The sequence below is a fragment of the Melanotaenia boesemani genome, chromosome 12 (genome assembly GCF_017639745.1).
Source record: "Melanotaenia boesemani isolate fMelBoe1 chromosome 12, fMelBoe1.pri, whole genome shotgun sequence".
Taxonomy (NCBI): Eukaryota; Metazoa; Chordata; class Actinopteri; order Atheriniformes; family Melanotaeniidae; genus Melanotaenia; species Melanotaenia boesemani.
The window spans coordinates 5,606,019-5,666,966 of record NC_055693.1 but is presented as its reverse complement, the minus strand read 5'-3'; the positions used below and the strand labels follow the sequence as shown (position 1 = coordinate 5,666,966).

The 60,948-nt window shown below is 40.5% G+C and overlaps 6 protein-coding genes across 6 annotated transcripts; 2 read left to right on the top strand and 4 right to left on the bottom strand.

Moving 5' to 3' along the window:
* Positions 1–8,487: 8,487 nt before the first annotated feature.
* On the top strand, positions 8,488–9,603 carry LOC121650542 (trace amine-associated receptor 13c-like). The gene is made up of 2 exons (XM_042002097.1): positions 8,488–8,660; positions 8,790–9,603. Exons 1-2 carry the CDS (start codon positions 8,488–8,490, stop codon positions 9,601–9,603), a joined length of 987 nt encoding a protein of 328 aa, XP_041858031.1.
* A 7,020-nt stretch (positions 9,604–16,623) lies between these two features.
* On the bottom strand, positions 16,624–17,763 carry LOC121650230 (trace amine-associated receptor 13c-like). Its single transcript, XM_042001626.1, has 2 exons — positions 17,591–17,763; positions 16,624–17,437 (listed from the first exon to the last, which is right to left on the bottom strand). Exons 1-2 carry the CDS (start codon positions 17,761–17,763, stop codon positions 16,624–16,626), a joined length of 987 nt encoding a protein of 328 aa, XP_041857560.1.
* Positions 17,764–23,740: 5,977 nt separating this feature from the next.
* Positions 23,741–24,813, top strand: LOC121650238 (trace amine-associated receptor 13c-like). The gene is made up of 2 exons (XM_042001634.1): positions 23,741–23,913; positions 24,000–24,813. Exons 1-2 carry the CDS (start codon positions 23,741–23,743, stop codon positions 24,811–24,813), a joined length of 987 nt encoding a protein of 328 aa, XP_041857568.1.
* Positions 24,814–30,737: 5,924 nt separating this feature from the next.
* On the bottom strand, positions 30,738–32,035 carry LOC121650227 (trace amine-associated receptor 13c-like). The gene is made up of 2 exons (XM_042001624.1): positions 31,703–32,035; positions 30,738–31,553 (listed from the first exon to the last, which is right to left on the bottom strand). The coding sequence occupies exons 1-2, from the start codon at positions 31,876–31,878 to the stop codon at positions 30,740–30,742; spliced, it is 990 nt and encodes a 329-aa protein (XP_041857558.1). The 5' UTR covers positions 31,879–32,035; the 3' UTR covers positions 30,738–30,739.
* An 11,164-nt stretch (positions 32,036–43,199) lies between these two features.
* Positions 43,200–44,583, bottom strand: LOC121650225 (trace amine-associated receptor 13c-like). Its single transcript, XM_042001622.1, has 2 exons — positions 44,256–44,583; positions 43,200–44,106 (listed from the first exon to the last, which is right to left on the bottom strand). Exons 1-2 carry the CDS (start codon positions 44,429–44,431, stop codon positions 43,293–43,295), a joined length of 990 nt encoding a protein of 329 aa, XP_041857556.1. The 5' UTR covers positions 44,432–44,583; the 3' UTR covers positions 43,200–43,292.
* Positions 44,584–55,851: 11,268 nt separating this feature from the next.
* On the bottom strand, positions 55,852–57,148 carry LOC121650228 (trace amine-associated receptor 13c-like). Its single transcript, XM_042001625.1, has 2 exons — positions 56,912–57,148; positions 55,852–56,758 (listed from the first exon to the last, which is right to left on the bottom strand). The coding sequence occupies exons 1-2, from the start codon at positions 57,085–57,087 to the stop codon at positions 55,945–55,947; spliced, it is 990 nt and encodes a 329-aa protein (XP_041857559.1). The 5' UTR covers positions 57,088–57,148; the 3' UTR covers positions 55,852–55,944.
* Positions 57,149–60,948: the final 3,800 nt, after the last annotated feature.

The window sequence follows — 60,948 nt, the reverse complement described above, 5'->3', positions numbered from 1 at the left end:
ATGTAGGAGACAGTCTGTCTGCAAATCCACCTGAAATAACTAAAAGCAGATATAGAAATCCATCCAATCCAAATTTACAATTATTAAATTATCAAAAGTTTTAGTTTAATATATATATATATATATATATATATATATATATATATATATATATATATATATATATATGACAGTTGTATTTTTTCAGAGTTTTCCTTCTCCCCCTCCTCCCTTCTGGAGCCTCCTCCCTTTTTCCAGTCCCTGTAGATAAAAGATGGAAACATCCTGTTTAGTTAGAGCTCATTCTGATGTTTGTGTGACACTGTGTGATATCTCCTTATGCATATGACAAATAAATTGAGTCCTTCTTACTGAGATTTTAGCTACATCATTTTCCGCCACATGTGGTTTCACCACATTATCTTAAAAACTAATCTAGTTCTACCATATAACTAGAGTAGCACTGCTGTGTATATTCAGGCTAACATCAGGTTAACAAACTTTCCTAACAGTGATACTTAGTTGTTGTACTTGCGTGGGAAATTATTCTTTTCTACAAATTTGCGGCCAAATGTCAATATTTTTAAAGGATGACAAATTAGGAACCAACTTTACTACAAACTGGTGTAGTGATACTGGTGATCCATGCGTGTCTGGAAAGATATTTCAAACCTCCCACAGTGACCAGAGGTTTGGCCTGAGTGATATGGAAAAAATTTACTTGCAATTTTTCTGACCATTCCTGCAATTGTGATTTGGTTTGCAATTTAATCTTTTAAATTCCAGCTTCTTGTTCATTAATAGATACACTTTTTAATAGGAGTTGGAGGATTACCACATGAGATGACATCTAAATATGAACTGCTTAAAGCTGAGATGTCAACGGCTCACTTACAGTACAAACAGCAAGATGCAACCTGTGGCCAAAACACTGATGTTATTTATCTTATCTACACCACAGTGTCTCATTTCTCTCTACATGCTTTCTGCGCTGCATAGAACGTTTCACCCCAACGCCAGACACATGCATGTACGTGCATGTGCAGGTAGACACATTCTAACCAGCATCTGTCACCTGAAAATCAGCCTGAAATCAGATTTTTTTTTAAACTCACCCAGGGTGGTAAAGGATTTAGCACCAAGATGCAGCTGAAGAAGCTGAATGTTCGTCATTCTAGTCATTTCTGAGTCGCATTACGGCTTAAGATGAATCCAATATTTATTATAGGTTTTATTAATATTAACAAGTTGTCTGAGATTTGAACTTTAAGAATATTGAATGACTCCACTCTGTAAAGTAGTCATTATTCATCTCATCAGGACTTTTTAGAAGTGGGAGTGTTTTTTGTCCTTTGTTTTTGTCTTAAGTGTTTCAGGCATGTATTTGTCTTTGATGAGGACTGAAGATGTGGCTGTCACATGATGTTTAAATCAGACATGTAGCCTACCTCATCTTTGTCTCCTATTATTAAGACGCTGAACCCTCTCACCAGGAAAAGTTTTATGAGAATACGAGGAGGAAGAATCACTCACACTTTCTCTGTATTTCTCTGTAGTAAGACCCAGTTACTCAGACCTCTCTGCGCTGCAGTTGTCTCACACAAGCTGTGAGTGAGTAGATAATATAAAGCGAGTTTGCAATGCAACGTAAATCTGATGGAAACATTTCTGAGGCCGAGATTAGATCAAAATCCAGGGTGTTTGTGTTTTCTAACTCTCAAAAATAGGATGTTTCCTTACCCGAGTTTAAATGAGTACACACAAGAAAGACGGCAGGACTCGAGACTGAGGAAGTGGATGTTGTAAAACCTGGTTCAGGTTCAGGTTTGAAACCCAGAACAGGTGCTCATCAATCATGCTTCTCTGCAATTTGATAATTGCAACGTTTTAAATTGTCCATTTGATTTAAAATTGTTTAATCATCAGCCCTACCTGAAATGCACCTGATGGGTCCAATAAGATTTTGTAGGTGGCCTTTGCTCTAGTTTGCTTCTGATCATCAGCAAAGTAAACGGCTGGTAACTTGGATCTGAACATTGAAAATTTCGTGGTAAAGGTGTATAGCCATTTTAGCATCTCAGAAGAACAAAGCAGATGAGGAACAACCTGCTACGGCACGTCATAACAAGGTGGCTGTCTCTGCTGCTTTCTGTTGACCAAATTCTGAAGTTTTGGAAGTCCCTGACCAAATATTTTCAGAGCCTGTGTGGCAAAGCATTTCCTAAGATTTTGTGGAAGTGTTTTGCAGAGGACAGCACTGAAGCATCTGATATGTGCGTCCTCCTCCTCAGTCACATTCTGAAGGTGTTCTCAGACTGCTGATTAGATTCTGTTCTATGGAAGAGCAAAGAAATTTGTGAGTGAAAGGTATGACTTCTCTGAGAACAGCTTTCACAGCTAAATATCAAAGCTCTGCTTCACAACTGCTGTGTCTTATGAAGAGTACAGTGATGCAGGCCAGGCCTGCAGCCTAAAAAACATTGATATGAATGGAGTCTATGAGGTATATAGCATGGTGGAAGCTATTCTCAGCTCCCAGAAATGGAAGGTTGCTCTGACGCTGTTTTCCAAAGCAGATGTCCCCCCAGTGGTGAACCTGGGGAAAGACAGCACCTAAATTTTCCCCATTCCACCAATGCACATACAGAACATGTCTTTTCAATGATGACCTCAGCATGGATAAATGAGAGAAATTGTCTCAATGAGGCAAGTGTCATGGTAGAGCTGCAAATTTGTGTCATCTTTACATTGGAGTGGACAGACATGTACAGGAAATTTCTCTGAAACAAAAAAGTATTGGAAGCAGCCAGGAAAGGCCAAAAATATAAAAAGTAGACCTTTGATGAGTGCAAGAGAGTCATATTGTTTAATGGGTTTGATATTATTTTTTATTTAATATCCTATTTTTGTGAGGCTTGAAAAATGACCTTTGATGTTATGGAAATTGCCACCCTAATATTGTGTGATCACTGAGCAGAATATGATCTGTGGCTTAAAAGCAAATAATGTATATTGAGGATTTTTTGTAACTGAGTTATTGAAATGACTCATTTTTAAAAAAAAAATAATGGATAGATTATTTAAACTTTGGTATACTTAGCTTTCTTTAGCACACCACGACCTAACCAACACACAGTACTTTATTAATCCTTTAGCGATCCTGGGGACATTTTATGCCACTTTGATTTTTACTTTCATACCATTTTGCCTGTGTTGACTAAATGTAGCTGACATTTTCCAAAAGATATCTTTTTTTTTTATATAATTTTAATACTTTAATGTCAGTTCCCTCCTCCCTGAGCTGCCACCTTACTGTGGTGAAGAAATTTGCGTGTCCTGATGATCCTAGTAGCTATGTTGTGGGGGGCTCTATGCCCGTGGTATGGTCACCCATGGCAAACAGGTGTCTAGGGAAGGGACCAGACAAAGCACGGCTCAAAACACCCCTATCATGACGACAAACCACAGACACAGGTTTTCATTGCCCTGACGTGGGTCACCAGAGCCCCCCTCTGGAGCCAGGCCTGGAGGTGGGGTACAGAGGCGAGCACTTGGTGGCTGGGCCTTTGCCCATGGGGCTCGGTCGGGCTCAGCCCGAAAAGTTGCCCCCCAACTTAGTGCCTGTATGTTGGGGTTTACCCTGGTGGACGAAAAGGTAGCCTTCCTTTGCCTTTAGGTGGGGGGACAGGTCCTGACTGTTGTTTGTGCCAATGCACCAAACAGCAGTTCAGAGTACCTACCCTTTTTGGAGTGCTTGGAAGGGGTATTGGAGAGCACTCCTTCCGGGGAATCCGGCATTCTGCTGGGGGACTTCAATGCCCACGTGGGAAATGACAGCGAGACCTGGAGGGGCATGATTGGGAGGAATGCCCCCCCCATCTGAATACGAGTGGTGTTTTATTGTTGGACTTCTGTGCTCATCATGGATTGTCCATAACGAACACCTTGTTCAAGCATAAGAGTGTCCACATGTGCACTTGGCACCAAGATGGCACAGTTCGATGATCGACTTTGTAGCAATATCGTCGGACTTGCGGCTGCATGTCTTGGACACTCGGGTGAAGAGAGGGGCTGGGCTGTCAACTGATCACCACCTGGTGGTGAATTGGCTCAGATGGTGGAGGAGGATGCTGGTTAGGCCTGGCAGACCCAAGCGTGTTGTGAGGGTCTGCTGGGGGCATCTGGCAGAGTCCCCTGTTAGAAAGAGTTTCAACTCCCATCTCCAGCAGAGCTTCAGCCATGTCCCGGGTGAGGCAGGGGACACTGAGTCTGAGTGGGCTGTGTTCAGTCCCTCTATTGTTGAGGGGGCCAGCTGAAGCTATGGCCACAAGGTTGTCGGTGCCTGTCGTGGCAGTAACCCCCAAACTCATTGGTGGACACCATCAGTAAGGGATGCTATCATGCTAAAGGAGTCCTATCGGGCTTTTTTGGCCTGTGGGACTCCAGAGGCAGCTGATGGGTATCGGCAGGCTATGTAGAACGCAGCTTGGTGGTTGCTAAGGCAAAAACACAGGCATGGGAGGTGTTTGCAGAGGCCATGGAGAATGACTTTCAGATGGCTTCGAGGAGATTCTGGTCCACCATCCTGTGGCTCAGGAGGGGAAAGCAGTGCTCCATCAACACTGTGTACAGTGGGGATGGGGGGCTGCTGACCTCGACTCAGGACGTTGTGAGGTGGTGGAAGGAATATTTCGAAGACCTTCTTAATCCCACTAACACGTCTTTCGATGAGGAAGCAGAGTCTGGGGTTGGCTCTCCTTTCTCAATTTGGACTGATTTTTCTTTTGTTTTTTTCTTGTAAGAGTTGATTCCACAGGACTGAGTGTCCACAGTTCTTTACTACATGGACTGGGAATTTAAATTGTGTTTCTTTGATGCTGAAACTACATATTATTTCGTTATTGATTTAGAAAGCTATTTGAAGTCTGATGCTGTGATCACAAACCACTGGAAGCACCAGCAGAGTGCCATGACAGAAATTGAACTGAGCTTTTAAAGGCCAAACTGAAATAAAATAGGATCCTAGAATTTGGGGTAACTCGAATAGAGGAAACAGCATAAGATGTGAATCTGGTTTAAAAGTTATCTTATCATGAGCACAACAACCAGAGGAAGACATATTTTGATTGTATGGTCCTTTATGCTTTAAAGGGGATTTCTGCAATTTTGTGCAACCGAAGTGTGTGACTAGGTACCCAGTATATATATATATATATATATATATATATATATATATTGTCTTTTACAACCATGTTCTTCCATAAATAAGCTGGCATTTCAACATCTTCTAGTCTGTAGTCTGTTCTTACACCTGCACTACTCATACGAACATAGTGTCTGGTCCTAGATACTATTAGTCAACTGTAAACTCTTACAGTGCTACATCTCCAACTTGCAGATTACAGCATGCTACGTGCCATTTAAACCTTGGCTGAAGAGTGTGGAGGTGCTCATTTCTTCAGCGGGTCCAAAACTCATCTGCCAATACCTGTACTCATTTCCACTGATACTTGAACTAATCGTTTTCGCTGAAATCACCAGCTGGAGCAGGTATACCTGACTTTTGGGTCACAAGCATAGCATGTGTTAGCAAATGTGGTGAAGAGGGATCAGAAGAGACAGGGACTAATGGTTGATCATTGATTATAGATGACACTTCCGCCATCAAGGTACAGAGAACTTCATGTGTAAGGGGAGTATGTTTGGCTTGGAGCAACATTGAGTCAAGTATTTGTCAGGTCACACTGATCATGCTCTCTCAAACTCCTCCCATGTAAAAAAAGCATGTGGAGTTGAATTCCCATGTGCACCTCCATGTGCTCCAATAAAGTTTGTTCCTCTATCTGAGAGCAGTTGCCTAGCTGGTCCTCTCAATGCAAAGAAAGTGCACAAGGCATTGATGAAAGCAGAAGCGTCCATAGATTCTATTACTCCTATATGCACGGCCCTGGTACTCATACATGTAAAGCAGGGATAGCCAACGTCGGTCCTCGAGGGCACCAATCCGGCAGGTTTTCCAGATTTCCCTGCTCCAGCACACCTGACTCAAATTAAATAGATCCAACAGCCTATAAGGATCTTCACAATGACTCGTTAGTTTAAGTCAGGTGTGTTGGAGCACGGAAATCTGGAAAACCTGCTGGATTGGTGCCCTCGAGGACCAACGTTGGCTACCCCTGATGTAAAGAGAATGGCCTATCACTTGCTCCAGGCTGCACTACCCCTGGTGCATTGAATAACCACCTCCCAAGGACCAAAAACATCTAACCCTACATACGTGAATACATAGTCAGACGTTCTGGAGGAAAGTCTGCCATCTTCTGGATCTCAAACTTGCCTCTCAGCTTGTGGCAGATGACACGTGATGAACAACAAAGCTTATCCGTCTTTTGCCTGCCACAATCCACAGGCCAGCAGCCCTAACGGCCCACTCTGTGAAATGATGCCCCTGGTGTTTCACCATTTTGTCGTAATGACTTACTGGTACCTTAGTAACATGGTTTTCTATAGGAAGAATGATGCTGGTTTTTTTTTTTATCCCAGACCTCGCAGATGGGTTTTCAGACCTCCACCAACACACAACAGACCTTCAACACCCTGAAAAAGACGTTTCAGGGTGTGGATGTTTAACAAGGAATCTCGGCCCTGTGAACCACAAGGTTCTGGTGAGGTGTAGTGCTGGGACAGACCTGGTAGCCAGATCAGCTTGATTTTGTTCTGTAGGCAGAAAGTGTCACTGCTGAGTAGAAGGTGACCTGCATATTCGGTGAACACAATTGCACATGTACACAAAGAATCCCTTGGCACAACTTTGCTGTCACAACATCTGGTTTGTGGCCAAGTTCTTTTAGAATCACTTCTGCCATTTCAGCGGCTCACACAGCACTGCACAGTTCTAGATAAAGGACAGTGGGTTCAGGCTTAGGGGATGGCTTTGCTTTCCCAAGTACAAAACTAACTTGACACTTTCCATCTGCTGTGATGACCTTCAGGTAAGCCACTGCTCCTATGGCCCAGTTGAAAGCATCAGAAAACAGACAGAGTTCTGAGTACATTGCTGAGGAAAGGGACTGGATCCGGTGATGGTTTCTCCCGCTGTGGAAAACTGCATATATAGGCCATTGGATGAGTGCGTCTGCACTTACGGCTGTTTTGTCCTGGATTAATTATCCATTGAACTGGATCCTGCCTGCCAGGTATCCTGGTTTGGCGGTGAATGGGTCATCATCCTCATTTGTTTACAGACTGTTCACTTCAATAGCATCTGAGTGTTGTGGGTGTGCTTAGATCTGGTAGTCACTATGGGATGCATTATTGTGTAGGTTTTATGTTTGGTTTTATTGTATGTGTTAACCCTCCTTTTGTTTTCAGATTTGTAATCCCTGTACGAATCCAGCCATTGTACATTGGTTTTATTTTGGAGTTATTTTATTTTTTTATTTTAGCCCCTGTATTTATTTTAATAAAATAATATTTTTAATTTGTGAATCTGTTTGTCCAGGTGCATTAATTCAAACCTACTTGCCTTTCAGGCAGAATTTCCTGGTGTGAAAGTCCCCAGGTGGGGTTGTCTTTTTGTTTTGTTTTTTTTTATTATTATTTTGCTGTTTTAAACCAAACCGTACCACTCGCCACATTAACATACAAAATACACTTAGGCCAGAACACCTACACAGAGGCTGCACTTAACACATTTTGCCCCAGAAGTATCCTACTACCTGGTCCATAAGCAATAATAGTCTTCACGGCTTCACAAAAGTCTTATCTTAACTTCTGTTATCTTTTGATCTGTCTCTTTCACTATCTGTTTTCTGTCTCTTTCTTAGATAATGTCTTGCGTTTTTTTAAACCTTAGTACGCTGATGGGCAGCGATGGGACCCAAAATGTACATAATAAATGCCACTGTGCCATCAAACGTGTCAGAAATGAGGAGGTTTAAAGTCAGAAAGTTACATCATGGGTCTTTGCCTATTATGTAACTTATGTACCAGAGCACCAGTGTTGTGAAAGCAGTGCAGCATCCTCCGAGTTAATTCTACCACCACCATCAGCAGCAGCCACAGCAGCCGATCAAGGCTTTGATGTGGTAAACACGTAAATAATTTATACACATATGGCAGAATCTATCTAAATTTATAGTTTTATTTTCTTGTAATCACACAGTATCTCTGCCCTTCTTTTCCATTTTCATCTCATGTCATTTTTGACAGAGCTGCATTCATTGGCACAGAGCCAAAAAGGGATTAAAGATATGACGGGGCCAGCCCAGTGTCAATAAGGACTCTAAATTTAAAGCTCCAGACCACATTGCTGGATTTTTTTTCTTTCTTTTTTGAGAAAGTAAATGGAAGTTTAAGACAACAAAAAGTTGTGCAAAGTGACGGAAGAGTGTTTCCAGTGTTCCAGAGAGAGTAATGTGGGAGGGAGGAGGGAGAGTCAGAATAGATAAATCAGCTGTAGGAAGGAGCTCTGGTCATGAGAGCTGCTGGAGCTGCAGCTGTCTGATGATGGAGCTCAAGGATGGAGCTGAACTCTGCTTTCCACAACTATTCAACATATCCTGCAGAAAGCCGACACTTCACTGGTCTGAAACTGTGCTCCTGAACATCTTGCTGGTCTTCATCTCTCTGATCACTGTAGTTCTCAACCTGCTCGTCATCATCTCAGTCTCCCACTTCAGGCAGAGATTCATTTCTCAAAAGTTTTAGAAGTGGAAAAAAATATTAATGTGATGTGACAGTAAAATGTTTTTCATCAGGAATATGTTGAAGTCATTAATGGGTAATGATGCTTTTCTGTCTCCTTCCAGGCAGCTCCACACACCCACTAACATCCTCCTCCTCTCGTTGGCTGTCTCAGACTTTCTTGTTGGTCTCCTGTTGATGCCTTTGGAAATCTTCAAAAAAAGTGCCTGTTGGATACTCGGGGATGTTGTGTGTGTTTTATATGGTTATCTGGTCAGTCACATTGTCTGTGCCTCAATCGGCAACATAGTTCTCATATCTGTTGACCGTTACGTGGCCATTTGTCACCCTCTGCATTACCCCATCAAAATTACTGTGACCAGAGTGAAATGCTGTGTTTGTCTGTCTTGGCTCTGGTTTGGTTTCTTCACCATTGTTTACTTAAAGGATGAGCTGATTGAACCAGGCAGGAATAATTCCTGTTTTGGAGAGTGTACGCTTTTCATTAGCTATGTTGCGAGAGCTGCTGACCTTGTTTTAACCTTTATAATTCCAGTTTCTGTAATTGTATTTGTGTATGTTAGGGTTTTTGCTGTGGCTGTGTCTCACGCTGTTGCCATGCGCTCTCACATTACAGATGTCACCTTTCAGCATTCGGTGAACGTGACAAAGAAATCTGAGCTGAAAGCAGCCAGGACTTTGGCTGTCCTTGTAATTGTTTATTTAATATGTTTCTGCCCCTTTTACTGTTATTCTCTTGTCACTGTTGATTTAACTGGAACATCATATGCATCATTTCTGTTCTTTCTGTTTTATTTTAACTCCTGTCTAAATCCAATAATCTATGCCCTGTTTTATCACTGGTTCAGAAAAGCTGTTAAACTCATTGTCACTTTGCAGATTCTGCAGCCTTGCTCTTGTGAAGCCAACATAATGTAAGCAGTGTGTGAAATTGTTCCTCCTAACAGAGTTGGTGAAAGAACGAGTCCAGGAGTCGGACAAAGTAAAAGTGAATTCCGTCTTTGGAGTATCAACAATGAAATGATATGTGTTCCAGAAACAAGTCTTCTGACAGTTCTTACTACTTCTTCAGTTTTTATTACATTACTCTGATTTTCTTTTGCCCTCTTCAGAATATCCTCGTTATTTCTTATTTTGAAATCAATTTTTATTGATTTAAAGCAAATGTGTGTTTTTTTCTCCTTTTTTATTTCCTGAAAAGTTCTAAAACTTTAATACTACTACTACTACTACTACTACTACTACTACTACTACTACTACTAATAATAATAATAATAATAATAATAATAATAATAATAATAATATACAGTATAGGATGACAACAAATGAAGCCTATATTAAGTGTTTCACATTTAATAAAATTTATCCTTTTAGCAGATAATTTTACTGATAAATATTTAAGCTTCAACACAAAATGGTGTTAGCATTAAGTTCTAAATCTGTTGTTCTAAATTGTTGATCTGTTAAAATAACCAAGAATATAAATAAACAAGGTACAGATGTATGCAGGGTTTTGGGGTTAGGGTGTTACACATCTTTCTTTTAAGCCCTGTAACACGGTTTTTGGCTTCTGCCTGAAAATTGCATGCCCATTTTGAAATTAGTATATTTTTGCACCCACATGATCTATTTGAATAATTTTGGAGTCATAGTAAAATGAAGGCTCGTAAAATTTGTTAAGATGTATAAAATTAGTATATTTGTTACTGGTGAAGAATAAATGAAGATTGTTTACTGTGCATGTTTTCTTTTTCGCATTGCTGTTACAGCACACAACAGCCATAGACACAACGTAAACACACATACATACCATATGACTCGGTCATTCTCATCAAGCAGTATGACATGTTGATAAGTAGAGAGTTAACATGACACCAGCAGCAGCCAATTCAAGTGAAGGACTACATAAATTCAAATACTGTACCTACAATATACTGCTTTATATATGTTAAAAGTGAAGTAAATTTGATTTTTTTTATACATTAGATTTAATTTCAGAACAAAACTTGAACTCTTATTTCACACTATTCAGATATTTACAAGAATGTTACATCTACTTAGAAATTATTGCTGTATTTTTCTGGATTAACAAAATAGTTTTTCTATAGAAAAAGCCTGTTGAGTTTTTTTTTTTTTTAAATTAACCAGATATTTTTGCTTCAATTTTCAATTTAGTTTTTATTTTCATTTATTTTTTATTATTATTATTTATTTATTTATTTTTAAATTAATTATTTTCTTAATCAAGTGTCTTTAATGACAAATATATTTTCATGAGATTCTCTCAGTCATGGTCTCATCTGCGGAAAGAAATGGCAGAATAATGTAAAGGAATGCCATTTAGTAATTTACAGGATGATTGTTTAGATATGTTGGACTTTGTCATGGTTTCTGGGTTTTGGTGTGTGTTTGATCATGGTTTAGGATTTTGGTTTTTGTCATGTTTAGTTCGGTCTTGCTCTTGGTTTATAGTTCTTGGGTTTTATCATGTTCAGTTTTTGTTATGTTCATTAGATTAGATTAGATTAGACTTTATTATCTCACAGTGGAGAAATTCACTTGTTACAGCAGCTCTTGTTATAGAATAAAGTGCAGAAAGACAGAATAAGGTGAACATGCATCACAGCAAGAAGGTGCAATATAAATTATTTACAAGACAAAGTCTAAGAAAAGCAAAAATATGTACCATTATAAATATAAAAGTATATATATATATATATATATATATATAAATATATATATATACTATATATATATATATAATATAACAACAACCTCACAGACTATATACATATTTACATGGTGATGGTGGGATATGAAGAATATGATGGTATTGATAATGGGGGGTATTGCACAGTAAAATATAAATAAATATTACACAGTATTATGACTATACAGATAAGTTGTACAGTCTGACAGCAGTGGGAATGAAGGACCTGCGGTAGCTCCTTCCTACACTGAGGGTGTCTCAGTCTGCTGCTGAAGGAGCTGCTCAGCCCCTCCACAGTCTGGTGCAGCGGGTGAGAGGTGTTGTCCATGATGGATGTGAGCTCGGCCAATATCCTCCTCTCACCCACCTCCTCCACAGAGTCCAGCGGGCAGCCCAGGACAGAGCTGGCCCTCATGACCAGCTTGTTCAGTCTCTTCCTGTCCCGGTCAGTGCTGCTCGCTCCCCAGCAGACAACGGTGTAGAGGACAGCAGAGGCTACCACAGAATCATAAAATGTCCTTAGCAGAGGCCTGCATACTCCAAAGGACCTCAGTCTCCTCAGGAGGTGGAGGCGACTCTGGCCCTTCTTGTACAGGGCGTCTGTGTGGTGTGACCAGTCCAGTTTACTGTTGAGGTGAACACCCAGGTACTTGAAACTGTCCACCCGGTCAATGCTTTAGGTTTTCAGTTTTGTCATGTTTGGTTTTCCCTCTTGTGTTTCTGTGGTTTCTGTTCTGCCTCATTAGAACACCTGGCCTGATTGCTCATCCACTTCACCAGTTCCCCATTACTCCTTCCGTGTATATATGTCCCTGGTTTTCAGTCACTCCTTGTCAGATCCTCTTATTTGGTCATGTGTGGTTTTGTTCACTGGATTTATCCCTGTCGTGTGTGGTTCCCTGTCTTGAGTTTTGGGAAATAAACCTTGTCACCTGCACCAATTCTGCCTCCTGCCTTGACTGCCTGCATTTGGGTCCTCACCTCCTCTGATGTCCGCCATTCATGACAGGACTTCATGTAATCACAGCCCCACAACTCAGTTATGCAGTAAGAAATGAACTCTAGATCTCAAGCTTTTGTAGTACTAGAGGCTGCAGTTTGAAGACTGCAACCACAGTCCTGTGGGACCCTCCTTCATAACACCCCTTTTTACACTTTTCTGGTGTTCTTTACACACATTTTCATCTTTCAGCATATCGTTTTACACTGTTAATGTGCTAAAATAGATATGGATAAATAAAAGAAGGCAGACATGTGGCCGCAAGTCCGATGACACGACTACAAAGTCGATCATTGAACTGCAGCCTAAAGGGTCCAGGTGCCAACTGCACATGTGGACACTCTTCTGCCTGAACATGGTGTTCGTTATGGACAATCCACGATGAGCACAGAAGTCCAATGACATAACATCACTCGGATTTATTTTAGAGAATGGTCTGTTCCTCCTAATCACCCCCCTCCAGGTCTCACTGTCATTGCCCATGTGTGCCTTGAAGTCTCCCAGCAGAACAAGGGAGTACCTAGAAGGATAGCTCTCCAACACCCCATCCAAGGAGTCCAATAAGGGTTGGTACTCTGATCTGTTGTGCGATGCATAAGCACAAACAACAGTCAGGACCAGTCCCCCCACCCGAAGGCAGAGGGAGGCTACCTACCAGATTAAACCCCAATGGACAGGCACCAAGTCAAGGGGCAATGAGTATGCCTACATCTGCTCAGCAGAATTTATTTAATCTCGCTGGACCTGACTGAAGGGGACAGAAAAAGGATAATAGTGCACAAAAGAACAAATAAGAGTAGAAAAAAGATGGATAACAGATAAAAGGCAACAACCCTTCAATCCAACCTAACACCTGTACAAAAACACAAGAGAGAAAACAGAAAACAAAGCTGTCAATAATCAGGAGTTTCTAAAAACATAACTAAAAAAAATCAAAACAATAGTAGCTCTTAGTGTATCAACCCACTGGACAACTCAGTGACTGCGTCAGCATGCGGAGAACGAGGAATGCTGAGGGATCAGAGAAGTTTGTTCATGAAAATGCAACCACGCCTCTACGGAGACTAGAAACCCAGGCAATCAGCGGCAATCCCGGAGCATGAATCCCAGTCACCGCACCACAAAGACCAACCAGACCCACCCAGAGGTTGGCAGAGGAAGGCCCCAGCCAGAGGCAGGGTCCATGAGCCTTCCAGCCGCACGTCGACCACTCCCTCTTCCTCCCCTCACCCACGCTCGTATATTCTCACCCCCATCCCCTCAACCACCCCATACATCCATATCAATGTTTTTAAGATTGCAAAGAGTGCATCACTGTACTCTTCATAAGACACCACAGTTGTGAGGCAGAGCTTTGACATTTTGCTGTGAAAGCTGTTCTCAGAGAAGTCATACCTTTCACTCACATATTTCTCTGCTCTTTCATAGAACTGAATGAAATCAGCCTCACATTTCTTTGCCAAATCTGGGCTACCTGTCTGCCTTTCACAGCAAAACCAAAAAAAAAACGTCCTTTAGCATCCTCTCAAGTTTCCCTTTAAGTTCAGTCATCACTTTAAACACAGATTATATGGTAAATGATTTAGCCTCAAGTGCTTCAATCCAGACTGAGAAGACCTTCAGACTGTGACTGAGGAAGAGGAACTACATCTCAGACACTTCAGTACTGTCGTCTGCAAAGCACTTCCACAAAATCTTAAGACATTCTTTGTCACCCAGGCTCTGAAAATAGTTAGTCAGGGGCTTCCAACACAGTAGCATTCGGTCGATAGACGGCAGCAGAGACAGCCACCTTGTTATGACGTGCCACAGCAGGTTGAACTCATCCACCTCCACAAAACTTCCTCAGCTAGGATGTTCTTCCAAGACACTAGAATGGCTACACACCTTTAACACAACATTTTCAATGTCCAGATCCAAATTGTCAGCCACATATCTTGTGGCTTTGTGCAAAATGTGTGCTAAACACTGTTTTCCATAGTTAACGTTGGTGTTGTCTGCTGGTTATGCTGACATTTTTTGCAAATCCCGACCAGACATCTCCAGTTTTGACAGCAGCTGATTTCTTATAGCTTTCAATATCTCGTTACTGTCACTGTAAAAATAAAGCAGAGCATGCTGCATGCCCTACTCAAAATGAAAATATTCGCAGGTTACCGCTTTAGCTATTGGTAAGTTATTGTGGATCTCTCGGTCAACTTTTATTTCACAGTCTACACTCCTGCATGACTGGTGATGCTTAGATAAACTTTAGGAAGTTCTGCAGCGGGGGGGTTACGTCCAAGGGACACCTGGGTCCATGATTTGTCATCACCATAGGGGTGTTTTGACAACAAGTTGCTATTTTTAAAACCTATAAGGAATATTGGATCCATTTTAAACTGTAATACGAGTCAGAAAATAATTGAATAACGTGTGTGGCTGGAACATCAGGGTGGGTACTGTGCCACAGGGGTGGCTGTCTGGGGAGGCCTGGTCCTTTTGGTCATGGTGTGGGCCCTCTACCTTGTGTAGGTTGGGGGGTTGCCTCTGGGCTCTTGGTGCTCAGGGCCCTTCGCTCTGGCTGCGCTGGTTGGCCAGTGCCTGGTGGGGTCGACGGCTGCCAATCTTGGCCATTTATCTCTTTTATTTTTTATTCATTTATTTTTTATGGGTGTGTCATTTGTACTTTGGTTGTTGTTGTGATACATGTTGTTTTTGTCTTGGTTATGTTTTTTAGGAGCTCCTAATGACTGTCAGCTTAGTTTTCCTGTAAAAGCTATAAGAAATTATCTTTTTCTCTACAGGTGTAGCAGTTGGTTGTCTGGTGTTAAGTTGAATTGAAGGATCGTTGCTTCTATCCACTGTATCTTTGTCTTTACTTCCTTTTTTCCACATTCCTTTTTACTTCTCTCCATTACTGTCCTTTTTTATTTTTTTTATTTATTTATTTTTTTCTATCCCCTCAAGTCAGGTCCAGCAAGATTGCACAAATTCCATAATCCAAAATAAATAAGATAAAACAATATATTTACAAATAAAGAAATTAAAAAAATTAGATTATCAAAAGCTACCCATAAAGCTCCTCTTAGCAGAGCAAATTTGTTCCGCATAAATAAGCAAAACATGAATGTTTCTATCTTTACCATCATGGTAAAGAAATGATGACTCTGGATTGATTTTCAGGTGAATGAAGCCAGTTAGAGTGTGCCTACATGCACATGCATGCACATGTATGTCTGTGGCATTGGGGTGAAACGTTGTGTGCAGCGCAGAAAGCGTGTGGAGAGAAATTAGACACTGTGGTGTAGATAAATAACATCAGGTTGCATCTTGCAGATGGTAAGTGAGCCGGTGACATCTCAACTTTAAGCAGTTTATATTTAGATGTCATCTCGTGGTAATCCTCCATCTTATATAGAAAATGTATTTCTTGATTAACAAGAAGCTGGAACTTAAAAGATTAATTTGCAAACCAAATTGCAATATTGGGCAGAAAAATCATACGTATAAGGAGAAATCACACAGTGTCACACAAACATCAGAATGAGCTCTAACTAAACAAGACGTGTCAAAGTGGAAGTTTGTCTTTGCACATAGTTATTTTTAAACATGCTCAGTTTCTTACCATAAAAAGTATAAAAAATTTATAGTATAATGCAAAATTTACTTTTTATTTATTTTATTTTTTATCTATTCTATGCCCTTTACATACAAACACTTTACAATTAATTATTAAAGCCTCTTTGATATGTAAATGTAATAAAAGGGTAAATTTTTGGGGGCCTCTTTTGTTCTGTGGTGATCTGTAGATAGTAAATGAAGAAGAACATGAAAAATCCTATTTGTTTAACTTAATATTTGATTTAGCTTCTTTAGTTTCTTGATTCAGACTATTCCATAAACTGACTACATCATATAGCAACAACACATTTGTTCTGAAAAATGGTTTAATAAATATCTCTCATCCTTTTGAATGACAATTATTTTGTGTTTATTCAAATATTTGTAGAATATTGATCGATAAACATTTAATATGAGTTTTATAAATTAGTTTCACAGCAGACATTTCATTAACACATGTGTTGAAACATCACCTGCAGAAACCGACTTTTATTATTATGTTATTATGTTTTGTAAATCCATCTTTTATTTCACTTTTTGACAGTTGACCTTTTCCCAGCTGTAGATCCGCCCTGCTCTGTTACATAATTGTTGATGAGACCAACACAACTCCAGTCTCTCTACACTACAGTATGTTGGTCTCTCGGGATCCAGGCAGCAGGATCTGCAGAGTGACAATGAGTTTAATCGCTTTTCTGAACCAGGAGTAAAACAGAGCATAGATCAGTGGGTTTAGACAGGAGTTAAAATAAAACAGGAATAACAAACATGTTGCAACTGTAGGATTCATCATGTTAACATCAACAAGAGAGTAACAGTAATATGGGCATAAACATGATAAATATACAATGACAAGAATACCAAGAGTCCTGGCTGCTTTCAGCTCAGATTTCTTTGATAAAGTCACTGCATGGTGGACTGTAACAGCTGTAATGTGAGAGCGCATGGCGCGAGCCTGAGACACAGCCACCACAAATACTCTCATATACAGAACTATGATCACAGTAACTGGAAATATGAAGGTTAAGATAATGTCAACAGTGACTGTAATATAAGTGTATTTAGGCACACATTCTCCAAAGCAGGAGTTACCCGTGCCTGGTTGAATCAGTTCAACTCTCACGTAGAAAATACTGAAAACAAAAGACCAAAGCCAACAAAGACAAACACAGTATTTGGCTCTTGTTAAAGTGATTATTTTGGAGTAATGCAGAGGGTAACAAATAGCCGTGTAGCGGTCACATGATATGATAACAATTGTGCTGACTGAAGTAGTGAGAGTTTGACTGACCAGATACAAATATAAAGTACACACGATATCCCCAAAAATCCAGCAGGATGTGTATCTAAAGATTTCTCCTGGCATCAACACAAGACCTACAAGTAAGTCAGAAACAGCCAGAGAGAGGATGAGGATGTTAGTAGGTGTGTGAAGCTGCCTGGAAGGAGACAGAGAAACATTAAGTACCAACAAACTATGTAAAAATATCAGCAAGGAAAAATTTACATAATCAAATTATGTCAATATAACCATATAATATTATTCATATACTTTCATATAGTTTAGATTCTACTTAGAAGTTAATCTCTACCTGAAGTGGGAGACTGAGATGATGACGAGCAAGTTGATGGCTATGGTGGTCAGAGAGATGAAGAACAGCATGAGTTTCAGGAGCACAGTTTCAGACCAGCGACGTGTCGGCTTCCTGCAGGACATGTTGAATAGTTGTGGAAAGCAGAGTTCAGCTCCATCCTGGAGCTCCATCATCAGACAGCTGCAGCTCCAGCAGCTCTCTGACCTAAACTCTGTCCTAAAGCTGATTTATATTTTCCAGCCGTCCCTCCTCTCTCCACCTTTACTCTCTGTAGAACACTGTCATCACTCTTACCTCACGTTACACAACTTTTTGTTGTCTTAGAAACCAGGTCACTCTCTAAACATCTTTTTTTTTTCCATCTCCGAGTTATGACTATGTCTATGCAGGGAAATAACTTTTGGTATATTACACATTACAAACAAATAAAGAATCATGAAAGAAACTATATGTGATAACTACATAAACCCATATTATAACCATAGTGTGTCAGCAGGGTTTTGGGAAAAATTAAAAAATAAAAAAAATGTACCCTTCAACAATAATATTACTGCCTTCCAAATTTGGTACCGTGTGACAGAAAGATCTGTTTGTGTCTTGTGTTGCCCTTCTACTTCCTGGTTAGAGTGTCAGTCATGTTTCAGCATCAGACAGTACCTGAGAATTGGCATTCAACAAAACAGATAGAGTACAGTGTGTTTGGCATAATATGAATGCACTTTAAAACTCTGGTGTGAACCAAAGAATCAAAATTTGGTTTACCTGAAAACCGGTGTCCTTGGTTCACTCACAGGTGACCCCTGCTGCGGTTCACCTGCCTTGTGAAATCAAATGAGTTCTGAGTTGGGAAAATTTGATATTATTCAAACATATGTCTTGTTTACAAAATCCTCCATGGTCAGGCTACCCCCATACTCTGTAACTTTACTTACTCAGACTCACTCCGGATTATGAGAGGGGTGACAAGACGGGACTGTATTATTCTATCTCAGACATGTGCTTTTAGTCAGTCTGCCTTCTCAATAAGAGCCTTGAAGCAGTGGAACTCTATTCCAAGTCATATCAGAAAACTTACCAGTCAAAAAAGTGGCTTACTGATACCTACATTGTTACTCTTAATATGTTTTTTATTTTTTCATCCTGATGTTTCATGAAACTATGATATATGTTTCTTGTAGGTTTGTTACTGATTATGTACTATTTTAGTAATTGTCTACGTGTGTGTGTTCATAGTGTATTTTTATAATGTTTTATCAGTCAGGTAGCCTTGTAAGATCTGGCCAGGGACTACGGGTGAAAATTAGCCTTTTGGCTAACCCTGGCATATTTACACAGGTTTTTATCTTTGTTTCTTAACATGTGCTGTCCCTGTTAAATAAATAAAATGAAAAAAAAAGAAAAAAATGGACCCAGTAAAACAGAGTAGAATAAGTGACAATGAATGCTTGACAGCGCAACATGTTGGGTATCTGGCTTCCTCTCCTGCTGCTCATTCTAGACAGGTTTTTGTGAAAACTGGATTAGGTTTGAGCACCAAATTAAACAAACAAACACAAAACTGTAAAAAGTTATTGTTGCTCTATTGTTTACTAGTGGTGGCTGAGCAGTATTTAGTCCTGGCCAATCAATGAACTGCATTTTCTTCTTCTTTATTATTCCTTGTCAGTGGCCATTTTAGGGAATATCAACCCTAGCGATGGGCCGCTCTAATAAAGTCTTGCCCACCCTCTGGCCCTCCGTGTACCATTTCATCCACATAAAAGCAAAATTGATTTAGAGGTTACCACAATAAACCATATCAGTGCTACAGCACCATGCAGCCATGCAGTGAACAAACACATCTTAATGTTTCACATTAGCACGTTAGTATAAATAATGTTCTTTTTACTTGCATTGGACACTGGTAAAAAACATAGTTTGGTGAGGCTTGAGATGGACCATATAACAGCTTTTTAACTTTATCCCTTGCATCCATGTTTATTGACGTCACATATCTGCTGTAAGCTTTACACAGTCAATGTTTAACAACGCTGCCGTGGCTTTTTTTTTTTCTACCACATAATAGGGATATGGGATAGGTCCAGCTCCCCCCCGGCCCTGGATATATTGTTCTAATTAAACACTATAAAAAATGAATGAATGTTTTTATGTTTGGCTTGGTAATGCCTCAGCGTTGATGATGTGTTGTTGTTATACATCAGCTGCTGAGGACAGAGCAAACACTGCACCTGTGAAATCACCAGGTCTGCTGAAACTTTCAGCAGTTTTTAAATCAGGGTTTTCTATTTGCTTCCTTCATTCAGAACAAATGTTAATTCCCCACACTGGAACTTTAGTTTGTGATGTTTATCTATTTTATTTAGTTTTCTCTTTCTTTCTTTCTTTTATTTAATTTCTTTTATTTTTTAAATCTGTTTTTAATGCACAGCTTTCTGTATCCCGCTGCAATGCTTTTAATGTAAAGCACTGAATTGTCTTGTACATGAAATATGCTATGTAAATAAATTTGCCTTGCCTTTATTCTTTCACTTTTTAATTTATTGGCAACTGAGTTTTTGTTGTTGGAATGACAGACCCGTATCTTGGAAATAATTTACCTAATTAGGGGTATCAATTTAAATTCCCACACTTATGATCTTTTCTGTAATCCATCACAACATAATAAGACACTAGCTAAATAGCTATATATTAATATTAATCATAAATAATCATCATTTGTGAGTTTTTATATGCCGATGCATGATCGAAATAGCCAATGCTACAAATATTTAGTGTTAACTGACCTTCTCTTGGGTAAACATCAGATGTCCAATGGTCAGTAAATGCAGCATGTAATGAACTTGTTCACCATCATCTTTACCATGTTCTAGATCACAATTCAGAATGTCATCATCTTATCAACATCTCCATGGTGATAATTTCTGTCATTAAAGCCACCAAATGTGTTGACTGACGTTAAAGTACAGCTGAAGCAAAAACCCTGTCTACCACCTGCCAGCTACTGTGTTAGAGAAGGTCCAGCCAAAAACAATGGGGTAAATACGTGACTGTGTGAACCATGAACTGCTAGTTTCCTCCTTCTCAGCCATAAACAAGCCCCTGAAACAATCCAGCACCTCACAGCAGGGTGAGGATACTGGCAGGCAAAGAATACATGGAAAGCCATAACCAAGTAGCTAGCATAGTGTACAGAAACAACTGTGCAGAACATGGAACGGAGATCCCTAGGTCACAATGTAAACACCTCCCAAAATGGGGGAGAATGAGAAGGCTAAGATCCTGTGGGACTTCCAGTTACAGACTGACAAAATGGTGGTGGCCTACCAACCAGACATTGTGATCATGGATGAACAGCAAAGAAAAGCCATAATGATGAATGTAGCCATCCCCAACAATGGAAATATCAAGAAAAAGGAACATGAGAAACTGGAGAAATTCTAAGGACTCAAGGAGTGTATCTCAAACTGCACACTTACATGAGTGCACTGGAAGGTAGTGCATAGTGCGCACTAAGCACTACCTTATGTAGTGCACACTATCGTGGGTAAGTCCTGATCCAAATTGAGCACTAACGTTTTGCACTTACCGGTAGTAACGTACCAGCTTAGCAGCGCCGCTCCGTTAATGCTTTTTTTTTCTTCCAAAATCCAAAATCACGTTAACATACGTGTTTGCATGTCATCATACTTTATGCTATTAAATGCCTTTTAAAAGGCCTCATTAGTGAAACAAAGAACCGTGGCCTCCACTGTATTGATCTATCTCAGTTGATAACAATAGAAACCATCAGCACACGTTCATGTGTCTTTGCATGTCTCCCCCATACTTGTTAGTATAAAGTGCAATTTAAAACACTAAAAAACAGCTTTTAAATAAGCAAAGATATCTTAACTGAATAAAAGTACTTTACATTATACATCTGTTTTCATTGGTGTTTACACTGATACCGTTCACGTCTGGCAACAGGAAGCCGATTATACTAGAAACCATCATTTAAAATATGAAATGCAGTAATGAAGATGCTAAAACAGGGATGCAGAAAACATTTTATTTAAACTTTATATTAAAACATTTCTCTCTTGCTGCCTCCTCTTCTCCACAGCAGCGTCGTAGCCCCCAGGTGGTAAATGCCTCAGTGCCACTGCGGGCTCGGTAGTTTGATGCCACAGGGACCTACAGTGAACACAGAATGGCAGTTTATATAAAAGCAAACATTATTATGTACTTTATGGGTACTTTGCAGACGCTTATCTAAAGTGATGTACAATCAGCTACGGCTTCGTCAGCGGTACCATCGAAACGGACCGGTTCTCTAACCAGTGGTGTTTCCTAATCAGTTTTCAGATCAAGGACCATTTCGTTTATGCCAGAGACCCCGCAGTGCTTAATCTGGAGGTTCGACAATCATGAATAAACATACGGAAACTATAGCATAAACTTTTTTAAGACTTATAGCCTAACTAGATCCGCAAAATCGGCTATAAAACTGCTAACATTTACCTTGCTAACTCTACTGCAGCCTCCAAAAAATGATCAGATCCATAACTGTCATCAGGGATAGAAGAGATAAGAAGCATGCTGCAGTTTATCTTAGAATTATGATCAAATATCTTCATACTTACAACAGTAGAAAATACCCTCCGCCTGCATCGGTACCGCTGAGTCGGTGGCTGCCAGCTATGAAAAACTGGTTGAAAGTCCCTCCCCTTCCGCTACGTCAGCAAGATGGCATCCGTTTAGTGCGTGTAGTGTCCATTGTTTCGCACTAAATTTTTGGCCGAGTTTAGGGCAGTATCCGGGTACTTTCAGTGCACTGAGTTTTTACTGAAATTTCTGTGTCAGCGCACTAAGCACTTAAATGTAGTGTTCGAAGTATAGAAGTGTGCGGTTTGGGACACACCCCATGTTCAGGCATAAGAGTGTCCACATGTGCACTTGGCACCAGGACACTCTAGGCCGCAGTTCCATGATCAACTTTGTAGCTGATGGGGAAGGAGCTTGAGCTGGTGTGTGAGGGTGAGCGGTTTTGGCTAGATATAGTTGGACATACCTCGATGCACGGGTTGGGCTCTGGAACCACTCACCTCGAAAAGGGTTGGACCCTCTTTCATTCTGGAGTTGCTCCCTGTGAAAGGCGCCGAACAGGTGTGGGCATACTCATTGCCCCCTGACTTGGTGCCTGTACGTTGGGATTTAACCCGGTGGATGAGAGGGTAGCCTCCCTCCGCCTTCGGGTTGGGGGAATGGGTCCTGACTGTTTTTGTGCTTACGCTCCGAACAGCAATTCAGACTAACCACCCTTTTTGGACTCCGTGGAGGGGGTGTTACTTCCAGAGCTATACTTCCAGGGACTCCTTTGTTCTGCTGGGGGACGTCAGTGGTCACGTGGGCAAGGACAGTGAGACCTGTTGGGCCACAACCCACCCCCGATCTGAATTGGAGTGGTGTTTTGTTGTTGGACTTCTGGTTTCGTCATGGATTGTCCATAACGAACACCATGTTCAGGCATAAGAGTGTCCACATGTGCACTTGGCACCAGGACACTCTAGGCCGCAATTCCATGATCAACTTTGTAGCTGTATTATCAGACTTGTGGCCACATGTCTTAGATGCTTGGGTGAAGAGAGGGGCGAAACTGTCAACTGATCACCACCTGGTGGTGAGTTGGTTATTTATTTTATTTTTATTTATTTAGCTACATTCATCACAGCATTTCTGCTGAGTCGTGACTGATTTTGATTGTCAAGTAAATGTACTGTGTTGTACTAAAAAAACAGTTATCTCGGAAGTAGTAGTAGTAGTAGTAGTAGTCTCAGTAATATTTTTGTTTACTTTTAATCAAAGTTATCTCTGCCCTTCCGTTTCATCTTCATCGCATCTCATTTTTTTGACAGCACTGCATCCATTGGCACAAAACCAAAAAGGGATTAAAGATATAAGCTCTTTTGTTTGGGGTATTTTTTTTCTTTTGAGAAAGTGAAGGGGAGCTTAAGACAACAAAAAGTTGTGCAAAGTGATGAAGAGTGTTTACAGTGTTCCACAGAGAGTAATGGGGAGGAGTGGGGTGGGGGTGGGTGGGTCAAAAAAATATAAATCAGCTGTTGGAGTACTTCTCACAAGAGCTGCTGGAGCTGCAGCTGTCTGATGATGGAGCTCCAGGACGGTGCTGAACTCTGCTTTCCACAATTATTCAACGTCTCCTGCAAGAAGCCGACACTTCACTGGTCTGAAGCTGTGCTCCTGAACATCTTGCTGGTCTTCATCTCTCTGATCACTGTAGTTCTAAACCTGCTCGTCATCATCTCAGTCTCCCACTTCAGGCAGAGATTCATTTCTCTAATCAAACTACTGTTTCACTTTTAGACATGGAAACACTAATATTAACCTGTTTTCTGTCTCCTTCCAGGCAGCTCCACACACCCACTAACATCTTCCTCCTCTCGTTGGCTGTCTCAGACTTTCTTGTTGGTCTCCTGTTGATGCCTTTGGAAATCTTCAAAAAAAGTGCCTGCTGGATACTCGGGGATGTTGTGTGTGTTTTATATGGTTATCTGGTCAGTCACATGGTCTATGCCTCAATCGGCAACATAGTTCTCATATCTGTTGACCGTTACGTGGCCATTTGTCACCCTCTGCATTACCCCATCAAAATTACTGTGACCAGAGTGAAATGCTGTGTTTGTCTGTCTTGGCTCTGGTTTGGTTTCTTCACCATTGTTTGCATAAAGGATGAGCTGATTGAACCAGGCAGGAATAATTCCTGTTTTGGAGAGTGTACGCTTTTCATTAGCTATGTTGCAAGAGCTGCTGACCTTGTTTTAACCTTTATAATTCCAGTTTCTGTAATTGTATTTGTGTATGTTAGGGTTTTTGCTGTGGCTGTGTCTCACGCTGTTGCCATGCGCTCTCACATTACAGATGTCACCTTTCAGCATTCGGTGAACGTGACAAAGAAATCTGAGCTGAAAGCAGCCAGGACTCTGGCTGTCCTTGTATTTGTTTATTTAATATGTTTCTGCCCCTTTTACTGTTATTCTCTTGTCACTGTTGATTTAACTGGATCTGCATATGCATCATTTCTGTTCTTTCTGTTTTATTTTAACTCCTGTCTAAATCCAATAATCTATGCCCTGTTTTATCACTGGTTCAGAAAAGCTGTTAAACTCATTGTCACTCTGCAGATTCTGCAGCCTTGCTCTTGTGAAGTCAACATAATGTAAGCAGTGTGTGAAATTGTTCCTCCTAACAGAGTTGGTGAAAGACCAAATCCAGGAGTCGGACAAAGTAAAAGTGAATTCCGTCTTTGGAGTATCAACAATGAAATGATATGTGTTCCAGAAACAAGTCTTCTTCAATTCTGACACTTGCAGGTCAAACCAGTTTTTATTACAGTACTGTGATTTTCTATTGGTCTCGTCGGAACATCCTCGTTATTTCTTATCTTTAAATAAGTTTCATTGATTTAATTCTTATTATTGTGTGTTTTTTTCCCCTTTTTTGCTGCACATTTCTAAAACATTAACAACAACAATAATAATAATAATAATAATAATAATAATAATAATAATATACGTATAAGATGACAACAGCAATTGCAGCCTATATTGTTTTTTAGATTTAATAAAAGTTATTCTGTAAGCAGATCAGTTCACTGATAATTATTTAAGCTTCCCCAAAAAATGCTGTAAGCCTTAAATTCAAAATCTATTAAAATAACAGAGGCTATAAGTAGAGCAAGTACAGATGTATGGAGTGGTTTGGGGTTATGGTGTTACATGTGCTTTGTAAAAGCCCTATAACACTGTTTTTGGCCTCTGCTCTAAAATTGCACACCCATAATGAAATAATTTTATCTATTTTATCAGGTCTATTTAAATAGTTTTGAAGTCATAGTAAAGGCAACGCATGTGAAATTAGTTAAGAGCTGTACAAATGTGTATATTTTTACTGGTGGAGTATCAATAAAGATTGTTTGTTTGTCATTTTTTCTTTTTTGTATTGTTTTCATAGCACACGACAGCCCAAAGCACAATGTAAACAGACATACATACAATATAACTCTGTCATTCTCATCAAGCAGAATGATATGTTAGAAAGCAGATAGTTAACAAGACCAGCAGCCGCCAATCCAGGCCAAAGAGTTCACTAAGTTCAAATACCTTCCCTACAAGTTACTGCTTTATGTATGTTAAAAGTAAAATGGATTTTTTTTTAATACAATAGATTAATTTTCAGAACAAAACTTGAACTTTTATTTGACACTACTCAGATATTTACAAGAATGTTACATCCACTTTAAAATTGTTGCTATATTTTTCTAAATTACCAACAAAATTTTCTATGGACAAAAACGGTTGTGTTTCTTGTTACGTTCATTCATTCATTTACTCATTCATTATCTGAACCGCTTCATCCATTAAAGGTCGCAAGGAAGCTGGAGCCTAACCCAGCATTTAACAGGTGACAGGCAAGATATTTTTGCCTCAATTTATTACTTTTTTTCTTGTTATTAATCAAGTGTTTTTAATGAGAAATATATTTTCATGAGATTATCTCAGTCATGGTCTCATCTGCGAAAAGATATGTCAGATCAAAAGGAATGTCATTTAGTAATTTACAGGATGATTGGATTAGCTATGTTGGACTTCATGTTATCGCAGACCCACAACTCAGTTATGCATTAAGAAATTAAATCTAGATCTCAAGCTTTTGTAGTACTAGAGGCTGCAGTTTGAGGACAGCAACCACAGTCCTGTGGGACCCTCCTTTATAACACCCCTTTTTACACTTTTCTGGTGTTCTTTACACACATTTTCATCTTTCAGCATACCGTTTTACACTGTTAATGTACTAAAATAGATATGGATAAATAAAAGAAGGCAGACATGTGGCCACAAGTCCGATGACACGACTACAAAGTCGATCATTGAACTGCAGCCTAAAGGGTCCAGGTGCCAACTGCACATGTGGACACTCTTCTGCCTGAACATGGAGTTCGTTATGGACAATCCATGATGAGCACAGAAGTCCAATGACATAACATCACTCGGATTTATTTTAGAGAATGGTCTGTTCCTCCTAATCACCCCCCTCCAGGTCTCACTGTCATTGCCCATGTGTGCCTTGAAGTCTCCCAGCAGAACAAGGGAGTACCTAGAAGGATAGCTCTCCAACACCCCATCCAAGGAGTCCAATAAGGGTTGGTACTCTGATCTGTTGTGCGATGCATAAGCACAAACAACAGTCAGGACCAGTCCCCCCACCCGAAGGCAGAGGGAGGCTACCTACCAGAATAAACCCCAATGGACAGGCACCAAGTCAAGGGGCAATGAGTATGCCTACATCTGCTCAGCAGAATTTATTTAATCTCGCTGGACCTGACTGAAGGGGACAGAAAAAGGATAATAGTGCACAAAAGAACAAATAAGAGTAGAAAAAAGATGGATAACAGATAAAAGGCAACAACCTTTCAATCCAACCTAACACATGTACAAAAACACAAGAGAGAAAACAGAAAACAAAGCTGTCAATAATCAGGAGTTTCTAAAAACATAACTAAAAAAACAGAACAAAACAAAACAATAGTAGCTCTTAGTGTATCAACCCACTGGACAACTCAGTGACTGCGTCAGCATGCGGAGAACGAGGAATGCTGAGTGATCAGAGAAGTTTGTTCATGAAAATGCAACCACGCCTCTACGGAGACTAGAAACCCAGGCAATCAGCGGCAATCCCGGAGCATGAACCCCAGTCACCGCACCACAAAGACCAACCAGACCCACCCAAAGGTTGGCAGAGGAAGGACCCAGCCAGAGGCAGGGTCCATGAGCCTTCCAGCCGCACGTCGACCACTCCCTCTTCCTCCCCTCACCCACGCTCGTACATTCTCACCCCCATCCCCTCAACCACCCCATACATCCATATCAATGTTTTTAAGATTGCAAAGAGTGCATCACTGTACTCTTCATAAGACACCACAGTTGTGAGGCGGAGCTTTGACATTTTGCTGTGAAAGCTGTTCTCAGAGAAGTCATACCTTTCACTCACATATTTCTCTGCTCTTTCATAGAACTGAATGAAATCAGCCTCACATTTCTTTGCCAAATCTGGGCTACCTGTCTGCCTTTCACAGCAAAACCAAAAAAAAAAAACGTCCTTTAGCATCCTCTCAAGTTTCCCTTTAAGTTCAGTCATCACTTTAAACACAGATTATATGGTAAATGATTTAGCCTCAAGTGCTTCAATCCAGACTGAGAAGACCTTCAGACTGTGACTGAGGAAGAGGAACTACATCTCAGACACTTCAGTACTGTCGTCTGCAAAGCACTTCCACAAAATCTTAAGACATTCTTTGTCACCCAGGCTCTGAAAATAGTTAGTCAGGGGCTTCCAACACAGTAGCATTCGGTCGATAGACGGCAGCAGAGACAGCCACCTTGTTATGACGTGCCACAGCAGGTTGAACTCATCCACCTCCACAAAACTTCCTCAGCTAGGATGTTCTTCCAAGACACTAGAATGGCTACACACCTTTAACACAACATTTTCAATGTCCAGATCCAAATTGTCAGCCACATATCTTGTGGCTTTGTGCAAAATGTGTGCTAAACAGTTTGCAGCAGGAATGTAATTTTGAGTTATTTTGAGCTCTTGATAAACACTGTTTTCCATAGTTAACATTGGTGTTGTTTGCTGGTCATGCTGACATTTTTTGCAAATCCAGACCAGACATCTCCAGTTTTGACAGCAGCTGATTTCTTATAGCTTTCAATGTCTCGTTACTGTCACTGTAAAAATAAAGCAGAGCATGCTGCATGCCCTACTCAAAATGAAAATATTCGCAGGTTACCGCTTTAGCTATCGGTGAGTTATTGTGGATCTCTCGGTCAACTTTTATTTCACAGTCTACACTCCTGCATGACTAGTGATGCTTAGATAAACTTCCTAAAATAAAGGAAGTTCTGCAGCGGGGGGGTTACGTCCAAGGGACACCTGGGTCCATGATTTGTCATCACCATAGGGGTGTTTTGACAACAAGTTGCTATTTTTAAAACCTATAAGGAATATTGGATCCATTTTAAACTGTAATACGAGTCAGAAATAAATAGAATGACGTGTGTGGCTGGAACATCAGGGTGGGTACTGTGCCACAGGGGTGGCTGTCTGGGGAGGCCTGGTCCTTTTGGTCATGGTGTGGGCCCTCTACCTTGTGCAGGTTGGGGGGTTGCCTCTGGGCTCTTGGTGCTCAGGGCCCTTCGCTCTGGCTGCGCTGGTTGGCCAGTGCCTGGTGGGGTCGACGGCTGCCAATCTTGGCCATTTATCTTTTTATTTTTTATTCATTTATTTTTTATGGGTGTGTCATTTGGACTTTGGTTGTTGTTGTGATACATGTTGTTTTTGTCTTGGTTATGTTTTTTAGGAGCTCCTAATGACTGTCAGCTTAGTTTTCCTGTAAAAGCTATAAGAAATTATCTTTTTCTCTACAGGTGTAGCAGTTGGTTGTCTGGTGTTAAGTTGAATTGAAGGATCGTTGCTTCTATCCACTGTATCTTTGTCTTTACTTCATTTTTTTCCACATTCCTTTTTACTTCTCTCCATTACTGTCCTTTTTTATTTTCTTTATTTATTTATTTTTTTCTATCCCCTCAAGTCAGGTCCAGCAAGATTGCACAAATTCCATAATCCAAACTAAATAAGATAAAACAATATATTTACAAATAAAGAAATTTAAAAAATTAGATTATCAAAAGCTACCCATAAAGCTCCTCTTAGCAGAGCAAATTTGTTCCACATAAACAAGCAAAACACGAATGTTTCTATCTTTACCATCATGGTAAAGAAATGATGACTCTGGATTGATTTTCAGGTGAATGAAGCCAGTTAGAGTGTGCCTACATGCACATGCATGCACATGTATGTCTGTGGCATTGGGGTGAAACGTTGTGTGCAGCGCAGAAAGCGTGTGGAGAGAAATTAGACACTGTGGTGTAGATAAGATAAATAACATCAGGTTGCATCTTGCAGATGGTAAGTGAGCCGGTGACATCTCAACTTTAAGCAGTTTATATTTAGATGTCATCTCGTGGTAATCCTCCATCTTATATAGAAAATGTATTTCTTGATTAACAAGAAGCTAGAACTTAAAAGATTAATTTGCAAACCAAATTGCAATATTGGGCAGAAAAATCATACGTATAAGGAGAAATCACACAGTGTCACACAAACATCAGAATGAGCTCTAACTAAACAAGACGTGTCAAAGTGGAAGTTTGTCTTTGCACATAGTTATTTTTAAACATGCTCAGTTTCTTACCATAAAAAGTATAAAAATTTTGTAGTATAATGCAAAATTTACTTTTTATTTATTTTATTTTTTATCTATTCTATGCCCTTTACATACAAACACTTAAACAAATAGGATTTTTCATGTTCTTCTTCATTTACTATCTACAGATCACCACAGAAAAAAAGAGGCCCCCAAAAATTTACCCTTTTATTACATTTACATATCAAAGAGGCTTTAATAATTAATTGTAAACTTAATATTTGATTTAGCTTCTTTAGTTTCTTGATTCAGACTATTCCATAAACTGACTACATCATATCGCAACAACACATTTGATCTGAAAATGGTTTAATAAATATCTCTCATCCTTTAGAATGACAATTATTTTATGTTTATTCAAATATTTGTAGAATATTGATTGATAAACATTTTATATGAGTTTTATAAATTAGTTTCACAACACAGTAATTAACTACATATTAAAATTTTGATAAGTGTACATTTAGAAATAATGGGCTGGATGGATTGGTATACATTCGTCTAGTTATTTCAGGGAATTCTTCAGCAGACATTTCATTAACTTTGTGTGTTGAAACATCACCTGCAGAAACTGACTTTACCTGGAGTAAAGTTGCTTCACCCTGCTGGGCTTCAGACAGTCTCCTACATGTCTGTAATGTACCACTGCATGTGGCCGTGGAGCGAGAGGCAGACTTTTATTATTATGTTATTATGTTTTGTGAATCCATCTTTTATTTCAATGAGGCTTTTTGACAGTTGACCTTTTGCTCGCTGTAGATCCGCCCTGCTATGTTACATAATTGTTGATGAGACCAACACAACTCCACAGTCTCTCTACACTACAGTATGTTGGTCTCTCGGGATCCAGGCTGCAGGATCTGCAGAGTGACAATGAGTTTAATTGCTTTTCTGAACCAGGGGTAAAACAGAGCATAGATCAGTGGGTTTAGACAGGAGTTAAAATAAAACAGAAAGGCAAAAAATATTGCAACTGTATGATTCTTCATGTTAACATCAACAAAAGAGTAACAGTAATATGGGCATAAACATGATAAATATACGATGACAAGAATACCAAGAGTCCTGGCTGCTTTCAGCTCAGATTTCTTTGATAAAGTCACTGCATGGTGGACTGTAACAGCTGTAATGTGAGAGCGCATGGCGCGAGCCTGAGACACAGCCACCACAAATACTCTCATGTACAGAACTATGATCGCAGTAACTGGAAATGTAAAGGTAACAATGATATCAACAGTGACTGTAATATAGTTGTATTTAAGCACACATTCTCCAAAGCAGGAATTACCTGTGCCTGGTTGAATCAGTTCAACTCTCATGTAAAAAATAGTGAAAACAAAAGAGCAAAGCCAACAAAAACAAACACAGTATTTGGCTCTTCTTAAAGTGATTATTTTGGAGTAATGCAGAGGGTAACAAATAGCCGTGTAACGGTCACATGATATAATAACAATTGTGCTGATTGAAGTAGTGAGAGTTTGACCGGCCACATACCAATATAAAGTACACACGGTATCACCAAATATCCAGCAGGATGTGGATCTAAAGATTTCTCCTGGCATCAACACAAGACCTACAAGTAAGTCAGAAACAGCCAGAGAGAGGATGAGGATGTTAGTAGGTGTGTGAAGCTGCCTGGAAGGAGACAGAAAAACATTAATTACCCACAAACTATATAAAAATACCTGCAATGAAAAATTTACACAATCAAATTATGTCAATATAACCATGTAACATTATTCATATAATTAAAGTTTAGATTCTACTTAGAAGTTAATCTCTACCTGAAGTGGGAGACTGAGATGATGACGAGCAAGTTGATGGCTATGGTGGTCAGAGAGATGAAGAACAGCAAGAGTTTCAGGAGCACAGTTTCAGACCAGCGACGTGTCGGCTTCCTGCAGGACATGTTGAATAGTTGTGGAAAGCAGAGTTCAGCTCCGTCCTGGAGCTCCATCATCAGACAGCTGCAGCTCCAGCAGCTCTCTGACCTAAACTCTGTCCTAAAGCTGATTTATCTTTTCCAATCGTCCCTCCTCTCTCCACCTTTACTCTCTGTAGAATACTGTCATCACTCTTACCTCACTTTACACAACTTTTTGTTGTCTTGGAAACCAATTCACTCCATTCCATCTCCTGGTATGACTATGTCTATGCAGGGAAATAACTGTTGGTATATTACACATTACAAACAAATAAAGAATCATGAAAGAAACTAAATAATAAGATAACTCTATAAACCCATATTAAAGTGAATCAGCAGGGTTTTGGGTAAGATTAAGAAATAAAAAACTTTCACCTTCAACAATAACATTACAGCTTTCCAAATTTGGTACCGTGTAACAGAAAGATGTGTTTGTGTCTTGTGTGGCCCTTCTACTTCCTGGTTAGAGAGCCAATCATGTTTCAGCACCAGATAGTACCTGACAATCTGAATGAATGAATGAATGAATGAATGAATGAATGAATGAATGAATGAATGAATGAATGAATGAATGAGACTTTATTGTCATTGCAACAGGTGCAAAGAAATTCAGACATTCACAACATAAGAAACACATTGCAAGGGGGAGAGGGGTCTCCCAACGCAGCTAAGTGAGGACGCTGCTGAACTCCCGACCTGCCTCCCGGGAGTGCCACCCAAGGCAGTGAAGTCATGGGGGATGTGTGTCTGTAATAGTGTACATGAGTGTACATGAGTGTGCTTGCTTGTGTGCGTGCATGTGTGCGTGCATGTGTGCATAGTAAGTTTAAATAGTAAGTGAGCCTGTGAACTTTCTCCCAGTTCCTTTCTCCAGTCCAGCACACAGGCACACACCGGCACAGAAATCCTGCAGCTTGCCAGTGGCCGCCGACAGTGTCCGAATTTTGCGATACACAGGAAACCGCCCGCTCCAAACAGCAGAAACCCAGTTATCATGAATCCAAATGTAGATGTCCTCTGCATCCTCAATAGAAAGGATTGACAGACACATGACCTTCCACACCCTCCAGGAATCCATCACGTATCCTGTCGCGAACGTTCCAGCGGGACAAGCGGGCTCCCCTACACCCGTTTCTCGGTTCGAATGAATTTGGTCAGTTGCATTGAGAGAACAGCTGATCAGATCCATGGTTCAAGATGGTTCAGATTTAGAACAGAAATGCAGAGAGAGGCTCAGATAAGACAGGACAAGTAGCAGGATGGAATGTGGGGAGGGAGAGAGAAGAAAAAGCAAGAGCAGGAAGAAAGAGCATTCAAAAAAACAGAGTAAAGTTTGTTTGGAGTAATATGAATGTGCATTCAAACCCTATCAGTGCTACAGCCCCCATACAGCCACCAGAGTAAACAAGCACATTGTACGTTAGCATGTTAATGTAAATAATATCCATTACTTGCATATGGGATAGGTCCAGCTTTCCCGCAACCTTAAATATGTTGCTCTAATTAAACGGTATTAAAAAAAAAAGAATGAATGAATGAGTGTTTGGCTTGATAATTTCATTTAGAATACACAGCTAGATCCTAAAATGCCAATCCATCCATCCATCCATCCATCTATCCATCCATCCATCCATCCATCCATCCATCCATCCATCCATCCGTCCATCCATCCATCCATCCATCCATCCATCCATCCATCCATCGTCATGAGGGCGGAGGGCGGTTGTTTTCCTGCAGGAAACTCATAGTGATGTGGAGAATGATGTAGACTGGGGTTTCTGATGGAAGGGTCAGTATGTTTTGTCTCGTGGAACAAACTTCTCAGCCAGTTGCTGTTCTTTTCTTTCCAGCTCTTAATGTTAACATTAATTCCACCGCAGAGCTTGTCACCAGCAGAGTTTTAGTAGTTAGAGCACAAAATCAGAATATTTTCCTGTGTTTTCTTAATGTATACACTCCAAACTTGGGAGATGAAAGACTTGTCATTTGTAACCAAGTCAGAACCTTTCTGAAGCAGTGTGATCAGAGTGTGTAGTCATGGGGGGAGACTGGAACCATACTGTCAATTTTGCTTTGGACAGGAAGGGATTAGAACCTCATCTCCAGTCATTCACATCTTAGATGCTCTCAGAGCTGAGCCTGGCTCTTACTGGCATTTTAATATTAAGTTGCTACAGGACAGTTCCTTCTGCCAGAAAATTCAGGACTTCTGGGGGATTTGGAGGGGGAAGAAGGGGGATTTCCAGTCTCTCAGTCAGTGGTGGGAAGTGGGTAAAGCCCAGATGAGGGTCTTCTGTCAGCAGTTCACTAGTCACTCTACAGTTAGAATTAAAGAGGTCATTAGCAAGTTAGAAAAAGAAATTCAGAGTCTGGAAGACAGTATTTTAGTTTCAAACATCACTGGAAGTGATACCCTTCATCAGAAGAGGAAAGAGCTGAGTTCTTTCCTCCATGAGAGAGCTAAGGGAGCTCTGGTCAGATCTGGGTTCACCACAGTTAGAGACATGGACTGCTGGTGGCCAGATGACCTCAGGCCGGGCTCCAGGGCTGGACGGACTGCCTTCTGACTTTTATAAACACTTTTGGAGCTTCCTGGGAACGGACTTGTTCGAGGTGCTAAAAGAATGTTCCCGGAATGGATTTCTGCCTTTTTTACTGCCATCACGCTGTTCTTTCGCTGCTACGTAAAAAAGGTGATTTGACTTTAGTTGAAAACTGGAGACCTGTTGCTTTGCTGTGTACAGACTATAAACTTTTATCCAACGTTCTTGCTAACAGATTGAAACACATTTTGGGATTAATCATTTACAGGGATCAGTTATATGGAATACCGAACACATCAATTATGGACAATCTTTTTCTGAAGAGGGACTTGTTTGATGTTTGTAAATTGTTTGGTTTGGATGTAGGTTTCATTTCTCTGGATCAGGTGAAGGCCTTTGATCGAGCTGATCATGGTTTTCTTGTTTCCACTTTAAGAGCATTTGGTTTTGGGGATGGTTTTGTTTCCTTACAGACTTTGCTATATAAAGATGTTGCTTGTTTGTTTAAAGTGGGTGAGGGGCTGAGCTGTCCAGTTCTGGTTATGCTAATGACATCACGGTGCTGGTCAAGAATCAGAGGGATGTGGATTGTCCTAGGAGCAGTCTAGACTCATATGTTCAGGCTCAGGTCAACTGCAGCAAGAATGAAACTGTACTTGTTGGACAGTGGGCTGACAATCTCATTCCTGTTCTGCCTGAACGCCTCAGTTGGGGGAACCAGGGGTTGAAGGTTTTGGGTGTTTATTTGGGGAGTGAGGGTTTTCAGAAAAAGAAATGGGAGGGTGTCACGGAGAGAGTGTGTGCTAGGTTGTCCAACTGGAAGTGGTTGCTGCCTCAGCTGTCCTATAAGGGAAGGGTTCTAGTGGCTAATAATTTGGTCGCCTCAACCCTCTGGCACAGATTGATTGTGCTGCCATGTTACCTCCCCAGGGACGTATGACGGCTGGTGATTATTACGAGCTGGGGCTCGTTGGATATGCAAAGGCCGGGTCCTGATTCCTCCTTGGACTGGCTGACTTTGGTGCCTCTCACTCTCTCTGCCGCAGATTGGCGCTACATCCAGCCAGGGCCGGTTCTAGGAATGCATACATGAGGGGGCAGGCATAAATTTGAAGGGGGCATTATGAGTACATACTTCAGCATTTTCTTGTTGTTGTTTTTTAAGTGTTTCTTTAACGGAACTGTGCTGTTAGTGGAGTCCAACTTCAAAGAAATGGATTGCACTTTGTCAGGCCTCTACTCTAAGACCTGTCCAGCTTGGGTGTCCCACCTGAAACCAAAGCTCCTGCTGGTATAGCTCTTAGAGTCACTGAGGCACGCAAACCCCCTGACCACAATAAGGTGGCAATCCCTCAGGGGGGGAACAGAAAATATCAATAACAAAATGAAGTAAGAAAAAAGAAAAGAATGATCCATTATCAAAGCTTTAACAACCAACAAAATAACAATTGCCCTATTGGACAGCCATTAGATGTCTAAGCATTTTGAATAAATTTGAAACTAATAACAATAAACTCAACTATCTGTGTGTTTGTTTCTGTCTGTATATAGACCATAATGATTAAAGAATCATAACTATTAAGCACAACAATAACAGAGCAAAAAATTAAACCCCCTACCAAAATAAGACAGTGAACCTTCAGGGGGAAATAATGATAATAATAAATGAAAATGAGTAAAAACTAAATGATCCTTCATCAAAATTTTAAGAACCAACAAGGCATACATGAAGCTCTGAGCTGAACTGCTGAAAGCAGCGGGAATGTAGAGTGAAACTTTCTGTTATTTTTTTCTTCAAACTAGCATGCTGAACTAAAGGCTGGGCGGAGCTTGAGGGGTCTCATATGCGCAGCTCGTTTTCCCTCAGTCTGTATTGTACCGAGGAGGCAGTCACATCTATGGCCCGTGCGTGATTGATCACTGCTCCTACTAACAGGCGTAGACACGTTTAAATAGAACAGAAACAAACCCCAGTTGACAGAATAGATGCAATAAATACGTCTGTTATTATAAGTATTTATTCAGTATCGCTACAACACATTTAACAGAGCTTTACTCTATAAGTTTTACCGCTGGAGCTCAGCAGCCGCTCTCTCTACGAGGGGGAGAAATATGACACCGCAAGATCAGGCTGTATGTCAACTCATTTGCATACTAAACACTGATTGGTTGTTTTCTGTGGTGGTGGGAAGGACTTGTTGAAGACAGTACAATGGATCCTGTGAAGCTCCGACACACAGAGTTCAGTACAGAGGGGAGAGAGCGTTTGGAGAGATTTGCCCATTTCGGCGCATTTGATTGAGGGGGCAGAATGTTTGTTTGAGGGGGCACTGCCCCCTCTTGCCCCTGCGTAAAGCCGGCCTTGCATCCAGCCAATCACTGTGCAGCTTAGGGAGGTCCTGGAGTTAAAGGACAGCTGCAGGGATCATTCGGGAGGGAGAGGCAAGACTGTGTGGCTTGTCCTCCCTTCACATTTGGAGGGAGAGGCAGGACTGTGTGGCTTGTCCTCCCTTCACCTTCGGAGGGTGAAGCTAGACTGTGTGCTGCTTCCCCTCACCTCATATTCGGAGATCTGGGCAAATAGGAAGCCTTTTGTGAGTTGGAATGTTTGAGTGTGTGCAGCAGGACGAATTCTGCCTGCTTGTGTGTTCGAAGTGAGGGACGGTAAAACAGTCTGTTTAGGTTGGCTTAACTTTGTTCCGGTGGGGGAACGTTTGGGCACAGTCTAGATTTGGAGCAATGTCTTCGTTTGTGTGTGTGCTTCCATTTTCGGTCACATTTGTGTGGCTTTTGTATATGGTTTCCTTATTTAACCTTTTGTTTTTCTTTCAGCAGTTCTGCTAACCCCAACACTCGGATTTAAGTTAAGTTCCTGTCTTACCCCCTTTATTTTTATTCCCTTCACAATAAAATGACGTTTTCCACCTTCACAACTGCCTGTGACTGTCCTTTGTGTTACGTCCCTCTCATACCCCTATATTTGGTCATTACATGCCGCCACCAGAAGGCCTGCTTGAGGACGTACAGAAAACACTTGTGGACTTTTTCTGGTCTGGGCATCATTGGCTGAGAGCGGCGGTCCTGTATGTCTCGGTCCAGGAGGGGGGGCAGGGCCTGATTGACATCATCTTTTGTGTGACAGCCTTCAGACTACAGACAGCCCAGAGGCTTCTCTATAGTTTTTGATCACCTTGAATGGACACCACCTGTTTGTTGCTGAGGAAGGCAGGGGGCTGTGGCTATGACAAACATTTGTTCCTGCAACCACAGCCTCTGGATCTGACAGGCTTGATACCTTTCTACCAGTCAGATTTAATTTCTAAAGAACATTTTACACTGGAACTGGAAGAATTTTTAAATAACAAAACAAAAACAATGGACTCTCAGTCTTATTTACAATGAATGAAAACCAAACACAACTAAAAACAATAAGAATGATAAATAATAAAGTCTCTGTTCTGTATAAAATTGCCCTTCAAAAAATATGTAAAAAAATATATTACACATAGGGCTCAGACAGGGAAAAACGTCAAAACTGCCAGTTAGTGCCACTGTATAAAAAAAAAATAGAAAAACATACTGCGCACCATTGCTGTTTGTGAAGCTGAAATATCTTCCCTCATCACTGTGTGTCAGACTGATCTATGAGCAGTGAGTGAACCATCTTTTCCACATATGCTGTGACACTGGCCCAAAATAATATGGCCGACTGGGAATCCTCCAGAACCTCATGATTAGCTGGCATTGCTCTTGATGTGTATTTCAGCGTGAGAAAATGGAGGTTTAGTGTGAGAGTGTGAGAAGCCACTCAAATGCACGAGTCTCACGGCTGATGCGCGAGAGTTGCCAGCCCTGTAAAACAGATATAGCATAACGGCTCGCTCAGGTTAGTGGTTCATCATGGTCTCGTGCTGCAACAGGCTGCTGTCAAGTATGACATGAGAGAGATCACTCCCCAAGTAACAAGGGCGTTCTGTCAAGATACTCCAAAGTGAAACCTATTGTCATACGCAGTCTATGGTAAAGTAAGAACAAAAAACGAATGAAAATTATTACGGCCGGCAAACTTGTGGCACTTATTTTTTCTTACCATGCAGTTAACTGACTTATTGCTTATCACGACAGGCCTATGTAGGAGGTAATGTAGAACTTTTGTGTGCAATTAAAATTCATTGTGTGCAGGCCTACTCTATTTTTCTCTGTGGCATTTTTACTGTGTTGTCGTGCACCTCTGAAAATTCTTCGTTTGAAGGGGTATATAGCCCTACCACCTACCTCTACCCCTCTGTCTTAAAAGAAGTTGGGACACCCTACCAAAACAAAGGAGCAGGGCTAGGTGGTAGGACCAAGGGGTGAAATGGGATTTAGCCTTGATGTTACCGCAGACCCACAACTCAGTTATGCAGTAAGAAATAAGCTCTAGATCCTAAGCTTTTATAGTACTGTAGGCTGCAGTTTGAGGACTGCAGCCACAGTCTTGGGACCCTCATTTATAACATCCCTTTTTACACTTTTCTGGTGTCATTTACACACATTTCATCTTTCATCATATAATTTTACACTGTTAATGTGCCACATTAGATATGGATGAATAAAAGAAAGCAGGATCTACCATTGCTCACAAACAGGATCCAAATATACTTAAACTCTTCTGCTTGAGGCAAATACTCATTCCCAACATGGAGGCAGTACTTCAACCATTGCTGATTGACAACTATGAGCTTAGCCTTGAAGCTGATTTATGCTTTTATAGGTACTTAAATAGTTATATCTGTGTTAAACAAGTCAAACATCGCTGCCCACACACTCCCATGTATCCTTTGTGTTGGCATGGTTGTTGTGTGATACATTCACTAGAGGACAGTGCAGAGTTTAAAGTTCACCTTGTTCGGATGTCAGTTTCAAATGGTAGCAAACATTGCAATGGTGGTGATGATGGAAATGTACATTCTTTGGAAGAATACACAATGAAGCAGTGCACAAGACGACAGTGGTCTGTACGGCCATCAGATACATAGCAGCTTTTTCTTTGTTTCAAACAGTCAGGACCATTCGCCCCACCCGAAGGCGGAGGGAGGCTACCCTCTCATCTACCGGGGTAAACCTCAATGTACAGAAACCAAGTCAAGGGACAATGAGTATGCCCACACCTGCTTGGCGCCTCTCTTTGGGAGCACCTCCAAAATGAAAGAGGGTCCAGTCCTATTTGAGGACAGTCGCTCAAGAGCCCAAGCTGTGCGTCGAGGTGAGTCCAACTATACCTAGCCAGAACCGCTCAACCTTGTGCACCAGCTCGGGCTCCTTCCCCCTGTGTTGTGCCGAACAAATTTTCTTTGCTAAGGTGAGCTTTATGGGTATATGTCACCCTATAATCATCATATTTTTATTAATGATTTATTTTTTAATCTTATTAATTTATGTTGATTTACAAAATGTATGTTATCGCTGGACCTGAGTGGAGGGGACAGAAAAAAGGAGAATAGTGAACAAGAGTAAAAACAAAAGGGAAAAGACAACAGATAAAAGGCAACAACCCTTCAATCCAACCTAACACCAGACAACCAGCTGCTACACCTGTACAGACACACAACGGAGAATTTCCTATAGCTTTAACAAGAAAACAAAGCTGACAATCATCAGGGTCTTCTAAATACAACATAGTTTTTAGTGTATGAAGCCAGTGCACAACTCAGTGACCGTGTCAGCATGCAGAGTAAGAGGAATGAGGAGTGATCAGAGATGAGTGTACAAATGCAATGATGCTTCTACTAGAGACAGACTCGTTTCCCGGGTGATCAGCAGCAATCCTTGAGCACGAGCCTCAGTCAACCCACCACGAAGACCATCCCGGACCCACCCAGAGGTTGCCAGAGGAAGGTTCCAGCCAGAGAAATGAATCGCCCGCTGCTGGATTCTTCATCTCTTGACAACATTAGACGCCTTATTTGATGGTCCATCATTAATATTCCCATCATGCAGAGCATGAAGCCGCTTTGCTTTACATATTAGCTTTGTGGTGCTGTTGTTTTCCTCTTTCTATTTTTTGTGGATTTTCTTTTGTTGTTGTGTGGGGCTAAAGTAACATGTAACTGTCGCAGACGGTTGCATCACATCGATCCCTCCTCGCTCATGTGTGAATGCAAAATGAAACAGTTCCCCTGGAGAAGGGCAGTTCATAGAACTAAATTCGATGGGGGACAGTTCTGCGTTCATGTAGAAAATGTATTTCTTGATTAACAAGAGGCTGGAATTGTAAAGATTAAATTGCAAAACAAATCGCAATTACAAGACTGGTCAGACAAATTGCAATTAGATTTTTTCCAAATCATTCAGGCCTAACTTCAGGTCAGGTTTAAAATATCTTTCCAGACACACATGTATCACCAGTGTCACTACACCAGTTTGCAGTAAATATTAAAGTTGGTTCCTAATTAGTCATCCTTTAAAAATATTGACATTTGACTCCATATTTGTAGAAGATACTAATTTCCCATGCATCTAACTACCACTGTGTTTATCAACATGATGTTAGCCTGAAGCTACATAGCAGTGCTAATCTAGTTATATGACAGCACTAGATTAGTTTTTAAGATAATGTGGTGAAACCACATGTGGTGGAAAATGATGTACCAAGAGTCTCAGTGAGACGGATCCACTCATGAGTTTTAGTTTTAAAAAAATCATATGCATAAGAAGAAATCACACAGTGTGACACAAACATCAGAATGAGGTCTAACTAAACAGAGCATGTGTCCATCTTTTATCTACAGGTACTGGGAAAAGGGAGGAGGTTCCAGAAGGGAGGTGGCTAGAGTGGTAGTCTTCTTGCCCAAGGGTTGCCAGATCAATCCTTGCCTCAAGGTGGCCTTGAGCAAGACACTGAACCCCTAGTTGCTCCTGATGGGTCGTGGTGAGTGCCTTGCATGGCGTCCCCCGCCGTCAGTGTGTAAATGGGTGAATGCCACTTATAATGTAAAGCGCTTTGAGTAAAAGCGCTTTATAAATACAGACCATTTACCATTTATTTAGGGACTCCACATAAGTTCAGCTTTTTAAGCTTTTCACATTACGGCTGAAAATAAACTATAATGATGCTCAAAGAGTATTTCAGTATCCAAGTTACTTGGTGCTGAATAATTAACATTATCCAATTTTTTTAAAAAGGTCAAAATTTCTTTTACAAATAATATTTTACTTCTGTAGTCATATACAGTGCTGCGTATTTAGTATAAATGCTGGTTTGCTATGAATCAACCAGATCCCTCAGGTCATCAGGGTCAGGTCTACTTTCTGTTCCCAGAGTCAGAACTAAATGTGGAGAGGCAGCGTTCAGTTTTTATGCTCCTCACATGAGGAACAAACTCCCAGAAAACTGCAGGTCTGCTGCAACTCTTAGCAGTTTTAAATCAGGGTTAAAAACTTTTCTATTTGGTTCCTTTTATCAGAACAACTGTTAAATTCCTCACACTGGAACTTTTATTTTAGGCCTTTTAACCAATTTTGTGCCTGTTTTTATGTAATTTCTTTTATTTCTTTTAAAGTTTGTTTTTGTTTTTAATGCACTTTTTATTGCTTCCTGCACCCCACTGTAATGCTTTTAATCAGGGGTACCCATGTTCGGTCCTCGAGATCCACCATCCTCCAACTTTTAGATGCAACCTTCTCCAACACACTTGAATCAAATGTCATCTGCATGTCATTCAGCTCTACAGAGGCCTGGTAATGAGCCAGTCATTTGATTCAGGTGTGTTGGAGAAGGGTTGCAACTAAAAGTTGCAGGATCGTAGATCTTGAGAACCGGACTTGGGCACCCCTGCTTTTAATGGTTAATGTAAATATCTTTTGTCATGCGTGCTCCATCCTCTCAGGTGCACTCCACATCTGCACCTGGTCATCTGTGTATATATACTCCCTGCACAGACTGCTACATTTCTGGATCTGCCTGACAATTTTGAATTGTCTTGTTGCTATACAAATAAATTTGCCTTGCCTAAATCAATATTTATTTTTATTTATTTAATTTATTTTATACCCCTTACGTATGACACTTAAACAAAATGGGGTATAAAGAAAAAAAAAAACTTTTATAATCTGCCCCCAAATACAAATTAATTACACCAAAAATGTAATAAAATATAACCAAAAAAAATTGATGTGGACCAACATGCTTTATATTTCCAACAGATGTTTAGTTTTACACCTAATTTGCTATCTACAGATCTTCATAGAGTAAAACAGACCAAAACAGATAAACTCTTTTATTAGATTTTCTTTTCAAAGCAGCTTTAATAACTTATTTTAAAGACAGTATTTCATTCATTTCTTTGGTTTATTTATTCAGATTGTTCCATAAACTGAGCGAAACACATCATTCTCAACAGTTTTGTTCTGAAACTTGGTTTAAAATATCTCACATCTTTTAAAACAACAGCTGATTTTTCTTTTTTAAAAACTTTTTTTTTTTTTTTGATATTGATCAATAAACATTTTCTATGGGTTCTAAAAATTAACTCCAGAACACTAATTATCCACATTATAATCTGATTTAAATAAGAAATAATGGACTGGATGGATCTCTATATCTTCTTCTAGTTATTTCAGGGAATTCTTCAGCAGACATTTCATTAACTTTGTGTTGAAACATCACCTGCAGAAACTGACTTCACCTGAAGAAAGTTGCTCCACCCTGCCGGGTTGCAGACAGACTGTCTGCTACATGTCTGTAATGTACCACTGCATGTGGCCGTGGAGCGGGAAGCAGACTTTTATTATTATGTTATTATGTTTTGTGAATCCATTTTTTATTTCAATGAGGCTTTTTGACAGTTGACCTTTTGCTCGCTGTAGATCCGCCCTGCTCTGTTACATAATTGTTGATGAGACCAACACAACTCCAGTCTCTCTACACTACAGTATGTTGGTCTCTCGGGATCCAGGCTGCAGGATCTGCAGAGTGACAATGAGTTTAATTGCTTTTCTGAACCAGGGGTAAAACAGAGCATAGATCAGTGGGTTTAGACAGGAGTTAAAATAAAACAGAAATAACAAAAATGTTGCAACTGTATGATTCATCATGTTAACATCAACAAGAGAGTAACAGTAATATGGGCATAAACATGATAAATATACAATGACAAGAATACCAAGAGTCCTGGCTGCTTTCAACTCAGATTTCTTTGATAAAGTCACTGCATGGTGGACTGTAACAGCTGTAATGTGAGAGCGCATGGCGCGAGCCTGAGACACAGCCACCACAAATACTCTCATATACAGAACTATGATCACAGTAACTGGAAATATGAAGGTCAAAATTAGATCAACAGTGACTGTAATATAGTTGTATTTAGGCACACATTCTCCAAAGCAGGAATTAGCCGTGTCTGGTTGATTCAGCTCATCTTTCACATAGAACATACTGAAGACAAAAGACCAAAGCCAACAAAGACAAACACAGTATTTGGTTCTTGTTGAAGTGATTATTTTGGAGTAATGCAGAGGGTAACAAATAGCCATGTAGCGGTCAGCTGATATGAAAGCAATTGTGCTGATTGAAGTAGTGAGAGTTTGACAGGCCAGATGCCAATATAAAGCACACACGATATCCCCAAAAATCCAGCAGGATGTGTATCTAAAGATTTCTCCTGGCATCAACACAAGACCTACAAGTAAGTCAGAAACAGCCAGAGAGAGGATGAGGATGTTAGTAGGTGTGTGAAGCTGCCTGGAAGGAGACAGAAAAACATTAAGTACCAACAAATTATGTTAAAATATCAGCAATGAAAAGTTTACATAATCAAATTATGTTAATATAACCATATAACATTATTAATATACTTAAAGTTTAGATTCTACTTAGAAGTTAATCTCTGCCTGAAGTGGGAGACTGAGATGATGACGAGCAAGTTGATGGCTATGGTGGTCAGAGAGATGAAGAACAGCAAGAGTTTCAGGAGCACAGTTTCAGACCAGCGAAGTGTCGGCTTCCTGCAGGACATGTTGAATAGTTGTGGAAAGCAGAGTTCAGCTCCGTCCTGGAGCTCCATCATCAGACAGCTGCAGCTCCAGCGGCTCTCTGACCTAAACTCTGTCCTAAAGCTGATTTATCTTTTCCAACCGTCCCTCCTCTCTCCACCTTTACTCTCTGTAGAACACTGTCATCACTCTTACCTCACTTTACACAACTTTTTGTTGTCTTAGAAACCAGTTCACTCTCTAAACATCTTTTTTTATCCATCTCCGGGTTATGACTATGTCTATGCAGGGAAATAACTGCTGGTATATTACACATTACAAACAAATAAAGAATCATGAAAGAACTAAATAATAAAATAACTATATAAATCCATATTATAGTGGGTCAGCAGGGTTTTGGGTAAGATTAAGAAATAAAAAACTTTCACCTTCAACAATAACATGAATGAATGAATGAATGAATGAATGAATGAATGAATGAATAAATGAATGAATGAATGAATGAATGAATAAATGAATGAATGAATGAATGAATGAATGAATGAATGAATGAATAAATGAATGAATGAAACTTCATTGTCATTGCAACAGGTGCAAAGAAATTTTTTCCAGTACAAACCCGTCCAAGAGCAGACAACAACAACAACTTATAGAACAAACAGGATCAGGCAGACTGAGGCAACAGCCGCCGTGCAACGCGCCATTTTCACTGATGGAAAAGATAACATGAGGGAGAGTAATGGGACGAGGCTAGAAAAAAAGGTATCTCTTCATCTCATTCAGTGTAGAGATACAAAAAAACACACCTTGGTACATGAAAGCACATAATTCAGACATTCACATAAGAAACACATTGCAAGGGGGAGAGGGGTCTCCCAACGCAGCTAAGTGAGGACGCTGCTGAACTCAAGCGCCTACCTCCCGGGAGTGCCACCCAAGGCAGTGAAGTCATGGGGGATGTGTTTCTGTAATAGTGTACATGAGTGTACATCAGTGTGCTTTCTTGTGTACGTGCATGTGTGCCTAGTAAGTTTAAGTAAGTAAGTGAGCCTGTGAACTTTCTCCCTGTTCCTTTCTCCAGTCCGACACACAGGCACACACCGGCACAGAAATCCGGCAGCTTGCCAGTGGCCGCCGACAGTGTCAGAATTTTTCGATACACCAGGAAACCGCCCGCTCCAAACAACAGAAACCCAGTTATCATGAATCCAAATGTAGATGTCCTCTGCATCCTCAATAGAAAGAACGGACAAACACATGACCTTCCACACCCTCCAGGAATCCATCACGTATCCAGCCGCAAACGTTCCGCCAAGACAAGCGGGCTCCCCTACACCCGTTTCTCGGTTCGAATGAATTTGGTCAATTGCATTGAGAGACCAGCTGATCAGATCCATGGTTCAGATTTAGAACAGAAATGCAGAGAGAGGCTCAGATAAGACAGGACAAGTAGCAGGATGGAATGTGGGGAGGGAGAGAGAAGAAAAAGTAAGAGCAGGAAGAAAGAGCATTTAAAAAAACAGAGTAAAGTTTGTTTGGAGTAATATGAATTTGCATTCAAACCCTATCAGTGCTACAGCCCCCATACAGCCACCAGAGTGAACAAACACATTGTACGTTAGCATGTTATTGTAAATAATATCCATTACTTGCATATGGGATAGGTCCAGCTTTCCCGCAACCTTAAATATGTTGCTATAATTAAACAATCTAAAAAAAAAGAATAAATGAATGACTGTTTGGCTTGATAATTTCATTTAGAATACACAGCTAGATCCTAAAATGCCAATCCATCCATCCATCCATCCATCTATCCATCCATCCATCCATCCATCCATCCATCCATCCATCCATCCATCCATCCATCCATCCATCCATCCGTCCATCCATCCATCGTCATGAGGGTGGAGGGCAGTTGTTTTCCTGCAGGAAACTCATAGTGATGTGGAGAATGATGTAGACTGGGGTTTCTGGTGGAAGGGTCAGTATGTTTTCTCTCATGGAACAAACTTGTCAGCCAGTTGCTGTTCTTTTCTTTCCAGCTCTTAATTAATGTTAACATTACTTCCACCGCAGAGCTTGTCACCGGCAGAGTTTTAGTAGTTAAAGCACAAAATCAGAATATTTTCTTGTGTTTTCTTAATGTATACACTCCAGACTTGGGAGATGATGCTTGTCATTTGTAACCAAGTCAGAACCTTTCTGAAGCAGTGTGATCAGAGTGTGTAGTCATGGGGGGAGACTGGAACTGTACTGTCAATTTTGCTTTGGACAGGAAGGGATTAGAACCTCATCTCCAGTCATTCACATCTTTGATGCTCTCAGAGCTGAGCCTGGCTCTTACTGGCATTTTAAAATTAAGTTGCTACAGGACAGTTCCTTCTGCCAGAAAATTCAGGACTTCTGTGGGATTTGGAGGGGGAAGAATGGGGATTTCCAGTCTCTCAGTCAGTGGTGGGAAGTGGGTAAAGCCCAGATGAGGGTCTTCTGTTAGCAGTGCACTAGTCACTCTACAGTTAGAATTAAAAAGGTCATTAGCGAGTTAGAAAAAGAAATTCAGAGTCTGGAAGACAGTATTTTAGTTTCAAACATCACTGGCAGTGATACCCTTCATCAGAAGAGGAAAGAGCTGAGTTCTTTCCTCCATGAGAGAGCTAAGGGAGCTCTGGTCAGATCTGGGTTCACCACAGTTAGAGACATGGACTGCTGTTGGCCAGATGACCTCAGGCCGGGCTCCAGGGCTGGATAGACTACCTGCTGACTTTTATAAACACTTTTGGAGCTTCCTGGGAACGGACTTGTTCGAGGTGCTAAAAGAATGTTTCCAGAATGGATTTCTGCCTTTTTCCTGCCGTCACGCTATTCTTTCGCTGCTACCTAGAAAAGGCGATTTGACTTTACTTGAAAACTGGAGACCTGTTGCTTTGCTGTGTACAGACTATAAACTTTTATCCAACGTTCTTGCTAACAGATTGAAACACATTTTGGGATTAATCATTTACAGGGATCAGTTATATGGAATACCGAACACATCAATTATGGACAATCTTTTTCTAATGAGGGACTTGTTTGATGTTTGTAAATTGTTTGGTTTGGGTGTAGGTTTCATTTCTCTGGATCAGGTGAAGGCCTTTGATCGAGCTGATCATGGTTTTCTTGTTTCCACTTTAAGAGCATTTGGTTTTGGGGATGGTTTTGTTTCCTTACAGACTTTGCTGTATAAAGATGTTGCTTGTTTGATTAAAGTGGGTGAGGGGCTGAGCTGTCCAGTTCTGGTTATGCTAATGACATCACGGTGCTGGTCAGGAATCAGAGGGATGTGGATTGTCCTAGGAGCAGTCTAGACTCATATGTTCAGGCTCAGGTCAACTGGAGCAAGAGTGAAGCTGTACTTGTTGGACAGTGGGCTTACAATCTCATTCCTGTTCTGCCTGAACGCCTCAGTTGGGGGAACCAGGGGTTGAAGGTTTTGGGTGTTTATTTGGGGAGTGAGGGTTTTCAGAAAAAGAAATGGGAGGGTGTCACGGAGAGAGTGTGTGCTAGGTTGTCCAACTGGAAGTGGTTGCTGCCTCAGCTGTCCTATATGGGTAGGGTTCTAGTGGCTAATAATTTGGTTGCCTCAACCCTCTGGCACAGATCGATCGTGCTGCCGTGTTACGTCCTCTGGGACGTATGACTGCTGGTGATTATTACGAGCTGGGGCTCGTTGGATATGCAAAGGCCGGGTCCTGATTTCTCCTTGGACTGGCTAACTTTGGTGCCTCTCACTCTCCCTCCTGCAGATTGGCGCTACTTCCAGCCAATCACCGTGCAGCTTAGGGAGGTCCTGGAGTTAAAGGACAGCTGCAGGGATCATTCGGGAGGGAGAGGCAAGACTGTGTGGCTTGTCTCCCCTCACATTTGGAGGGAGAGGCAGGACTGTGTGGCTTGTCCTCCCTTCACCTTCGGAGGGTGAAGCTAGACTGTGTGCTGCTTCCCCTCACCTCATATTCGGAGATCTGTCCAAATAGGAAGCCTTTTGTGAGTTGGACTGTTTGAGTGTGTGCAGCAGGACAAATCCTGCCTGCTTGTGTGTTCCCAGTGGGGGATGGTAAAACAGTCCGTTTAGGTTGGGCTTAACTTTGTTCCAGTGGGGGAACGTTTGGGCACAGTCTAGATTTGGAGAAACGTCTTCGTTTGTGTGTGTGCTGCCATTTTCAGTCATGTTTTGTTAGAGTTTGGGTGTTTTGTGTTGGGCTAGGTTTAGGTTATGTGTTCTCAATTGCTCACACTTAGTTTAATGGGACTGCTTTTGCTATTAAGATATCACACCAAGTTAAGAGCACCCTTTTTGTTTGTTAAATTTGAGATGCTTTACTTGGTGGCTTTTGTATATAGTTTCCTCATTTAACCTTTTGTTTTTCTTTCAGCAGTTCTGCTAACCCCAACACTCGGATTTAAGTTAAGTTCCTGTCTTACCCCCTTTATTTTTATTCCCTTCACAATAAAATGACGTTTTCCACCTTCACAACTGCCTGTGACTGTCCTTTGTGTTACGTCCCTCTCATACCCCTATATTGGGTCGTTACATGCCGCCACCAGAAGGCCTGCTTGAGGACGTACAGAGAACACTTGTGGACTTTTTCTGGTCTGGGCATCATTGGCTGAGAGCGGCGGTCCTGTATGTCTCGGTCCAGGAGGGGGGACAGGGCCTGATTGACATCATCTTTTGTGTGACAGCCTTCAGACTACAGACAGCCCAGAGGCTTCTCTATAGTTTTTGATCGCCTTGAATGGGCACCACCTGTTTGTTGCTGAGGAAGGCAGGGGGCTGTGGCTATGACAAACATTTGTTCCTGCTCCAACTACAGCCTCTGGATCTGACAGGCTTGGTACCTTTCTACCAGTCAGATTTAATTTCTAAAGAACATTTTACACTGGAACTGGAAGAATTTTTAAATAACAAAACAAAAATAATGGACACTCAGTCTTATTAACAATGAATGAAAACCAAACACAACTAAAAAAAATAAGTAAGATAAATAATAAAGTCTCTGTTCTGTATAAAATTGCCCTTCAAAAAATATGTAAAAAAATATATTACACATAGGGCTCAGACAGGAAAAAAAGGTCAAACTTGCCAGTTAGCACCACTGTACTAAAAAAAAATAGAAAAACATACCACGCATCATTGCTGTTTGTAAAGCTGAAATATCTTCCCTCATCACTGTGTGTCAGACTGATCTATGAGCAGTGAGTGAACCATCTTTTCCACATATGCTGTGACACTAGCCCAAAATAATATGGCCCACTGGGAATCCTCCAGAACCTCATGATTAGCTGGCATTGCTCTTGATGTGTATTTCAGCTTGAAAAATCGGAGGTTTAGTGTAAGAGCGTGATAAGCCACTCAAATGCGCAAGTCTCACAGCCGATGCGCGAGAGTTGCCAACCCTGTAAAACAGATACAGCATACCGGCTCGCTCAGGTTAGTGGTTCACCACGGTCTCGTGCTGCAACAGGCTACTGTCAAGTATGACATGAGAGAGATCACTCTGCAAGAAACGAGAGCGTTCTGACAAGATACTCCAAAGTGAAACCTATTGTCATTCGCAGTCTATGGTAAAGTAAGAGGAAAAAAACGAATGAGAATTATTACGGCCAGCAAATTTGTCGCACTCTTTTTTTCTTACCGTGCAGTTAACTGACTTATTGCTTATCACAACAGGCCTATGTAGGAGGTAATGTAGAACTTTTGTGTGCAATTAAAATTTATTGTGTGCAGGCCTACTCTCTTTTTCTTTGTGGCATTTTTTATTGTGTTGTCGTGCACCTTTGAAAATTCTTCGTTTGAAGGGGTATATAGCACTACCACCTACCTCTACCCCTCTGTCTTAAAAGAAGTTGGGACACCCTACCAAAACGAAGGAGCAGGGCTAGGTGGTAGGACCAAGGGGTGAAATGGGATTCAGCGTTCATGTTACAGCAGACCCACAACTCAGATATGCAGTAAGAAATAAGTTCTAGATCCTAAGCTTTTATAGTACTGTAGGCTGCAGTTTGAGGACTGCAGCCACAGTCTTGGGACCCTCATTTATAACATCCCTTTTTACACTTTTCTGGTGTCATTTACACACATTTCATCTTTCATCATATAATTTTACACTGTTAATGTGTCACAATAGATATGGATGAATAAAAGAAAGCAAGATCTACCATTGCTCACAAACAGGATCCAAATATACCTAAACTCTTCTGCTTGAGGCAAATACTCATTCCCAACATGGAGGCAGAACTTCAACCTTTGCTGATTGACAACTATGACCTCAGCCTTGAAGCTGATTTATGCTTTTATAGGTACTTAAATAGTTACATCTGTGTTAAACAAGTCAAACATTGCTGCCCACACACTCCCATGGATCCTTTGTGTTGGCATGGTTGTTGTGTGATACATTCACTAGAGGACAGTCCAGAATTTAAAGTTCACCTTGTTCGGATGTCAGTTTCAAATGGTAGCAAACATTGCGACGGTGGTGAAGATGAAAATGTACATTCTTGGAAAGAATACACAATGAAGCAGTGCACAAAACGACAGTGGTCTGTACGGCCATCAGATACATAGCAGCTTTTTCTTTGTTTCAAACAGTCAGGACCATTTCCCCCACCCGAAGGCGGAGGGAGGCCACCCTCATCTACCGGGGTAAACCTCAATGTACAGAAGCTAAGTTAAGGGACAATGAGTATGCCCACACCTGCTTGGCGCCTCTCATTGGGAGCGCCTCCAAAATGAAAGACGGTCCTGTCCTTCTTGAGGACAATCTCTCAAGAGCCCAAGCTGTGCGTCGAGGTGAGTCCAACTATACCTAGCCAGAACCGCTCAACCTTGTGTACCAGCTCGGGCTCCTTCCCCCAGTGTTGTGCCATACAAATTTTCTTTGCCAAGGTGAGCTTTATGGGTATATGTCACCCTATGATCATGATATTTTTATTAAAGATTTATTTTTTAATCTTATTAATTTATGTTGATTTACAAAATTTATGTCAGACAGAAAAAAGGAGAATAGTGAACAAAAGTAAAAAGGAGAGTAAAAACAAAAGGGAAAAGACAACAGATAAAAGGCAACAACCCTTCAATCCAACCTAACACCAGACAACCAGCTGCTACACCTGTACAGACACACAACGGAGAATTTCCTATAGTTTTAACAAGAAAACAAAGCTGACAATCATCAGGGTCTTCTAAACACAACGTAGCTTTTAGTGTACGAAGCCAGTGCACAACTCAGTGACTGTGTCAGCATGCAGAGTAAGAGGAGTGATCAGAGATGAGTGTACAAATGCAATGACGCTTCTACGGAGACTAGAGACAGATTAGAAACCTGGGTGATCAGCAGCAATCCTTGAGCACGAGCCCCAGTCAACCCACCACGAAGACCATCCCGGACCCACCCAGAGGTTGCCAGAAGAAGGTTCCAGCCAGAGAAATGAATCGCCCGCTGCTGGATTCTTCATCTCTTGACAACATTAGATGCCTTATTTGATGGTCCATCATTAATATTCCCATCATGCAGAGCATGAAGCCGCTTTGCTTTACATATTAGCTTTGTGGTGCTGTTGTTTTCCTCTTTCTATTTTTCGTGGATTTTCTTTTGTTGTTGTGTGGGGCTAAAGTAACATGTCACTGTCGCAGACGGTTGCATCACATCGATCCCGCCTCCCTCATGTGCAAATGCAAAATGAAACAGTTCCCCTGGAGAAGGGCAGTTCATAGAACTAAATTTGAGGGGGACAGTTCTGCGTTCATGTAGAAAATGTATTTCTTGATTAACAAGAGGCTGGAATTTTAAAGATTAAATTGCAAAACAAATCGCAATTACAAGACTGATAAGACAAATTGCAATTAGATTTTTTCCATATCATTCAGGCCTAACTTCAGGTCACTGTGGGAGGTTTAAAATATCTTTCCAGACACACATGTATCACCAGTGTCACTACACCAGTTTGCAGTAAATATTAAAGTTGGTTCCTAATTAGTCATCCTTTAAAATATTGACATTTGACTGCATATTTGTAGAAGAGACTATTTTCCCATGCATTTAACTACCACTGTCAGTAAATTTTATCAATATGATGTTAGCCTGAAGCTACATAGCAGTGCTCCACATAAGTTCAGCTTTTTAAGCTTTTCACATTACAGCTATGAGAATAAACTATAAAGGGTGTGCAGAATTATTAGGCAAGTTGTATTTTTGAGAATTAAATTTATTATTGAACAACAACAATGTTCGCGATGAACACAAAAGACTCATAAATATCAAAGCTGATTATCTTTGGAAGTTGGAGTGGGGCTCTTTTTAGTTTTAGTATCTTAGGAGGATATTTCTGTGTGTGCAGGTGACTATTACTGTGCATAATAATTAGGCAACTTAACAAAAACCAAATATATACCCATGTCACCTATTTATTTTCACCAGGGAAACCAATATAACAACTCAAAATTTACAAATATACATTTCTGGCATTCAAAAACAAAACAAAAACAAATCAGTGACCAATATAACCACCTGTCTTTGTGAGGACACTCAAAAGCCTGCTATCCATAGATTCTGTCAGTGTCTTGATCTGTTCACGATCAACATTGCGTGCAGCAGCAACCACAGCCTCCCAGACACTGTTCAGAGAGGTGTACTGTTTTCCCTCCCTGTAGATGTCACATTTGATTTGGGACCACAGGTTCTCTATGGGGTTAAGATCAGGTGAACAAGGAGGCCCTGTCATTATTTTTTCTTCTTTTAGACCTTTTCTGGTCAGCCACGCAGTGGAGTACTTGGATGCGTGTGATGGAGCATTGTCCTGCATGAAAATCATGTTTTTCTTGAAAGATGCTGACTTCTTCCTGTACCACTGCTTGAAGAAGGTTTCTTCCAGAAACTGGCAGTAGGACTGGGAGTTGAGCTTGACTCCATCCTCAACCCAAAAAGGTCCCACAAGCTCATCTTTGATGATACCAGCCCATACCAGTATCCCACCTCCACCTTGCTGGCGTCTGAGTCGGAGTGGAGCTCTCTGCCCTGTACTGATCCAGCCGCGGGCCCATCCATCTGGCCCATCAAGACTCACTCTCATTTCATCAGTCCATAAAACCTTAGAAAAATCAGTCTTATGATATTTCTTGGCCCAGTCTTGACGTTTTATCTTGTGTGTCTTGTTCAGTGGTGGTCGTTTTTCAGCCTTCCTTACCTTGGCCATGTCCCTGAGTATTGCACACCTTGTGCTTCTTGGCACTCCAGTGATGTTGCAGCTCTGAAATATGGCAAAACTGGTGGCCAATGGCATCTTGGCAGCTTCACGCTTGATTTTCCTCAGTTTATGGGCAGTTATTTTGCGCCTTGTTTTTTCAACACGCTTCTTACGACCCTGTTGACTATTTTGAATGAAATGCTTGATTGTTCGATGATCACGCCTCAAAAGTTTGGCAATTTTAAGAGTGCTACATCCCTCTGCAAGACATCACACTATTTTTGACTTTTCAGAGTCCATCAAATCTCTCTTCTGACTTATTTTGCCAAAGGAATGGAAGTTGCCTAATAATTATACACACCTGATATAGGGTGTTGATGTCATTAGACCACACCCCTTCTCATTGCAGAGATGCACATCACCTGATATGCTTAACTGGCAGTAGGCTTTCAAGCCTGTACCGGTTGGAGTAGGACAACATGCATAAAGAGGATGATGTGGTCAAAATACTCATTTGCCTAATAATTCTGCACACCCTGTAATGATGCTCAAAGAGTATTTCAGTATCCAAGTTACTTGGTGCTGAATAATTAACATTATCCAATTTTTTAAAAAAGGTTTAATTATTTCTTTTAGAAATAATATTTTACTTCTGTAGTCATATACAGTGCTGCGTATTTAGTATAAATGCTGGTTCGTTATGAATCAACTAGATCCCTCAGGTCATCAGGGTCAGGTCTACTTTCTGTTCCCAGAGTCAGAACTAAATGTGGAGAGGCAGCGTTCAGTTTTTATGCTCCTCACATGTGGAACAAACTCCCAGAAAACTGCAGGTCTGCTGCAACTCTTAGCAGTTTTAAATCAGGGTTAAAAAGTTTTCTATTTGGTTCCTTTTATCAGAACAACTGTTAAATTCCTCACACTGGAACTTTATTTTAGGCCTTTTAACCAATTTTGTGCCTGTTTTTATGTAATTTCTTTTATTTCTTTTAAAGTTTGTTTTTGTTTTTAATGCACTTTTTATTGCTTCCTGCACCCCACTGTAATGCTTTTAATCAGGGGTACCCATGTTCGGTCCTCGAGATCCACCATCCTCCAACTTTTAGATGCAACCTTCTCCAACACACTTGAATCAAATGTCATCTGCATGTCATTCAGCTCTACAGAGGCCTGGTAACGAGCCAGTCATTTGATTCAGGTGTGTTGGAGAAGGGTTGCATCTAAAAGTTGCAGGATGGTAGATCTCAAGGACCGGACTTGGGCACCCCTGCTTTTAATGATTAATGTAAAGCACTTTTTGTCATGCCTGCTCCATCCTCTCAGGTGCGCTCCACATCTGCACCTGGTCATCTGTGTATATATACTCCCTGCACAGACTGCTACATTTCTGGATCTGCCTGACAATTTTGAATTGTCTTGTACATGAAATGTGCTATACAAATAAATTTGCCTTGCCTTGCCCTAAATCAAAATTTACTTTTTATTTATTTAATTTATTTTATACCCCTTACGTATGACACTTAAACAAAATGGGGTATAAAGAAAAGAAAAAAAAAAAACTTTTATAATCTGCCCCCATATACAAATGATTAATATAACCAAAAAAAATTGATGTGGACCAACATGCTTTATATTTCCAACAGATGTTTAGTTTTACACCTCATCTGCTATCTCCAGATCTTCATAGAGTAAAACAGACCAAAACAAATGAACTCTTTTATTAGATTTTCTTTTCAAAGCAGCTTTAATAACTTATTTTAAAGACAATATTTCATTCATTTCTTTAGTTTATTTATTCAGATTGTTCCATAAACTGAGCGAAACACATCATTCTCAACAGTTTTGTTCTGAAACTTGGTTTTAAAATATCTCACATCTTTTAAAAGAACAGCTGATTTTTCTTTTTTAGAAACTTTTTTTTTTTTTTTTGATATTAATCAATAAACATTTTCTATGGGTTCTAAAAATTAACTCCAGAACACTAATTATCCACATTATAATCTGATTTAAATAAGAAATAATGGACTGGATGGATCTCTATATCTTCTTCTACTTATTTCAGGGAATTCTTCAGCAGACATTTCATTAACTTTGTGTTGAAACATCACCTGCAGAAACTGACTTCACCTGAAGAAAGTTGCTCCACCCTGCCGGGTTGCAGACAGACTGTCTGCTACATGTCTGTAATGTACCACTGCATGTGGCCGTGGAGCGGGAAGCAGACTTTTATTATTATGTTATTATGTTTTGTGAATCCATTTTTTATTTCAATGAGGCTTTTTGACAGTTGACCTTTTGCTCGCTGTAGATCCGCCCTGCTCTGTTACATAATTGTTGATGAGACCAACACAACTCCAGTCTCTCTACACTACAGTATGTTGGTCTCTCGGGATCCAGGCTGCAGGATCTGCAGAGTGACAATGAGTTTAATTGCTTTTCTGAACCAGGGGTAAAACAGAGCATAGATCAGTGGGTTTAGACAGGAGTTAAAATAAAACAGAAATAACAAAAATGTTGCAACTGTATGATTCATCATGTTAACATCAACAAGAGAGTAACAGTAATATGGGCATAAACATGATAAATATACAATGACAAGAATACCAAGAGTCCTGGCTGCTTTCAGCTCAGATTTCTTTGATAAAGTCACTGCATGGTGGACTGTAACAGCTGTAATGTGAGAGCGCATGGCGCGAGCCTGAGACACAGCCACCACAAATACTCTCATATACAGAACTATGATCACAGTAACTGGAAATATGAAGGTCAAAATTAGATCAACAGTGACTGTAATATAGTTGTATTTAGGCACACATTCTCCAAAGCAGGAATTAGCCGTGTCTGGTTGATTCAGCTCATCTTTCACGTAGAACATACTGAAGACAAAAGACCAAAGCCAACAAAGACAAACACAGTATTTGGTTCTTGTTGAAGTGATTATTTTGGAGTAATGCAGAGGGTAACAAATAGCCATGTAGCGGTCAGCTGATATGAAAGCAATTGTGCTGATTGAAGTAGTGAGAGTTTGACAGGCCAGATGCCAATATAAAGCACACACGATATCCCCAAAAATCCAGCAGGATGTGTATCTAAAGATTTCTCCTGGCATCAACACAAGACCTACAAGTAAGTCAGAAACAGCCAGAGAGAGGATGAGGATGTTAGTAGGTGTGTGAAGCTGCCTGGAAGGAGACAGAAAAACATTAAGTACCAACAAATTATGTTAAAATATCAGCAATGAAAAGTTTACATAATCAAATTATGTTAATATAACCATATAACATTATTCATAGACTTTCATATAGTTTAGATTCTACTTAGAAGTTAATCTCTGCCTGAAGTGGGAGACTGAGATGATGACGAGCAAGTTGATGGCTATGGTGGTCAGAGAGATGAAGAACAGCAAGAGTTTCAGGAGCACAGTTTCAGACCAGCGAAGTGTCGGCTTCCTGCAGGACATGTTGAATAGTTGTGGAAAGCAGAGTTCAGCTCCGTCCTGGAGCTCCATCATCAGACAGCTGCAGCTCCAGCAGCTCTCTGACCTAAACTCTGTCCTAAAGCTGATTTATCTTTTCCAATCGTCCCTCCTCTCTCCACCTTTATTCTCTGTAGAACACTGTCATCACTCTTACCTCACATTACACAACTTTTTGTTGTCTTAGAAACCAGTTCACTCTCTAAACATCTTTTTTTTTTCCATCTCTGAGTTATGACTATGTCTATGCAGGGAAATAACTTCTGGTATATTACACATTACAAACAAATAAAGATTTATGAAAGAAACTATATGTGAAAACTATATAAACCCATATTATAACCATAATGTGTCAGCAGGGTTTTGGGAAAGATTAAAAAATAAAAAATTTTACTCTTCAACAATAATATTACAGCCTTCCAAATTTGGTACCATGTGACAGAAAGATATGTTTGTTTCTTGTGTTGCCCTACTACTTCCTGGTTAGAGAGCCAATCATGTTTCAGCACCTGACGATACCTGAGAATTGACATTCAACAAAGCAGAGAGAATACAGTGTGTTTGGCATAATATGAATGCACTTTAAAACTGGTGTGAACCAAAGAATCAAACTTTGGTTTACCTGAAAACCGGCGTCCTTGGTTCACTCGCAGGTGTCCCCTGCTGCGGTTCACCTGCCTTGTGAAATCAAATGAGTTCTAGTTAGGAGAATTTGATATTATTCAAACATATGTCTTGTTTACAAAATCCTCCATGGTCGGGCTACCCCCATACTCTGTAACTTTACTTACTCAGACTCACTCCGGATGACAAGGGGTGACAAGACGGGACTGTATCATTCCATCTCAGACATGTGCTTTCTGTCAGTCCTCCTTCTCAATAAGACCCTTGAAGCAGTGAAACTCTATTCCAAGTCATATCAGAAAACCAGTAAAAAAAGTGGCTTACTGATACCTACATTGTTACTCTTAATATGTTTTTCATTTTTTCATCCTGATGTTGCATGAACCTATGATATATGTTTCTTGTAGGTTTGTTACTGATTATGTACTATTTTAGTAATTGTCTACATGTGTGTGTTCATAGTGTATTTTTATAATGTTTTATCAGTCAGGTAGCCTTGTAAGATCTGGCCAGGGACTACGGGTGAAAATTAGCCTTTTGGCTAACCCTGACATATTTACACTGATTTTTATCTTTGTTTCTTAACATGTGCTGTCCCTGTTAAATAAATAAAATGAAAAAAAAAGAAAAAAATGGACCCAGTAAAACAAGTAGAATGCTTGACAGCGCAACATGTTGAGTATCTGGCTTCCTTTCCTGCTGCTCATTCGAGACAGGTTTTTGTGAAAACTGCATTAGGTTTGAGCACCAAATTAAACTCCATGTACCATTTCATCCACATAAAAGCAAAAATGATTTAGAGGTTACCACAATAAACCATATCAGTGCTACAGCACCATGCAGCCATGCAGTGAACAAACACATCTTAATGTTTCACATTAGCACGTTAGTATAAATAATGTTCTTTTTACTTGCATTGGACACTGGTAAAAAACATAGTTTGGTGAGGCTTGAGATGGACCATATAACAGCTTTTTAACTTTATCCCTTGCATCCATGTTTACTGACGTCACATATCTGCTGTAAGCTTTACACAGTCAATGTTTAACAACGCTGCCGTGGCTTTTTTTTTTTCTACCGCATAATAGGGATATGGGATAGGTCCAGCTCCCCCCCGGCCCTGGATATGTTGTTCTAATTAAACACTATAAAAAATGAATGCATGTTTTTATGTTTGGCTTGGTAATGCCTCAGCGTTGATGATGTGTTGTTGTTATACATCAGCTGCTGAGGACAGAGCAAACACTGCACCAGTAAAATCACCAGGTCTGCTGAAACTTTCAGCAGTTTTTAAATCAGGGTTAAAATTTTTCTATTTGCTTCCTTCATTCAGAACAAATGTTAATTCCCCACACTGGAACTTTAGTTTGTGATGTTTATCTATTTTATTTAGTTTTCTCTTTCTTTCTTTCTTTTATTTAATTTCTTTTATTTTTTAAATCTGTTTTTAATGCACAGCTTTCTGTATCCCGCTGTGATGCTTTTAATGTAAAGCACTGAATTGTCTTGTACATGAAATATGCTATGTAAATAAATTTGCCTTGCCTTTATTCTTTCACTTTTTAATTTATTGGCAACTGAGTTTTTATTGTCGGAATGACAGACCCGTATCTTGGAAATAATTTACCTAATTAGGGGTATCAATTTAAAATTTCCACACTTATGATCTTTTCTGTAATCCATCACAACATAATAAGACACTAGCTAAATAGCTATATATTAATATTAATCATGAATAATCACCATTTGTGAGTTTTTATATGCCGATGCATAGCCAATGCTACAAATATTTAGTGTTAACTGACCTTCTCTTGGGTAAACATCAGATGTCCAATGGTCAGTAAATGCAGCATGTAATGAACTTGTTCACCATCATCTTTACCATGTTCTAGATCATAATTCAGAATGTCATCATCTTATAAATATCTCCATGGTGATAATTTCTGTCATTAAAGCCACCAAATGTGTTGACTGACGTTAAAGTACAGCTGAAGCAAAAACCCTGTCTACCACCTGCCAGCTACTGTGTTAGAGAAGGTCCAGCCAAAAACAATACTATGGGGTAAATACATGACTGTGTGAACCATGAACTGCTAGTTTCCTCCTTCTCAGCCATAAACAAACGCAACAAGAGAGAAAAGGTTATCAGCTGATCACCATCATGATGCACTGAACATGAGAGGAGAGAGAGGAAGCAGCTGCTGTACAAGCAGATACCCAGAGAGCCACTAGAACTGACACGTTGGTGCACAATGCAGGATAAATTTAAAAAAGAATGCGGGAAAAATGCGGGTGTGGCTCATCTTTTCCATTTCGCCAGAGAAATGATGGATGTATTGGGCTTGTCATGCCGTTAATTGTGTTAAAAATATTAACGTAATTAACTACATAAATTAGTTAAGACCTGTAACTCATTATTTTTGACAGCCCTAATATAGCAGAGGACTAGTGAGCATCAGGGCTACTATTCAAGATGAAACATTCAAGCATTCAAGCTCCATGGGTACATCAGGAAGATGGCCCCAAAGGATGAAGCGCTGGAGCAGAGACGTAGACCAAGGCGTCACTGCTGCTGGACCTACGCGTGCGCTGTGACTGTAGCATGTCTCACCACCTTGTCCTTTGCATTATTCGTTTGCGTGATGATAAATACCACCTGCTGTACCTATATTCCTGATGAAGTTAATGGAGATGTGGCGCAGGCAATGGCTGGCCTGTAGAATCTCAGGGACAGTATGGCTGCAGATCGTGCGCCACCCCCTGAGTGGGGTTTCTGGTCATGGCTTACTAGTGGACCATGGTGGACTGTGATATTAAGGGTGTGTGCTCCATTCCTATCAGTATTGATTCTGTTTTGCATTCTGATTTCTTGTGTGATTCCATGTCTTAAATCCATGATTTCTCGAGCAATTTCACATGCTTATGCGCAACAACTTATGTTGTCACGGGAGTATGCTCCACTCCCAGTTGATGCTACAGACAGAGGTCTGTAATGTTCACTGTTATGATGCCTGTATTGAAAATGTGAAGACAAGTGATACAGTCTGATGCTTTGAAAAGTGGACTTCGTTTTATATTTGCATTTCTTCACATATTTTTGATTTATGTTTTGATTTATGTTTGGTTAATGCTTAGAATTGATAACTTTAAATGTCAAACAGGAGGGAAATGTTAGAGTAAGCAGAAGTTGACAGTTTAAAGTTAACAGTTTAAAGTTTCTCCCTTAAGGATGGGTAATGATTTGCGGTCTCACCCACCCTGCAGAGGACAGGA

Excerpts from the sequence above, each read along its gene's own strand:
- LOC121650542 (XM_042002097.1), top strand. The coding sequence starts at position 8,488 with ATGGAGCTCAAGGATGGAGCTGAACTCTGCTTTCCACAACTATTCAAC. Across the intron at positions 8,661-8,789 it reads ATCTCAGTCTCCCACTTCAG|GCAGCTCCACACACCCACTA; the intron begins GCAGAGATTCAT and ends GTCTCCTTCCAG.
- LOC121650230 (XM_042001626.1), bottom strand. The coding sequence starts at position 17,763 with ATGGAGCTCCAGGATGGAGCTGAACTCTGCTTTCCACAACTATTCAAC. Across the intron at positions 17,438-17,590 it reads ATCTCAGTCTCCCACTTCAG|GCAGCTTCACACACCTACTA; the intron begins GTAGAGATTAAC and ends GTCTCCTTCCAG.
- LOC121650238 (XM_042001634.1), top strand. The coding sequence starts at position 23,741 with ATGGAGCTCCAGGACGGTGCTGAACTCTGCTTTCCACAATTATTCAAC. Across the intron at positions 23,914-23,999 it reads ATCTCAGTCTCCCACTTCAG|GCAGCTCCACACACCCACTA; the intron begins GCAGAGATTCAT and ends GTCTCCTTCCAG.
- LOC121650227 (XM_042001624.1), bottom strand. The coding sequence starts at position 31,878 with ATGATGGAGCTCCAGGACGGAGCTGAACTCTGCTTTCCACAACTATTC. Across the intron at positions 31,554-31,702 it reads ATCTCAGTCTCCCACTTCAG|GCAGCTTCACACACCTACTA; the intron begins GTAGAGATTAAC and ends GTCTCCTTCCAG.
- LOC121650225 (XM_042001622.1), bottom strand. The coding sequence starts at position 44,431 with ATGATGGAGCTCCAGGACGGAGCTGAACTCTGCTTTCCACAACTATTC. Across the intron at positions 44,107-44,255 it reads ATCTCAGTCTCCCACTTCAG|GCAGCTTCACACACCTACTA; the intron begins GCAGAGATTAAC and ends GTCTCCTTCCAG.
- LOC121650228 (XM_042001625.1), bottom strand. The coding sequence starts at position 57,087 with ATGATGGAGCTCCAGGACGGAGCTGAACTCTGCTTTCCACAACTATTC. Across the intron at positions 56,759-56,911 it reads ATCTCAGTCTCCCACTTCAG|GCAGCTTCACACACCTACTA; the intron begins GCAGAGATTAAC and ends GTCTCCTTCCAG.